This window comes from Zingiber officinale, chromosome 5B (assembly GCF_018446385.1).
Source record: "Zingiber officinale cultivar Zhangliang chromosome 5B, Zo_v1.1, whole genome shotgun sequence".
NCBI lineage: Eukaryota > Viridiplantae > Streptophyta > Magnoliopsida > Zingiberales > Zingiberaceae > Zingiber > Zingiber officinale.
The window spans coordinates 137,220,800-137,292,039 of NC_055995.1; the positions used below are offsets into that span (position 1 = coordinate 137,220,800).

Sequence of the window (71,240 nt, forward strand, 5' to 3'; positions counted from 1 at the left end):
ATTTTAAGGTTGTGCCGGAGACTTTGGAACCAAGTCTCCAGTTAGCAGCTGCTGTTCTTGCACAGGTGAATCAATGCATTATGATCGAATTCTAACCTTGAATTCAGGTTCAATAAAAAACTGGTTGTCTTCTGTATTAACAGCGAACTTATGCTTCCTCGCAGGCCAAATTACAACATCAGAGATTGCTGTCACAGTCAATGAGTTTTGTTAAGGAAGATTCACTTCTTTTGCTTCAGGAAGTTTGTGAGCTTTACGCATCAACTTTCTTTTCTTTTTCTTACAGTTATGTGAAACACGCGGAAGCTTACTTGGATATGGATTTACACGGGTTATGTCCAAGCCAAAGGTTTCAATTCCTGATTCCGACAACAATGTGAAGTTATTAACAATGTGAAGTTATTTGTAGGAGCACTTGCACTATAGTCGTCATGCATACGCAGATCACACTACAGTAAAATTTTTGACAACTGTATAGATGAATATAATTACTTTTCGTCGGCAAATTGTTCAATTGTAGAGCATAATTAGGAAATGCGAGATGCCAGAAAACCACAAATTTTTGCTTCATTCAGAGGGCTTCGACATGAGCATTTGGCTTCCTGTTAGTAATGTCTGTTGTTATGTTCATTCATAGCATAGGGCTTTCTCACTTGTAATTTCTTTGTTTTGTTTCTTTCAAGGTTGTTAGTATTCAGACTCAGATTCTGTTATTTGAAAGATACTTGGAGTTGAATTAACAAGAGCCCCACACAGATCAATATTAATTGTGTTTTCCCATTTAAATTGTAGCCATTAACAAGTGAATATGATAATATCTAATCTTAAACTCATTCACTTTAGACAAATTATCCACATCAATTGAACTTAGTCACTTTGATAAATTCGAGTAGACTCCTCATCCACTATGATTAATGTTCAAGCAATTCAATTGAATTGAACCCACAATTATATTCAACTTTTGAGTTGAACTCCTCCCAATCTTATCTTCTTAGCCAATTTCCTAAATAGCTAGAATCGTCTGAATTAATTGGAACAAATAGTTTATTTTCATAATTATAGTTTCGATCAAAACATCAAACACCAAGAAAGTACATTCATATGGATGACATGCCTGTTGGTTGTGGAGCACATAGGGCCTAACTAATGTGATTAGTTGATTAAGGACAAGTTTAACAAATGTTGCGGAATGATCTCATTAGTAGCTTCAATGCAATACTTGCTCTAGCATATAACTAATATAGGTCAAAAGTAACCATATCAAATCTTAATTAAAAAAATAACATGCAATTAACACTAATATAAATAGATATTCATATTATCCAAGTAAACTTAACCATTATCATCATTAGTAACTAGATAAAATTTTAAATAACACAAATAATCTAATCTTCACACCATTTACTTCGGTATCAAATTCTCATGAAATGGATGATGTCATCTTCTCCATTATTTTTCTCCGCATTAATATTACAAATATTTAATTAATATATTTAATACAGAGATAATCATACTATAAAGAATATTTTATTAGTAAAGAAATAAATATTAAAAAAATATTTAAGTAAGCGTCCTAAACTATGAACTAAGAGTTTTCAAATGATGTATTCTCAACTAAAATATGTAATGCTAAGGACCAACTCAAATAATTATAAGTCCGTATAACTCTTAGCGGACAAGAAAGCAAGTTCAACTCGTTATGCCACAACAAACAATAAACATGATCCAAATAAGTAAAAACTATTTATTTAACTTATATTCTCAACCAAAATTTATATACGCTAAATCAATAATATAATGGACTAACTAAGATAATAACAAAGGAAGTAATTAAGAACCTTACCCTTAAAAGATGAACAAGGTGGAACGTCTATTTGTAGCTCTTCATCTACTACTCCTGGATACAATAAGGTTCAAAGAGTTAATAAGTTATTTAGCTCGCAACTGAATTTACATTAAGTCAAGATAAATAATCCAAAGCCTAACTGAGGCTATCTCAATTAATGTAAGTGTAGTTTGTTTGTCTACCTTATCAATCAAATCATAAAAAGAAATCAATGCTAACTCAAGACTAGGGATTAAAATAGGAAATCTAAAGAAAGAAACTAAAAGGACTATTTGGGGAGCATTATTTCAATAAGAAATTGACAATAATTGAAAATTTTGAATCGAGGGATTTTAATCTTGTAAAGCTCTAGGAAAAGAATGTCAGCTAATATTCTCCTCTGCAACAAAAAAAAAACAAAAAATGAAAGAGATTAAGAATGTCATGTTGCTCAACTAAATTTAAAACATAGAGTGGCACCATCACCTGGAAATCTTGAAAGTTCGTCTTAGAAGCCAAACCCAGCAGTCGTTTCTTCAAATCTTATGTTTTCCATCTCAGCAACCTTCTCATCGTTCGATAGTTAGCTACTAAAATATTGTCAAACAGAATGTCATCCTGCATAATCCATATCTTAATACCATTGGCGGCAATGAGCTCAAAATTGAACCTATCAAGTTCAAAGTACTCGGAGGTTCTCTATCTCTGAGGGTTCCTCTTCTAGGCTTACCATATGGAGGCGCTTCTTCAAACTTTGGGTTATTTATTTTTGGAGTTTTCCCATTCCATCTTCTCCCATTGTGGATATCCCATTCCCATAAGGTCGTGCGAAGTTCATACCTCTCAGATTCCTGTTGTCCATAGCGGAGCGCAGGCCTCATTCCAGTCTTCGACAGCGGAGCTCACTCCTCTCAGATTCCAGTCTTCTACAGAAGAGCTCAGTTCTCTCAGATCCCAGTCTTGCGGAGCTCAGCCTCTCAGATTCCAGTCTTCGACAGCGGAGCTCATTCCAGTCCTCCGATCTAGTCTCAGGTAAGATATTTGCCAGATCTGGGAGGCTGCGAAGTTTTCCGCGGCCGCAACGCCCGTCCGCTGGAGGGCCGCCCTCGCCCGGCCGGAGGTCGGCTGAGGTCGCCTCACCCAGATATTTGCCAGATCTGGGCGGCCGCGAAGTTTCCTCGCCTAGCCCGACTGCGAGGAGACCGTGGTCGCCCGCGGCCGCACGCCTCGCTCATGCCCGTGCGCCTCGAGTTGGCCGCCTCGATCGGCCGCGGCGATCTGAGAACAGGAAGGAAGAAGGGGAAAGGATTAGGTTTTAAGTTTGTTTTTGTGTATGGGATTAGTTATAGTGTTTTTTATGTCCAATAAATACAAATTTATTTAGTTTAGTTTTTAAATAAATTTATATTAGTTATCTTTTTATTTAACATTTTAAAAATTACAGGTACTTTTAAAGGTAATTTGGATGGCCAACTTTTCAGGTGAGATGTTACTTAACAATTAATCATCTTGTTAGTATTTTTAATTGTTCTATGTTAGTAATTTTTGAAATGTTATAAATTTTTATATATCCTCATACATTAATTTTATTTTGTAGTTTCTTCCCGTCATTTATCACTGAATGGTACCGTTTTTGGCAGTTCACCGTTGGACACTGAACCTATGCATTTTTCATTATTGCTCATTATTGGAGTTACTATATGCATAGTGCTTTTACTTGGTGTGCTAGCAGTATTACTTTGGTGGTGCATTCGATCCCGTAATGCACCTCAAGCTACAACTCCGAATGTAGCTGTTGCAAATCCACCTTCTTCAATGGGGCTACAAGAACATGAGATCCAGATATTTCCTGTATCGATCTACACAGAAGATCAGTCAAATGAATTATCAGAGTGTGTAATTTGCATCGAAGAATTTCAAAATGGTCAAGAATTTCGTACTCTCACTTGTCTTCATAGTTTTCATGTTGATTGTATTGACTTTTGGTTTAGAGAGCATATGATATGTCCATTATGTAGAAGAGCGTTTGGAAATGTTACTCAGTGATTATATTTAGTTATTTAGTTGTGATATTTAGTTAATGATTTATAAATTATTATTAAGTTGGAAAAATTGGTTATGTTATTATTATTATTATTATTGCATTTGATATTTGCATGAGGTATGTATGATGGTAGATGTGGTATCAGAAATCAGATTCTATTACTTCATTTCCCAACCAACTTGATAAATCAAGTGTATTCATATCACATAGAATAAGAATCCAACGAGATTGATGCAACACCACAACAGATTTTCCAGTTGTGCATTCTCGATCCTGGTTTCCCTCAGTGAGGTGGTCTAGCTTATGTGTACGTTGAGGTACTGGAGTGATGTTGGAGTTTGAGCTCATGGACTGACTGTGGCTGGACCTCTTCTATGTATTGGTGATGCCCTTCCTTCGATGGGGGTGCAGTGTATGTGGCACAAGCTTTTCAGTAATAGGAGGAACATATTTTTGCTGTTTAGTGCTGTTGTCTTTCTTTTGTGCTGTTGCCTTTCTTTTGGAGGGGGAATAGCTTACTGGTGTCAGTAGCTGGATTTATGAGAGTGAGTGTCTTCATTGTGCCCTTTCATGATCATGACTGAATTTGGTGTGCAGTAGTATCTGTTGTCTGCGTGCCAGAGACAGTGTCTGCTGATTTGTTTGAAATTTGGTCCAGTTTTGTTACTCATGGATGTAAATATGACTCTCTAGATTGAGGGGATGAGGGCATAGTGCTGCCGGAGCTGTCCCTCTGTCGGGGTACATGAGGGCATAATGTAGATTTGGGCGGCTCTCCCCGGTGGCGAGGACGCCTCTGGCCGCCTCGCCAGACCGCGGGGTCGCCTGGAATGAATGCTGTCAACAACATTGTCTATGCTTAAGGACAGGGGACTGAACATTGTCAATATGAGGTTCATTTGGTGTCTGGAATGAATGCTGAATTTCAAGCTGCTAGCACAAGCACTTCTGTTGTCAGTCCCAAATCACTTGGCCTTTTTCAAGATTCTTGAGTTAGCAGTCTTAGTCATGCTGCGATAACTGAAGATACTAAAGACCAACTTGAGAAAAATAGAGGCATTTGGAGGATTTGAAAATAAATCAGGTGAATCAATATCAGTTAACAAAGAGTTTCAAGATGATTTTTGGCCCACGCAGAGTGATAAGATAGTCTTCAAAAAAATTCTGTCAAAGACAAAACCCATCTTGACAAAGGAGACAGTGTCTCTGAATTTTCTGTTCGATATGGGCTACAGATGGTAAGCAGCAATACAAAATCTGAGATATCTACTCAAAATAATTTCACCGATGATTCCTTTGACGTTTGGCAAAAATTTACCAGCACAGCAAGAAGAACTTCGTGTCTGGAACAAGGAACTGGAATAAACCTCTTTGGAGATTCTTCTGCAACAAAGCTAGATGTACTTGATACGATTTTGGAGTCAAACCATTTGTTGCCAAGTTTTTGCATGTAAGGGACCGGAGGTGAGCAGAGATTTATGCCCTTAATACGATTTTGGAGTTTCAAATATTTGCTAGATTGTTAGGACTATCGACGGCAATGTACTCTACCTTTGGTGACACCTGGTTGTTGATGCCCTCCCATTTCATTTTAAGCCTGTATTGAGCTATGCCAACTTAGATTATCCCTATATTTAGAATATTGCATTTTGTATAATTATAATATAAACCATCATTTTAATTAACCAAATATATATAAGGTACAAGAAACTCAAGGAAAAAAAGACGAAGTAAAAGTATTCAGTTTTTTCGATGCATTGAAACTAATCGTAAAATATCCTTCAAGATGACGACATTACATCCCGACTAGTCGAACCGAGTTTCACCTCATGTTAGATTGTCATCCACCTGAGCACATGATTACACCAGTAAAATGTAAAACCCCTAGAAGTGTAAAGAACAATGAAACTTTATTTTATAAGCAAGCACAAGTGCTAAAACAAATCTCAAGCCAAAAATTCACAAGGGTAAATCCGATCCCGAGTCATCAGCAATGTACAACAAGACCGTTCGTAACGTTTGAAGCACCAAGATCCTTCTATACCTCCATGATTGAAATAGCCCAAATACACTTAGGGAGTCAACTCGATATATATATATAACTCACACTCAAGAATTGGTGTATTCTTTACATGTATCCTCCTCCATATGCTTGCTGAGAACCATAATTGCTCATCGTCATGGGGTTGTATCCTCCACCAGGAGCTCGCGCAGCAGGATGCGGAGGAATTCCCTGATTCATTCCCATGTTCGCCGTCCCCATTGGTTGACCATAGCCTGCCATTCCCATTCCAAATCCTGTTCCCCTTCCCATAGCACCACTATTACCCATTCCCATTCCGAAACCCATGCCCGGGCCAACCATGGGGTTCAACGGGGCTGCGAGAGCACCTGCACCTGCTCGCCCAATGCCAGAACCAGATCCCATAGCTTTACCCCTGGTTGCAGTAGCTAGTGGAGCAGCATTAGTCTTTTTTTCTTCTTTCCATTTATCTTTTCGGTTTATAGAAGCAAAATCTACACCAATATCGGCATGAGGATTGATTTTCGCTGCAAAATTATGAAAGATAAAAATGAGACCCAACAAAGAAATTTTCTTATTGTTTTTTATTGCATTTGCAGAATAAAAAGCATAAATAATTGAAAAATAGATCCAAAGATAGAGCATTTACGTCCTGATATATTCAGATTGACTAGGCCTTTACTCAATGTGTCAGCCCAAACTGTTGATTTCACAAGCTTGTCCTTCGATGGAGATGCTGAAGTCGTAGCTGAAACTTCTGGAGTAATGGGCGTATGCCAACCCGGTTGTAAAACAATATTCGACTGGTTGGTCTGCATATTTACAGGAGCAGCAGGGCGAACAATACCAGTAGCCACTGGAGTTGCCTGTGATGGAAAAGGAACACCAGCCTGTGTCAAGTGGTTGGCTTGTATATGAATCGGTGCAACAGGTTGAGCTTCCTGAATATAAGGAACAAAGGTTGTTCCTCCTGTTTGGGGGCCAAACATATTTGACATATCATTTCTTGGCTGGGGTGCAAGGGCATCGGAAGTCACATTCGCGGCGTTTGCAAAATCATTGTGCTGATCATTTGGTATATGATTATAGGCAATGCCACCAAATGAACCATCAAAGTCAAAACTTCTAGTAGATGCGAGTATTTCAGCTCCTCCAGTTGAAATTGAAGAATTAATGGTTGCGACGGGAGCAAAACTATGTTGCTGACTTGGAAAGCTTTCTTGAGTAGCTCTAAAAGGAGCACCTCCGAAGGGATCTTCACTAGACTGTACAAGAACTCAAAACAAGAAAGAATCAAGCTCAATTCAAATATATATGAGAATAGCAAATATAAACAAACACAACAAGGCAGCAAAGCCGCAATTGGTTTACAAGCAAAAGATTCTGAAATTCATTGCAACAGCAACAGTACTTGTGAGTTGAAATTGATAGTATAATCTGATAGAAGTTTCTAGAAATAACTCATCAGATTTGTAATGTGAATTTTAGGAGTTCTGTGATAATTTTCAACTGCAATTTGTGCGAGTATCAAGATGATGAGAAAAACCTGACTCAATCCAGCAGGCACTGATGATTTGGCAGCAAAACCTGCTCCAAAATCTGAATTTTCTGGCACATCAGTTTCAAGTTCAGTGTTCATTGTTGTCAAGGGTACCAAAGCAAGCGAATAAATTGAATCTGATGATGATCCAAATAAGTCCATCTCAGGATTATTTGCAGCAGGTGGAGCAGCTGAGTAGAAGAAGAAACAAAGTAATTGTCATTGCTTATTAGAATATCCACAACTTTGAAAAAGAGAATAATGCCTTAAGCATTAATATACTAAGAAGAAAAGCAGATGATATAGAAAGACCAGGCAAACAGGTACAATAAATATTTTATAAAAAAAAAAAAGGAGAAAGATATGAACAAATGCATTATTATGAGAATGAAAACTAATTGTCTAAAACAAAGATATTGTTTATGTGTATGCATATAAACAATGGACAAATGAGACTCCATACTTCCTGTAGCATTGAAAATAGTAAAGTACCTTAAGCTAAAACAGAAACAGACAACCAACTTAAACTAGCTTGGACAAACCATACACCAATGACTAACTAATTAAGTTAATACCCCAAATTTCTAAACCAGTACTCTTTACTGTGAATCTATATTTCCACCCACAATTTTGAAAGAGTAGGATAAAATCTTAGGTTAAAGGGTTAAATCAGATCAAATGTAATGTGCTTGATCATCGAATTACATACCACAGATTTGCAAGAATAGTGCTCAGTTCTTGTATGTAGTTGGGCAATATGTAGGGTGCACAAATTTCAATCACTGGTTCATATATTTTTCACACATTTAAGTTTAGAAATGGGACTAGTATTCCTGAACTCTAGGGATAACCAAAAAAATTCAATACCTGATGCCGAACCTCGTGGATCAAACTCATCAAAACCATTGCTATTACTGCTGTTTGTTTGTTTAGATAGAGCAGATGAAACATTGCCTGAACCATGGTTTTCAATTTTGACAGTGGAGCTAGCTGCTGGCACAGGTGGTGAACCCTGCTTCAGAGTTTGTGGAGGAGAGTTTGTGCTTGGTACAGAAGAAGGTGCTGTTGGTGCAGCTGCTTTAACTCCACTGATATTTCTACAAGTGGAGTTGTTAGAAAAAAGAATTTCCATAACAGGATATGATTGTATTCAAGGTGTACCTATCTTCTTGCACATGGTTGTGGACATCTCTTGTGGCTTCTTCATAGCTTGGTGGTGCACCACTACTCTGCTCAGAAAGTCTGCGGTCCAGATCTCTGGTGTTTTATTAAAATTTGTTAGTCAAGAAAGGCGCACAGCTATAAGATTCACAACTGCAATACCAAAGAATTCAAACTGCTCACCTTTCATCCCGAGGAACATGGTCAACTCTGCCACCCACACTTCAACATAAAAGATAGCATAAACAAACATGATTTTTAAAACATTCTTTAATGAACATGTTTAAAGAAATTTTACTCAATGGAAGAGGACAATACAATATTTACTAAGCAAACTAGCATCAACTCATTAACACATAACAATGCAACTAAAATCCAGATGATTTACTGCTTTATGAGAAGCAATAGTACAGATGTAGTAAGAGCAAAAAACTAACCTGCGGTCATCATCATCAAAGGAACGGTTTCTACCTGTATTTCTTGAACCATAATCACCTTCCTGACCTCCTCTATGCTCATCATCCTTATAACCATCTCTGCCATAATGTTCATCAGAGTACCTACCATAACGATCTTCCTCTCGACCATATGGATCGCTAACCCTGCCACTTCTATCATCATCTTTGTAACCCCAATTGCGTTCCTTCCAATTACCATACCGGTCATCATCTCTACTAGCATAACGACTATCATAATGATCATCATCATAACGATCACCATATCGCCTTGGGCTTGGATATGAACCAGGCCTACTTGAATGTGTACTTTGAAATCTACACAAGAACAGAAGAACTGTTAATAGGCAGAGTGAACCATACCATAATTATTTTAGATTTCAGTAACCTTACTTGTCCCGGTTAGCTGCTGCTTTTTGCCTAACTTCCTGTATCCTTTCTTTATCATTAATTAGAGCTACGAGGGTTTGAGATTTCCTTCTAACATTATTTCCCTGATCTCTTCCACTTGAATCAATGTACTGGAACTCGGATAAAGTCTGAAAGATAAGCATCATTTCCAGTTAAACTAGCACAATGTACAACACTAACATCAAGGCTATGTACATTTTTGTGGAAGAACAATAAGATTATGAATATTGCACTACCGATATCTGGTAAGCATGCTCCCTCATGTCGTCAATTACTCGCTCAGATCCATTTCCAACTAGGTACTCCAAAACAGTCAATGCCTGAATCTCACAATCAAAATAAGCATATTAACTAAAAAAATATTTCATCAAAACAAAATGAAAATAAAAAGCAATGGTGCATTTCATGAACAGTCTACAAATTATTGAAAGAAAGAACTTCACAAGATCCAATCGAATAAAAATAAAAAAGGTCAGCCCGGTGCATGAAGCTCCCTCCATGCGGGATTCCGGGAAATGATCCATTATATGCAGCCTTACTCTGCTTTTTGCAAGAGGTTGTTTCCTGGATCCAATCGAATAAAAAAAATTGTTTAAAATACCTTGTAAACATGCCGCCAGTTTTTTCCAGTATCATTGATCCTCTTCCATATTACATTCATGATCATCTGGTATTCATGACTTAAATTCAGATGAAACGTTAGATTCCAGGAAGATCAATCGAATCAGTAGATGGGGGTAGATAAAGTACATACTAGTTCCTCGATGCTTGTGCAATATCTGCCAGAAGTGATCCATGGGGTCCCCAGGGCTCATTGCTGGTTGCATCGAGAATCTAAAGACAAAATATACATAAAAACAGGCATGTATGTCAGATTCACAGTTGAAGAACTTCATTCTCTTTCAATTAAATCATTATCCTCTATTTACGATGGTATGCTCGCAGTATTGTCAACCCACAGGAACTCAAATGTAACACTTATGTCGCATAACAAACCTTCTGCTCTATACTAGGAACCTTCAGAACGTTCTTATTTACTCCTCTTTTCCTAAAAGATATGTAAAAATCAACAGTTAACGAAACTGAAATTTATTTTGAAGTGCCAATGTCAAATAGTTCTACAATGTCAAGAGAAATTCTTACAGATCACGAACAGTTTGATCAAAAGCTTTCTTCATGATCTTTAGAGGACTAGAGCAATTAGGCTTACAGGAACGCTTATTCAATACTGCCTCTACAAACTATCTGCCAGAACAGTGAAAAAAAAATTAGTACTTTATTGGCAGGTGATCAACTAAAAGAAAAAAAAAAAATAGAACGAACAAAATGAAAAAAAAAAAAAAAAGAGAATGAAATCACGGTTATTCTTCCTGATGATCAACTAAAAGAAGCCGACAAAATCAGCGAGTCTTTAACAGATTCGATTCATTTTATCAAATCCGCAACTCTAAACTCAAGTTCAACGAAGATGGCACCAGATCCGTTTATTGTTAAAAAAAAACATAAAATCGAAGGAAAACCCAACTGCAGTTACATTATCTTATGCACAAAATTAAAAATTTTGCCTCAACAATATCGAATCTATTTAAAATATAAAAAATTCGAAACGTAAAACACACAAACAAGATGAGATCCAATAAACGACACTTCAAGTCAATTAAAACGACAAATGGATCGATTAAATGAAGCGAAAAGGGAATACCTGCGCAGGCGACGGTCTTGACGATCCCGATTCACGCGAGCGAGGAGGGAACCGATCCACCGACCGTGGGAAGGAGATCGGTGAAGGAACGAGACGTGGATCTGTTGGTTCGATACAACAAGCGCCTCAGAGATTCTCTACTCGAGAGGAAGAGGAGGAAGGAGACCGAGAAAAAATAAAGAAAAGGAATAATGAAAAAAAAAAAGGAAATAATACGGAGAGGGAGGAGCAGGTAATTTTTGACCGACACGTGTCCGTATCCACACGTTCCGGGATATCATCGGTATCATGCCGGGTCCTCTACGGGTGGCGGTGAAAATCCACTATCTTTACCGTGTCAGGGAACACACGATTTGGCCAATCACATGACTAATACAATTATAAATTAAACCAATAAGAAAGCACATGTCGAACTAAACTTCGCAATTTGAAGAAGCTTCCAGATGCGTGTCGTTGACTTGACTATCTCGTTAGGTCTTTCCAGAAAACCGATCCGGTCGATTCGATTTCAAAATATGGTCAGCGGTTCAATCGGAAGGAGGATTACGGGGCCGAAAGCCCATTGTGTGTGGCCCAATGGATCGAGTGCAAACAATTGGTCCCATTGCGCGGGGCAGCCCAGATCCTCTGATCCGCTTTTTTTGCAAATGCCCTCTTGCGCGGGGTGGCGACAGCGAGGAGGCGTCCGCCGCCCGGGTCGCGCTCTCCGATTCATCCTCTGGGTGGAGAAGGCCAGATTCGCCAACCACGCCCGCTGCCTCCTCCTGATGGACGAAGATCGAGGACGTGCTCCTCGTCGTTGATTCCCCGAGGTTGTCATCACGCGATCTGGTCGTGTCGCCATGGCCAAGCGGTTCTCCAATGCCATGCTCGAGGAGGGCGTCTTTACGGATCTCTCCACCTTCAATACCCTCCTTTGGGACTTTTGCCTCTCCGCCAAGATGGAGACGACCTAATGATTCTAGGATGGCATGAGCCGAGGCGAATCGCCCGAATATCGCTATTCACAACAACAGCGTTCTCAATGATTTGGCATGAGCAAAGAAGATGGATGTCGCAGAGAAGGTGTTTGGCGAAATGTCAGCCTAATTCGATATCCTACAACTTGAGGATCAAAAGGTTATGCCTCATCTAGTCGGGTGGAGAACGGCCTGAGATATGGGCGAGAAAGGCCTGAGGCTAAGTGAGAGGATATTTGCAGCTCCCGTGCCATGTCTCTGCAAGGATGTGCCTCATAATGCCATTCGTTGGAGAAAGGCCATGACATAAGCTTCTCGAGCTAAATCAAGGCCAAGGAGCTGCCATGAGTGCCTTCTGAAGTACTTCTTAACAGTTTGATCGCGAGCCTTGCTGTTTGAACCTTGATTCATCTATTGGTTCTGGCACGAGTTTGCAGGCAGGTAGAGTCAATGCAGTGAAAGTTATTAACGTACTTCAGATTCTTCACCTATGCTTTCTCTTCAACTTAGGTGAGTTCTTTTACTTTGCAGTTGATGTCATTGTTCATCTCCTGTTCTGAATTTTTCAATAACAAGTTCAGTACATTTACTTGTTTGGTGGTATCAGACTTTCTCATTTTTAGGGTGAAAGCATTTTTTTTGTCTTGCCGTGTTGGATCTTCTGTATGTGTGCACGTAATGCAATTTACAAATTAACTTCATTATCCTTGTGAAAAATCTTTGTTCGAAACTTCGAATGCTGTGGACCAGAAAAATTGTAGAGCTAAAATGGCACACTTGTTTTGTCGAAGAGGTATGTCTTGTGTGCGTATAAATGACACGGTCAATGGAAGGAGTTGTTGCTTATTCATTATGATAAACAGAACTTTATACAATAGTAACCACATGAAAGTAGAGGAAGAAAAAAAAAATCAAGAACATGCTTTAGCTTACAGGCAGCACGGTGTGCACACCCTCATGCGTTGCCATGATCTAACATGCTGTAGAATGCCAAGAAAGATGGCTTCGTCACATGGGATGCAGAGCTTGCCACCAGGGCTTAGGTAGTCAAACTCTTCCTGAGCTAGCTCGAGCAGCCCCCTGAACAGAGGGTGTTGCAGGAAGGCAAGATCAATGATGAAGCGCCTGCAGTGCTCTCCAACATAGACCACCAAATGGCCTTTGGGTACATCCTTAGGAACTTTATCTTCTTCACCTTCTTCTTTGACACAGTGTCTGCTGTATCTTGCAGGATGCACATATGTCATTGTCTCTTTGATTAGCTCTCTCCACCTCCTGAGAAATGTCTTGCAGAGTTTCAAGTGGAGCATCTTTGAACTCTGTGGTTGAATTAAACTGGGAGGGTGAGGAAGAAACATACATATATAGAGAGGTATAGCTCATATTCTGAGCTACTGTGATAGTTGACATGGTTTTAAAGGCGGTATGGAGACAAGAAACAGATATAAGTGATGAAACTGATCTGAGTATGGCCTCAGCTTCACCATATTTCTTCAGTTGTAAAAGTGTTTTTACAATGATATTATGGCATCTGATTCAATCAGTTAAGCTGAGAAAGTAAGGCTAGGATGTCGATGCAACTGAATCAGTGAGGAAATTGTGGTTTAGTTGTTTGTTGAGCTGATTCAACTAGAAAAACTTCAGACTCTCTAGTTGTTACTTGGGAAGAACAATACCAGTGAGGAATGATATGGTTAAGATAGAGATGAACTGTAATTTTTGCCTAAATATTTTTATTTACAAGTGTGCAAAGTAATTGCATATCCACATCTGACCAAATAAACTACAAATGATGGAGTCTGTACTCTGCTGTCTGAAAGATACTGCCAAAATAAAAACTGAAATATGTATTATTGCTTTTAGGTTTTATTTATTTGTTTATTTTGTTTTGTTTACTAATTTATAATACTTGTCAGTTTGTTGCATGTGGAAGGGGAATGGGTTTCACAATGAATCACCAGCCATGGCTTAGATTTCTCTTCCACTTCTGTTCGTCCCCCAGTGCAAGGATTTGCCACAATGCAAGCAGAGTTCAGATGGAGAGCTGAAACAAGGTATAAGTCTTATAGTTTCTTTCCCATGAAATTCTGAACTATTTGTTCTTAGAAATTGCTGCTTAGTTCCAAGTTATGGAAGAATGAGGAATACTTTTCCATTTTCCTAGAAATTATAGAGATAATTAAATAAAAGACCACAAACTGAACAATAGAAAGTGTTGTCCCACAGCAAATGCTACATGGTTGGTCCAAATCACAATCAGGTTATTTTATTTGTGTTATGGGTCCGCATGGTTGGAGATCTTTGGGTTTGATAGCTATTAGAATGTGGGGAGAGAGCATAAGGCAAGAATGTGAATCGTTTCGAGAGGCCCACTGTAGGAAGCAAATCCTACAGAGGGGCCCTTCATAGGATTTCCTATGGAGGCCCCTTTATATCCAATTGTATCAAATTGCAATGACGAAGAGAGGTCATCGATGGTTAAGACTTGATCACACATACGGATTTTTGTTAGTAAACTAATTGATGTGATCTATAAGTGATATCATGTCGCAGTGTTACAACTTAAGTAGTTCGAGTGGCTTCAAGGTATGACAATGTCTAATTCATTCCGACTAGCAAACAACAAGATAAAAAGAAGAGACCTTTAGCTCTCCTTGTCTTGATTCTTATAATTCATTTGTTGTAATTAATAGTCAACAACATGAATAAAGGATGTATGGAAAATCTTTCATTTCTTATATTGATTCTAAGAATTGAAACACTAGATCTTGTATATAAATGACATCATGTTGCAATTGAGTAGTTTAAGTGTCTCAAAGAAGTGACATGGTTTAAGCTATTGTTTTCATAATTAGGGTTGTAAACCAACCAAGATGAGGCAAGCTTTATAGTATTCAAGCTTGTTTGATAAGGTAATCGAGATAAGTCAAGCCAAGCCTAAAATGAACCAAGCCGTTGAAATGATTGTTCGAGTTTGGCATGAGCTTGGTTCGTTTAGTTGCTATCGAGCTCTCAATTCAAGCTTGTTTGATTGTTTGAAATTTTTACTTTTTTAGCTTGTTTTGTTGGTTATTGAGCTTAGAAACTTGGTTATTCATTTTGAAACTTTCTTTATTTATTTAACATATTGATAAGAGTTTTATTGATGAACATTATTTACGAACATGTTCACGAATATTAACGAGCTGAACACATATGTTCAAGATTGTTCATTTAGTTTAACAAGTTAGTCAAGCTTGTTCATTTAATTGATCTTGTGTTTATTGAACGAATATAAACAAGCTCTTACGAAGTCGAACACCAAGCTTTTTTACGAACATTTAGTTCATTTACAACTCTATTTGTAATGACCCAATGTTTGATAGAGTCGGTAAATGGATTAATTGGATTGAAAGGCCATTGACTATATATGTTAGGATTCATCTCGATGGGCTCTAATGTTGGGAGGAACCATTTGTATCATAACACAAATTTAAATCCTCAAATGAGGAACTCAATGGGCTATGGCCAAAAGTGAGCAAAGCGGAGAGGAAATGGTAAGCCACACATGAAGGTAACGAGAAAAGATTTATAGCTTGCATTTACTTGGGTGGAAATAGGGAGGAGGGAAAGGAGTCAATTTCTATTAAATGTGGATGGAAATGAAAAAGATCACATCATTCAAATGATCACAACGGGCTCGAATATAGGCCCATTATTTCAAATATTTTTATTGGGCTTCAAATGCTCGACTAGCTCTTTAGCCTTTAGTAGGCGTTAATCGTAGCTAGCAAGTGTCATCCTTCCTATAGCATATATATTTTCTTAAGCAAAAGCCAACCAAGATTGCTCGCATTAGCTATTGAAGTGCAATACCCAACCAAACTTGGCTCGCTATGTTCCTAGAGTCATGTGCTCATGCACATGGCCTACTTGTCAAAGTCTAAGAGGGTTGATCAGTTCAACAGATCTAATCCAAAATCTACTAAGACCAAGTCAATAGAGTTGGTGATCAACCGATGAAAGAACACTCGTGTCATCGTTGCGTGGAAATAGATCAATGCATCAAGATAGCGAGGTTGAGTAGATGGAACATTCAAAAACTTTCATCAACTTTCAATGTTTATTATTATGATTATGACTTGAAGTCGGGATGCTTCCCTTGTAAGAATTTAGTCGCCATCTGCCCTAAAATTTTGCTTGTAGACAACCGCTTTCCCACCTTCTCAAGCCATCAAGACATGCACACTCTCCCCAAAAGCCTACAACACTACAAACTAAATCACATTGCTTGCTTAACGTCACAACGATCTCTATGGAGAATCAAATGAATAATTAAATATGATGTTGAAACAATGTGTTTTAGGGTGTTAATTAATTAATATACCTGGAAATATTCATGGATGGCCACCACCTGAATGAAGTCACGATATTCACATATTTGTCCTTATTAGTTTTGTTGATATTAACAGAAAAGGTTAAACTAATTCTCTTGTCCCTGTGTTTGGATTTAATTAGCTAAAATTTAAGGAAGTGATATGGCAAAAGATTTGAGCTTCCAATGATTTGTATATATCATTAGAGGATCAAAGATGGTAATTAGTTCACTTATTAGTCACAAAGATAGAGATCAGATAAAAGATGGAGTTTTATTCTTTGTTTCTTTTTTAAAATTTTATTTTTCTACTGTCTTATTAAATTACAGTTACAAATTACAAGTCCATTTGTTTGACTTTTTCAAGACAAGATGTTGATGGGAACTAAAGGTGATAGTGCCACTTGGTACTTAGCAAAGCAAAATCAACAAGGAATGCAAATTGATATATAATTAATTAGTCAATTAAGAGACTCCAATAATTGTTAGTGCTCCATATTACCACATGTGAAAAATATTTTTTTTTTCAGTTATTGTTCTTATAATCATTATATATAATTATAAAAAAAATGAACTCATGGTTCACCAAATTGTGCAAGAAATCCAAACTAGGGTTTCTACAATAATTTATAGAATATATGTCCTTTTATAGCCATGATGTGTTTACTAGAAATTATTCCTATTTCCACACAATTAAACACAATTAAGAGTACACATGGGACTACAACACCTTAGGATAAGGAAACAAAGGTGCCTAGTACTTAGGTTTAATTAGTGCTCATTAATTCCATGTTCCCTTTGTAGTTGCCATTTCTTAGGGCTTGAAGCAAGCAAATAACTAGGCATAATCCTTATAAACATATATCAAATATATGCACTAGTTTTACGTATATGAGAAACTCGATCGACACTACAAGAGAATGCACCTATACAAACCTCAACATGCCACTGATGTGGCAACCTTAGATTAGGTGTTTGAGAAGAAAGATTAACCACGCATTGGGTGGGATGGGCCTTCTTTGCACTCACCTTAATTATGCGTGGAGTTCAATATGGGTGAAGAGATAAGATTCTATTATTATTGATAATCATATAGAGTTTGAATTAAGACTTACAATTTGACTTGTTAATGGTGAAGATGGTCGTCATACAAGGTTTAATACATCTCTATTAGCGACATTACTTATCACTTAACTTTGACGTAGATAATGAGTAGGACAGAGTGTATTTCTAGCTTGGAAAGTGATGGGCAATTTGTACATTTCACAAGTGGTCTCCATTATTTGATTGGTGCTTTTCGTCCCCATCTACTTAATGTTCAATCTATTATCATCTACATAAATATTAATTGACATCAAATAATATAATACATTACTACTCACACAAGTTGACAAGCTAGTTGATGACTCCAATTCTTGGTACATCCTTCAATTTCCTACCTTAAACCACAAGAAACCCTAATATTAATTTTTTATTTATTTAAATATTAATTTGTTATTCCTACCATCATCTACAATTTAACTAACTTTAATATATATAATTATACATGAGAAGAACTAGGAACAAATAATTGATATTTTGATATATGAAATGTTTCTTTAATTAATTAGCATGTTAATTAAAATGGAGATTTCTTGTGGGCATGGCTTTCTTTTCCTTGTGTTCTCGCCGCAGACGCATGAGGACTGATACTTAAGCATTTTCCAGAAAGATTACGACCTCTTTGCACGCCTTCTTGATCATGATTTGACAGGGACTATATATGTTTAAATATTTAGAATTTTATTTATTATTTAAATTGATTTTGATATGGAATAGTCGATGTTGTTTTCATGACGACTTAATTCTCTCTATAAGTATGGATTTTCATCAACCAAGTGAAGCCATTTCAACTTCGTCTTCTTTTTTTCCTTCTTCTCTTCATGAATATAAACTCTCTCTATGTAGGAACTAGGGTTTGAGTAACACACACACATATATATTTATATATTTATATATATACTGATCGAGTTGTTGGTGAGAGGTGGATCAAAGAAATGGAGCTTAGGGACATTGGGTCGACTCTCCCACCGGGGTTCAAGTTCTACCCTAGCGATGAAGAGCTGGTTTGCTACTACTTGCAGAAGAAGGTTGCATGCGATAGAGTGTCCACGGGGACTTTGGTGGAGGTGGATCTGCACACTCAAGAGCCATGGGAGCTTCCAGGTTAACTTCTTGACCGTTAGTTATGTTTATCGTTACATGCATTGGATTTTTTTTTTGATTTTTTGGGTTTTATTTTAAGGTCTGATTATGTGAGTGTTTTGGGATTTGTTCGATTAGACATAGCGAAGTTGAGTGTGGATGAGTGGTACTTCTTTAACTTTCGCGACCGCAAGTATGCCACGGGGTCGCGTGCGAACCGCGCAACTAGATCGGGGTATTGGAAGGCCACAGGGAAGGATCGAACAATATATGACCCTGCGACCCATGCAACGGTGGTCGGGATGAGGAAGACGCTCGTCTTCTACATGGGACGAGCGCCCAACGGCACCAAGACCAATTGGGTCATGCATGAGTTCCGACTCGAATCACCACTCGCACCGCCTGTGAAGGTATTAATTGACCAATAGCAAACCTCTTTAACCCTGAGCAGAGATAAGGAAACAACTAACTTTCAAAAACTATACGACTCCGACAGGAAGACTGGGTGCTATGCAGGGTTTTCCACAAGAAGAAGGGAGTCGAGAATAATGAACAAGAGTACAACAACAACAACAACAATAACTCCTCGTCGTACTTGGAAGTGTCTCCTCCTCGTCAAATGCCCCTCCAACACGAATGCTGCACGGCAGCGATGATGATGATGATGCCATCAAAATCATCCTCCCACAAGTTGTATGCCCTGGGTGAAGAGGGAAGCACCTCGAATAACACATTCTTCCCTGACTTAACGCCATTGCACTACAACTTCATGGAGATGGAGGAGGAGGTGGGGTCTAGGGGAATTGGTGGGGCCATGGACCAATATGGACTAATGCTGGATGTGGAATTTATCGAAGACCAAGATTTGATCACGAATCTGGAAGAAAAGGATCAAATTTTATTCTGATTGTTGATTATTATTAATAATAATATTAATGTACTTAGCTGTTAATTACTCAGCATTGACTCACTTATTTAGTTTTAGATTGCGTGTTAGTTAATCAAGTGTAATGGAGATATGCATGAGTGACTGTTTATGTAGATGGAGTATAGGTTTGGCATTGTTCCGTGTATAGATAGATATGTTGTAAGGGAAATTCTCGTCTTATGTTCAAAACACTTAATTAACAATGGATAATTATTTGGTGTAATTAATCTGGCAATTTTCTTTTTGTTTGCAATTTAACATATCAATTAATTAATGTTTGCTCAAACAGGACCACTTGCATTCACTATGGTCTTGCAATTAATTAAGGGTAATAATAAAAAGGAAATCCCTTTTTATTCATAAAAAGGACTTTCTTGTTTTGTTTTTTTTATATAAAAAGACCTCTTCTTAAAATTACACAACTACCCTCAAGTATATTATTTGATATTATTATTTTTTGTCACACATATTAAATCCTAAATCAGGTAATTGCATAATAGGATAAATCTTAAATCAGGTAATTGTATAATAGGATAAATCTGTATTGTTATAGCTACAAAATTGTACCTGTTATAAATATTATGTAATTATTACAATACTTTTTTTACTTATTAAAAATATTTATATTATAGTAGTTATGATTTCTAGACTACTATAATGTAGATTGGACTCATTCATCTAATATTTATGTATGTTGTAGTAATTATAAAACTGTCATTCTTATTAATTCAAACTTACAGCTAATTGATTAGTTTAGAATTTAATACTTGTGGTAAAAGATAATAACATCAAATAATATACTTGAAGACAACTTATATTATTGAGACGGGTGGAGTGGAGCTCGTTTGTTATGAAAACACCAAAAAAAAAAAAAAAAAAAAAAAAAAAACAAGAGAAATGCTTATGTGATGATTCCAAATATCGGAGTGCTTCTTGATTTGTCTATTAATTAATTGGTATTTTGCACATTAAAGATGCAACATAAATAATATAATCCGTATAGTTTAGAAGTGTCAAAAATAAATCTGACCTGCCAATTCGAATTGACTTGAAATATTAGATGAAGATTAGGTATTTGGAAATTCGAATTAGAAATTTTTAAATTGGGATGTTTTATGTACATGAATAAAAGAATGTTAGTATATAATGATAAAATATTAAGAGAAAAAATTAAAAAAAAAATAGATTGGTTAGATAATTCGAATGGATTCGGTTAAGATTTTCAAGTTGAGTTCATATTCGAATCGAATTAAAAAATTTTATAATATTCTTGTTTCAACATGAATACCTATCATTTTATCTATTTTTTTAAATTAGATAAAATATAATTATAAATTTTTATTAAAAACATAAAATACAATAATTTATAAATTTTATAATTTTAAATTATTCATAATATTTAAAAATAATAATATAAATTTTATATATTAAATAAATACCCTCAAATGTCCATGATCTAAATTTAACTAAAATTTAATTAAGCTTTAAAATTTTTTAAAAAATAATGCAGAAATTTTTAACAGATGAGCATAATTAATTATAAAAAAACATTAAAAGTAATAAATATACCTCTACAACCAAAAGAATAAAGTAGGGTCATTGATCACCATGCAATTTGTCATTGTTTCCCACCTACAATTGCACCCTACCTAACTTGTCGTTTCACAAATAATTGTATGTTTATGGATTCATACCCTCGCAGAACAATAAAAAAAACAAAAAAAAGAGCAAGATCAAGAGGATTTAATTTTTCCAACTTTTTGACCAATAGCAAGAAAAGCAACATAGCAAAAAGGTAGTGGTACAATGAATTGATTTGAGTCCATTTTCTTCAAAACTTGGGCAAAATCAGAAGGTGGCCCATCCAAACACGCTTTAGAATCGAAGAACGAATGCTTGACGCAACCAACTGAACGCACACGAACACACATGAACAGAAATATCATAAATCTACAAATACTTGGCCAGGCAAAAAGTACTTCAAGAAGATGAAGAACACCATGCCCACAATGTTCTTATGAGTCTCTCTTACAGCGAATGGATGGATATGGTTCACCAGCTCAGCTCATCGTGGAATGGTTTAGTACTTCAGGGGCGACTGTTGGGTTGGAAGTAGACCAAACCGCTTCTTCAGAAGCACCCGTTGCCTGGAATACTTGTCATCCGGAGAGAAACGAGCTGCATCACCGTGGGGGAAAAAAATGTAAGCAAAAGCAAGCTTTCTTGAGTGTTAGAAACTGAGCTCTCAAATGCAAAGCAAAAAAATGTATTACTTCACTATCGGTTTTGACCAATGACTTAACCAGTTTTATGCCTGAAATGACATTATTCTTCAATGGAGGTGCACAAAAAATAAATGGCATAGTTCTTATCCGAAAATCAAACAATCAGACCAGAAAAGAAATAAATTATATGGGTTTTGAGTTTTGCATTTGTTCAAATTCAAGTTCAGATAGAGTTTTCGGATTTTAAATCAACCATGAACAGATTTAACAATCATATAATGCCTAGATATATAAAATATTAGTATAATGTAACCTGAACAAAATCATTTGTGGTTGCACTTAACCACATTATTTTGATGTACCATAGTTTGAGGTCGGTGTTTTCTGTGGGTTTGATATATGCATCAAGAGCATTTGGGCACAATGAGCTCTTCATTTCATATCATTTTCTCCTCCTGCTTAAGTGGATAAGTGTTTAAAAATCTCCAACGATTTGGATGAAGTAAAGGCTCCATCCTCGTCAAGCTCTTGGTAATTCTTCTTCCCCGTTGCATTCATTACATTACTTAGCAGAGTAAGGTTGAATCTGTGTGAGATAAGCTCAAGCTTTGAAATCTCATTGTTTGGATCAAGGAACCATCCTTGCTTGTAAAGCTCTTTACCTTATAACCTCTTGTGAAGAAATGGATTGACATATCATAGGTTGTGTAATACAAGAAGGTCTCCGAACCACATTAGATGATCTTGCTAACGTCATGTTTTAGTTTTCCTTTTTATTTCCATTGCATATATGCTTGACACAATCAACTGAACACATATGAGCACACACACTACTAATATTATTATTATCTTTGTTTTTGTGCTTTATGTGAGCTTTAAGTGATTTGGTGTGTCGTTTATTTAACTGTCGTTAACAGGGGGCGTTCATTTCCTACATCATCGATGGTAGTCCTATGTAAAAAGTAATACACATTAACATGTTTTTCATTATATTTTAATTCTAAATGAAATTAAATAGCCAATATCCATTCAATCTTTGTGTTATAGATCATGGTATGTAAAAAACTTTGTTGATTACAAAGACAACAATCCCCTATGGACACGTCGATAGGCAATAATGCTATCGAATTCACGAGAGGTCAATCAAACTATTCTAGAGCTTGCTAATATATATACAACGGTAAATGTATACTTAGGAACTTAGTACACCGGTGACTATCTTTATTTAAATTTGTTTTCGATTACCATATTGTTAGGCATTTTGCCTCCCATATGTTAATTTTTTTTTTTTTGCAAATGCTAGAAAGATACCGAAATAGAGAACAATAGCAAAAATGAAAGGAGAATAAATACAAATGAGACTATATTGAGCGTAAAGCATACCTGGATGTGCAGATTGTGTTGGCAACCCCACTGGAGTCTCTTTCTGCAGACGCGAGAAAAAACTTCAATCAGTAAGCTACTAAATGCCAAATAAGAAAAACAAATTCCCCAGCAGTACTCAACACGAAGTTGTTAAAGATCCATGTTTAAAAAAAAAACAAATTTCCCAGCAGTAAATCAACATGAAGTTATTGAATTCAAGCTAAAGAAACAAATTGCAAACAACTAATAGATAATCCCTTTTCATTTTAAGAGTTCAGAAAGTAGAAAAACAAAATCATCTCTTTTTTCATTCCGAATAAATCATCAGAGAGATATAAAAGGGGGGAACGACGAAATCGAATAGAAGAAAAGCAAATCACCTCCTTTCTGATTCCGCATAAAACCATCCGCGAAATACAAAGGAAATAAAATAGGTACCTTGGTGGTGTAAACCTTGTCTCCGTTCTCATTGATGTAGAACTGGAGGTACATCTTCGATGATTACCTCAACCTTCGAATTTACACAATTTACATCGTCAGGAAGCAGTAACCAAAATAATAACAATCCTAATCGAACGACACTAGTATCTGGTTCGTGATCGAGTGAGACAGGAGTAGAAGCAAACCTGCGGAGGGAGACGGTGGCCGGTGGAGGAAGGAGCTAGCGGCGGCGATTAGTAAGAGACGAACGACTAGGCGTTAGGGCTTTAGGGGGTTTCGATATTTAACGCGTGAATAACGGGTTGGGTTTCTGTAAAATCATTACTAGAAATACTCGACCAGACAGACCCGTTAATTACCTGCTGGAAATTGTACCCAGGTTGGTCCCACAGCGGGGCCAACCTTCAAGGCGATTTTTAATATCCTTTTTTTTAGGAAATTCTTTTATCACCTATTCACCCGCCTCCGGTTATCCTTGACTCAGGGAGAGTAGGAAAAGACCTCTCTGTGCACCTCCTCATAATGTGCCTTACTCACTCTCCCACTTACCCATCCACCCGATTGAACCCTTCCTTCGTGTTCAGTTCATGTTAGACCGTAGTTACGTTACTCAACTCCGCCTTGGGATTTGAGGACCCGACCTGAACTCCTTGTTAGGTTGGACTGCGACCACAGAGGAAAATTAGAAGGGGTCAAGGCAAATCTGGGCGAAACCTCCTCCGCCCTCAAGCCAAACATAGAAAAAAACTCAACAATTAGCATAGTTAGCTAGTGGAAAAAGTATCGCCGGCGTTGACCTAACCTATACGAACATTCTTTTATACCTTTATTAAGGGAGAATGAGAAAAGATTTCACTGTACATCCTCCGCGCTTCCGCAAAATGTGTGTTACTCGTTCACCCAGGGCCGTCTCAAAATTCTCCGAGACCCTAGGTAATAATAATAAAAGCCCTTTAATATATTTTAAAAATTTTTACTCGAGTTTTTTTATTTGAATTTGGAATTAAGAATAACCGGTTTTAAAAAAATTGATTTATTTTTAAAAAAATAAAATATTATTTTTATATAAAATTTAGTTTTCTCACTAATATTTAGATAATTTTTTTTTAACATTGTTAAATTATTTAATCTTTTTGAGACATTGTTAAACGTAAATAAAACTTTATTAATTTTAATTTTAAATTTTTTTTTTATGAAGTATTTTACTTTACGTTATCTGAATAAAAAAAATCTCTGATTCATGTTATTATCGAGGAAAAAAAAATGAGAAAGAAAAGAGTCTCTGAGAGTATCACCAGCAAGAGAGATATTTTTTTAGAAATATTAAGAAGAAAAGAGTTTATCAGTTTTATAAGATATATAATTAAATAGAATAAAATATTGGCAAGTGCAATTATGAGGAAATAAGATAAAATAAAATAAAATCTTACTAATTGTAATGACAGGAAATAAGGATACATGTGTAAGTATAAATAGGAATAATGAATTAATTTATAAGATGTAATTAATGAGTTAGCATGATATTTATTAATGTGTATGCTATTATTAATTAATATTAATGACTCAATTTAATTTTTTTTAATGTCCACTTAATTATTCAATCAATGGGCCCCAGTAATATTGGGGCCCTAGGCATAGGCCTTAATGGCCTATACATTGAGCTGCCCCTGCCCACTAGACCTGACCATGGTTTGAAATCGACGATTTGATAGTTTGGAACCGCCGGTTAAACGATTCCTAAAAGGTCGACCCTTAATCTTAGTCTTACGGGTTGACCAGAAGGATTGACTCACTCCACAACAAACCAACCAAGGGGACAATATGTAGGTAACCCATCTGGTAATAAAGTCAGATAAATTTATATGCCCCGCCCATATAAAAAGTTGGTCAGGACAAATATAGTCCATCCTAATATATTGATCAAATCTCTCAGCATGAAATGGGGTTTCTCTGAGGGGCCAATTATATGACTGGTCGAGAAAAAGGATGACCAAGCCTATGGCACTTATCCTCATATTACCGCTCGAATAGAATTATAACAAAACATGCACTATCAAAGTGATTTCTAGGAAGCATGACGCACTTTACCATTTTCCGAACGAATATCTCAATGTTTCGCATAACGTAATTGAGTAGTTTAATAGGATGCATTACAGTGGAATATATAGAATGCAACCAAATATCTCTATAAAAGCGGTCGGCTTAAGAATCGACCGAATTATGCTCAGTCGACAACATCATCCTAGCGAAGCGGTCAACTTAAGGACCGATCGAATTATACTCATCCAACAACATCATCTTAATAGGGTGCCCGACTTAAGAACCTGTCAAATTATGTTCAGCCAACAACATCATCCTAACATGACAGTCGACTTAAGGATCTACTGAATTATGCTCAGCAGACAATATCCTGATAACTTGTTATAATAATAACTTTGTGTCAAAGAATATTCTTCTGAAAACTTCTTCAGGAACTATCGTGACTCCCATCAGCCGACCAATAATAACAGCATATCTCTTTAACAACCTTGGTAATAACACAAGCTATAAATGATAAAAGAGGTATATATGTAAGTAAAAGAAACATTCCTCGGATGATTATGACAAATTGTTTAACAAACTTTGACATATTTTATTACCTCATGATAAAGGAGGTTATGTGAGGTGATATATAAAAGGGGAGTCCTCTCAGTGACGAAGGTACGCTCTCTGACATCTGTAATTTTACTCTCGCGCATACATTCTTATTGTTTTTCATCTACTCACTCGAACTAGGACTGACTTGAGCGTCGAAGGGCCTACACTAAAGCCTCCCCCTGGTTTTTAGACATTGATGTTTTATTGGCTCATCTCCTTGTGCATAGGATCGAAAAAAAGCTACTCCTAGGAGTTAAAGGTCTTCTGCTAGTCAACCATATGTTCATCGTACTCAGCGTGTCATCCCTGTAGTTTTCAGACGGGATCATTGAAGAATTTGGATTTGCTTTGTAGCCCATTATTAATATAGTTTGCAAATTAGTTAGTTATGCTAAGATGTAAATATTTTTGACGACTAACACACCAGATTTTTGTCAATTTGGTTAAGATTTACAGACAATCTAGCTGACAACTAACTAGATTTTGTTACGCGTTAATCAGTTAAAGCCAATTGAATTGGTTTGGTTACAGAATCAAACAAATGAAATCCTTTCGATTTTGTTTTGGTTTAATTTTATAATCTTAAGGTTGATAATTGAAGGCAGACACGATATACATAGTTTTTCGGTTTCTATAAATGATATCAGTTAATCCACATCAGCCAAAATGAAAATAGTGTGAGTTGTGAAGGTAAATAATATCGGTTTCTATAACTATTCTGCTAATCCTTGCGGTGTTAAGAGGTCGGATCCTCTGAATCTCAAAGTACAATTCAAAGGATGCACAATTTCATTCGTAGGTGGGATTTCATGGACTCCACCTACTATACAGGCAGGTCCATGGGATCTCACATATTAGCAACCCTTACTCCAGGAGCGGACCAAGGGTTGCGGTCCAGAGGATCCCGACTAGTTAAAGTTATTACAGTTGTGGAACAAAGGTTTTCTTTTCGACGAAGAGATTGCAAGGGCACCGGTGGCAGAGGAGAGGCTCGTGCTCCCTATAGAGAATGAAGGATTGTGACTGGAATGAGGAAAAGAGGTTTGTTAGATCAAATTGTCTATCTTTGTCATTCGGGTTATCAAAATATGTTTAATATGGCTTGATACGGCGTATGATGTGGGGGTCAGGAGAGCCAATCAGGAAGGAGTCAAGAGGACGTGGCGGTCAGAAGTCAAAGGGACGTGACAGTCAGAAGTCAAGAGAACATGGCGGTCAAAAGTCTAGAGGACGTGGTGTTGGAACCCCAAGGTGTTTTGATGTGATCAAACAAGCTAAATTAGGTCCTGCGTTTGTTTAACCCTTGTGTCTAAGTGTGCAGGAGCTTAGGAACACAGGAAGTCGAGCGGAAGACGCGGCACGGGAGAGAGCCGACGGGCTCGGTGCGTCTGAGGGACGAGGTGTCCGCGGAAGAGTACACCGGTGGACGAGAAGAGCGTGCGCGGCGCTCGAGGGACGAGAAACCGGGAAGGAAGGCTGCTCGAGGAGAAGGCCGGAACATGGGTTCGGGTGAGCCCTATTCCGGAAGGCCGAGATCACCCAAGCTAACGGAGCCGAAGCGAACAGACCCGGACCGAAACGAGCTAAACCGGAGTAGTAGAATTGGACCACAAAAAGTCAACAAAGTTGACTTAAGGGGTCCGGGCGCCCGGAATCATTCCGGGCGCCCCGGGCACTAATGAGGGTCCGGGCGCCCGGAGCTGACTTTTTGACCAGGATCGCGTCAAACGCGATCTGATCGTTGGGGATAGAATTTAATCCCCTCCAGGGCGCCCGGAACTCCTTCCAGGCGCCCGGACCAGTACTATAAATATAGTACTGGTCTGCACATTCAGTTTAACTCACTTGTAATCAATTCTTTCTGTGCTTTCAGTTGTGTTCTTTTCATTTGTGCTGTCAACGTTGTAAAGAGGCTTCTCCGCCTAGAGGAGATCATAGTGCGCTTACTTTCCTTGGATTAGCAATCCTCTGATTGCAAACCAAGTAAATCTCTGGTGTATGATTTCTTTACTTAGTCTCTACTTTTTATTACAAGTGTTTATGTTATATAGTTGAAATCCGAGAAAGGTTCGAGTTTAATTTTGTAGGGCAATTCACCCCTCCCCTCTTGCCGGCCTCCAAAGGGACCAACACGTGGTAATCAGGGGTCAAAAGGGCGTATCATTCAGTAGAAGGGATATAACTGCTAGAGGCAACTAATTAGTTAATGCCCAGTCGGGATGAACAGATCGGGGATTCAGACTGACAGAATGAGGAACAGTAAAAGAAGAGCAGAGACTATCTCTACCGGTCGGGTTTTCTCAAGCAGAGCTACATATAAGAGCCTGGCACACCCGACCAGGATATGGCGGACTACTCGGATATATCGAGGCCAGGGTCTTCGACTGCTGGTCGTCAAGAGTTTTTCTATCCAGACCCGATCAACAAAAACAACAACTGAGTCAGAAAATCGTAACCACCTGTCAAGAAATAACTGCTGCATGTCAGGGTATATTCTAACGGTCTGTGGCTCGTTGCTAACAGAACCTTCCTCCGACCTATAAGAGGATGTCACGCGTCATTTACCGTCGGACAAGGTCTGACATCCGACATTCCATGATACCTGGCAGAGGCTAGAAGTACGCACTGTTGTATAAAAAAGAGGGTCCTCTCCCTTACGTAGGTACGCTCACGATTTTTTTCGCATCTGTCTTATACTTTGTTCCTTTGGCGTTTTATTGTGTTTCTGGGGAAAAAAGTACTTGACTTGAGCATCAGAGAGTTTGCTCCGGGAACTTTTTCTCTGGTTCTTAATCCCTAATGTACAAAGTGCTTGTCTGAATGTGCGCAGGATTTATGTATCACCCTCTTTGTCATCGCCCCTCGTCAGCCGTCCTCAATAGTACTTCCAAGGAGCTCAGTCATCCTTCGTCAATGATGTGGATATGGTTTATGGGGGGGGGATAAGAGAAAAGGGAGGGGCAGTTTGGGAAAAAGGGGGGATAGGGTTTTAAGAGGCAAACACTGTAGCATGCAAGGAGGGGGGTTTTTGGTTCGTGGAGGTGCCGCCGCCAGCCCACCTGGTTTCTCCTTCTCCTCGCGTTGACGTCGTGAGGAGCCGGCACCGACCACCACTTCTTCTCCTCTCCCTCTCCTCACTGTGTCGCCCCCTCTCCTCCTTACTGCCGCCACCACCGAGAAGAGGGAGGAGCGTCTTTTTCCTCGTCCTCTCACACTCCTCGCCGACGCCGACACCGGCTGCCGGCCTCCACCTCCTCTCTTCTCTCCCTATTCCCTGGTTCTATTCTGCCGCCAGAAAAGGGAGTTTGGAGAGGTTGCTTCCGCACCAACAGTAACAAGGAGGAGGACTTTTCTTCCTCCTCATGCTTCTCGCCGACGACGACGTCGGTCGCCGACTGCTCCTTCTCTGTCTTTGGTCGTCCCTTCTCCTCACCCACGCGAGCCGGCCTCAAATGCCTCCACCGCTTCCTCGTGCGAGGCCGCAGCCACCTCTTCCCCTCCTCTGATGCCGCTGCCGGCGACGCCAGCAATCGGCGCCTCCTTTCCCATACTACCAACGAGGCGAACAGCAAGCGCATCCCTCTCCGCGCGGACGCTGCCACGTGCCGACAGCCCTCGTCTCCTTCCCCTACGATCGGTCGGCGCTTCTGTTGTCGGTCACCGCCCTTCAGACCGTCGAACAACCAAGCACTGTCTCGCCAGTGGTCTCCTCCAGGACGTCGCAGCGCTATCTCTCGTATCGCCTCACTGTAGGACATCTCCACACCATTCGCATTGTCCTGCGCCTTAGCTGTGGGTCGGGCTTCCGGGCCTCCACCGCTAGTGGATTCCGATCTGATTGTGCTCCGTCTAAACTGCGTTCCGGCCTTCGAGCCAATGCTACATTTTGATCCTCGCATCGTTGTCTTACGTGGGCGTGTCCGCTGTATCCCGGCCTGCGTGTCGATTTCGTGTCCCAACCTGCCTGCCGTTAGTACCTCCCGGCCTGTGTGCCGGTGCTTTATCTCGGTCTGCGTGCCGATATTATATACCGATCACCTGCAGCCCGTCTTCCGAGTCCGTGCCTCGTTCAGCTGCTCGTCGTTAGATCCAGCTCTCCATCCTGATCGGGCATTGTCTACTCTTCCGGGCCCCAACAACTCACACCGCGTCCCATCCGAGGGCGCCCCCTGGGTCAGGGTACGTTCTTCGTTCATATTCTATGCATGTTTCATTATTTTATGGCTTAATCTTGTACTCATATATTTGTTGGATCCGGCTTGAGCATCGGGGTACCAGGGGCTGGGTCAACTCGGTCGCTGGCTGCAAGTAACGTTGACCAGAAGACTTCTGAAGACTCAGCACACCCCTCCTCCGGGATGTCGAGACTCCGTCAACATTCTCGCCACCTCACCCGATGGTCCATCTGACTCAGCTTCCGGATGGGATCAGTCAACATCACTGACCGCTCGTCCGGTCTCCATCTGACTCAAATTCCGGACGGGATCGTGGCTAAACTTATTTAGGCTGCGAGATTTAAAAATGGGGAGACGACAATCAATTCATGGGAAAGAGACCGGCGAAAATGTTGGTAAGGCACATGCCCCGTTGGAGAAGGGCAGTTCTAGCCCTTAATTGCCGCCATTAATGAAGCTGGAAGAAAGCTCTTGTTGCATTCATGAGGCATGAAAGAATCAACAAACAAACTTCTTTCTTTTTTCAACAGCATAATGCATCCAAATACAATTAATTAAGCTCATGTTGATTAATTAGTGGCGGCTAAGAACTAATCATCATAATCGAGTTTAATCACAGGAAAACAGCAACAAGACGAAGAAGAAGAAGAAGAAGAAAACTACATTGAAAGGGAATTCTGCTCTGATCTTAAATTCTTAATGGCTGTGAAGAGAGTTGTGAAGGTGCTTTCATAGTAGTTTTGTTGGATGGCAATGGCGATCACTCATCGTTGACCCAGCCGTACTTTTCGAGGAAGGGATTGGTCGAGGTCATGGGAGGGTAGCCATGGATGCAGTCCGCCCAAGCTCCATCGTCGTCGAGGTCGCGCTCCACCTGCCACACGCAGCTGTTGCACTTGAAGCCGGCGCCGAAGGTGACCATGAGCACGCGGTGGTTCCTCCGAAGGCGGCGCTTGGCCTCCATGTAGGCGAGGACGTACCAGAGGCTGCTGGCGGAGGTGTTGCCCCACCGGTGGAGGGTCATGCGCGACGGCTCGAGGTCGTGGGTGGAGAGCGCCATGCTTCGCCCCACGGCCTCGATCACGGCGGCGCCGCCGGGGTGTAGGCAGAAGTGGTCGATGCCGGACTTGAAGTTGACTCGCGCCGCCACCGCCAGAGGTGCCCCGGCCTTGTTCAGCCACCACAGCCGCTGCCTCGCCGTCCGGGCGGCGAAGAGGAGCAGCTCTCGGGTGGGAAGCACTTTGGGGAGAAGGCGTTGGAGATTCTCCGTTAACGATCGGACTGCAGCCTGTTCATGAACAGCTTAGAATCGATCGAACGATCGAGCATCTTTCGGTCAAGAACAGTTGGCTCTGTTTTCTTCTTTGTTCCGAAAACAGAGTAAGAACCAGAGCAAATTTGGTTTCCACACCTTAACGGTTAGTTAATTACTTATAAATCCTTGTAAGTTTAAATTATCTCATTTCAGTCTTAACAACACAGTTATACCCGTCCCCAATTATACGAAAACATCTGCATGTGGGGTTGCAATTTATTGTTATGTGATGCAGTACTTGATAGAAGAAAAAGGGTGAAATGTATTGGTGGCTTTAAAAACTACAGGAGTTAAATTCATTTTCTAAGATTCGGGGTAAAAGTAAAATACTTACAAAACTAGGAGGTAATTTGAAAAAGTACTACCGACCTTTGGGAGGTCTTTGCCGAGGAAGAAGCCGACGAGGCCTCGGTCGTCCTCCTTCTGGGCGGCGCACTGGTGAGCGTCGTCGTTGGCGCCAATGTGGGTGCGCACGAGGCATCGGAGGCTCATCTTCGCCCGCCGCCGCATCGCTGGGTCGTTGCTCAGCAGCATGGCGCATCCGCCGGAGCGGAAGAGGCAGTTCCCCATCATCATCGACTTATCGCTGCCGCGGTACCAGTTGGGCCCGATCGACTCCGACGACAGCACCACCGCCGTCGTCCTCCCCCTCCCCCGGAACACGTTCCCGACGAGGTCCAGCGAGATGAGGCTGCCGCTGCACCCCATCCCGCCGAGGTTGAACGCCTTCACGTCCTCCCGCATGCCGTACCGCCGCACGATCCGCGACGCCAGCGACGGCGCCGGCGCGAACATCGACACGTTCACCACCAGCACGTCCACGTCGAGCGGCGACACGCGCAACGCCGCCGACCGCCGGAACAGCTCGTCCAGCGCCGCGTCCATGCAGTCGTCCATCTCCGCCATGCCGTCGCCGTGGGTGCACTCGTCCTCCCGCCCCTCCAAAATGTTGCTCGGGCCGTACGTCTCCTCGCCGATGCCGGAGTTGACGATGACCTTGAGCAGGAACTTGTACTCCGGGAACCCCAGCCGCGGGTTCCTCATCACGATGTCCCCGCTGAACTCCGTCGATATTTTCCGGTCGTCGGAGGGCTTGAAACACACATAGTCAACCAGGTAGCACTGCCGGTCGCGCCACCGCCGGAAAAGAACCCATAGAATGTTTAAGAAGCAGTAGAAGAGGATGAAGGCGGACGCCATTGACAACAACTCCATGAGAAGACTCTCCTCTGCCGTCTGCATAAACTACAAATATAAAATAAAAATAAAAATAAAAATAAAAAAAGTAATTTCTCACATTTAATGCGATCATTTACCCACCCTTACGGCCTTACAGAGATTTTTGCAGCTGTGGACCAGGATCTAGCTAGCTGGCGCGAACTCGACCGATCAGCTTGGATTGAGAAAACCCTAGACGAAGGGGGGTCCTTTGCGCAATGGACAATACGGACTCTCCACGTGTGAAAGGCCGGGATCAATTGAGGTTGGATTCGACGGTTGAGTCAAGCACCCATAAAAGATTCCTTCGCACCGCTAATATTTATTCCTTAAGGTAATCGAACTAAATTTGAGTCAAACCTAAAACAAGTCAAGTCATGAAAATGGCGGTTCAAATTTAGCTTAATTTTTTTTATATAAATTTAAGCTTGATTTAAATTTAGTTTGAGTTGAATTTGTTTAAATGTTATAAATCTCTTAATTTAAACTTATTAATTATTTGATTATTTTTTAGTTGATACTAACGGACTATTTGAGAGGAGGTGAGGGATTGGTGGTAAAAAAAAAAAAAAAAAAAAAAAAAAAAAAAAAAAAAAAGGAGGAAAGGGAAATTTGAAACCTTGTTGAGAAGGAAGTGAGCTGTAGAATGAAAAGGTAAGAGTAAGTTTTAATCTTCCTTATTAATGAAACAAAAAAAAATTTTACACTCCTATTTAGGAGGTAAGGAAGGGTAAAAAGAACTAAAAAAAAATATATTTTAATTTTATCGTTATTTTATTATATTAATTCTAAAAATTATTATTTTAGGTAGCGCTTGTATTTCGTCGACACTGACGTCGACTTTGGCGTCGGTGTCGACTTCGACGCAGACATCGATTTCAACGCCGACATCGATTTCGACATCGACTTCGACTTTGACGTCGACACCGACTTCGACTTTGACGTCGACACCGACTTCGACACTGACACCGACTTTAATAAATAAGTTACAATTGTTTGAATACATAAGTCTTAACCAATAAATGTATGTAAGATGTACTAGGTTCTTGAACACGTAAGTCTTCAATAAAATAAGAGTAATTTTATAATTTTAATCTTCATTATCCTCATTTTCCTTCCAAACACAGGTAACACATGTTACATTAATGAACTTCCCCTCCCTCCCAAACAAAAAAAATATATAAATATTTTATTTCCTCTCCATTTCTCTCTCTTCTCCTTCTGTTAATGAATCTTCGCTTGCCCCATCCAAATTAAGGGTAAATATTCATCTCTTCAAATTGACTAATGATGGGATAAATGTCTTAGTCCTAAAGAAGTTTTTTACCGCCCATCAGGATAAATCGGGAAGCGAAAGCGAAACTCATCTTCTTCTCATTAGAAGGTAACTTTTATTTTTTAAAATCTTATTTGATTTGAATTTGATAATATAAATTTAATTGTTTTTTAAGTTTTTTTATTTATTAACCAAGATAACAAGAGAGTTTATTGTGAAAAATAACTTATAAATTTTATTCATTAATATTATTTATCAATAATTTATAATCTCAATTTATGGATATTAACCAACACAACATATCTATTCGAGTTTATTTATTTAATTTAATAATTATTTAAATTTATTTATTTAATTGATAACTAGATATTGAATGAATATAAATATATTTTACCACATTTAATTCATTAACTGTATTACTAACTTTGATTGCAGATGGATAATATTTTCCCTGACCTTCTCTTCTTAAAGAAGAGATTTGCTAAGAGCATCACCAATGTAAAGTACGTGAGAGATTTTTAAAATTAAAAAAATTGAATAAAAAAATTTAAACTATTATAGATAAGTTTAAGGTTTAGTAGTTGAAGAGTAGTAGTGAAAACTCAAACATATTCTTTTATATTAAAATTGATATATATGTATAAAATCATGCAACTATATATTATGAATTATATCATAAAAAAATTCACATAGAGGTTTAATCATTGGAGATTTTTCAACGAAATTTTATAATATTCATGTAACATATTAAAATCATAAAAAAAAATTAATTAAAGTTTTAATGATTGAAGATGCCTAAGATTCTTCTGGCACGTGTTGCCCAACCACGACGAGGGGAGTCAATGAGCTCTTTTTCTTTGGACTATCTCTAGCTTTAAATGTTTCTAAAGCTTTTTTGGTGTTTAGAATTGAATTTGCTAATAAGGAAGAGATTGCAATGATTATAATTATTGATTACGTTTACAGTAGAGATCGAACAGTAATTTTTTTAAGGTAAATCTTGTTGACTAGAATTTGGCCAGCAAGAAATCTTTATCTTTCCAATTATAATATATACATGTACATATATGTAATTAATATATACATATAATATTACTAAAATGCTCATATATATACATGTATGTATATATTTTAGCTGGTCAGATTCTGACTATTTAACAATGTCTATTTTTTTTTAAGTATCAAATATCCCATTTTTCATACATACTAACCTTGGGAAAGATGGATGGGGCTCCATAAAACTTTTCTATTCTAAAAGTATTTAACCGATTATACATCCTGCCATGATTGGGGACCAAATTGTCTTGTTTATTTAAGGGACTCGATCAAGCGAATGAAAGTGATGGTTGAGTATTGTGTCTGTACTTTTTTTTTTTTTTAGAAAAAAAAAGACAAATAGGGGAAAAAAAAAGAGAGGTAAGATGCCCACCTAAAATTCATAAAAGAGCATTTAATGTGAATTTAATTAAACGTGTAAATGGTTCATCGATTAGGGTACATAAAGGATCTCTAACTTTAATTAAACGCACAATCGTAATAAATATCGAGCATCAATTAAATTCATCAAGTCCCACGATGTTATAAAGACACCTGATCGAAAGGCTTCTACTTGCTTCATTTAATGAAATTAAAACTCGCTAGAGCGAGGTTGGTGAAACTATGCTCCTTAAGTGGTCGAGCTCTATTAAATTGTTTTAATTTGAGTCATATATATATATATGATCGGTTAGAATGGACTTTTTAATCATTTTTAAAGTTATTATTAAGGGTATGCAAGTAATATCATATTTTATAAATCAATTATACCCTTTCCACTTATTTTAATTATTTAACTTTTAAAAATTATCTCTAATGATTAATTGCATTTCCAATTGACATGCATGTCTAAAGAGACATGCAAATTATGTCTCTATATTAATAATTAATTACATTTCTAAGATGAAGGGGAGCCGTGAGCAATAATAAAATTGCTACTTTGTGATTAAAAAGTCATGAGTTCGAATTTTGGAAATAATCTTTTGAAAAAAAATGCGTAAGACGGTATAAAATAAGAGATTGAGGAAAGAGAAAAGAAAAATTGAACAAATATACTAAGGGTATTTTTTTATAAACTTAATTTACATTCTTATTCCATCAAAACCCAAGAGAGGGGGTGTGTTTCATCCATACCCAAATTTTTGGATTTCATTCCAAATCTGATTCTATTTCCATTAACCAAACATAATATTTGAGAATGAATTCATTCTCTCATTCCTAAATCCCTAAACCAAACGCCACCTAAAGGAATCCTTTATAAGTACACATTTTCATTAAAAATTTTCAAGAATCTTAAAATTTTTCAAGAATATGAAATGTTCTTTTTTTATTGCACATGCTCTATTCTTAATGGACTGAAAATGAAAAATCTCAATTATTCTTCTATATGATTTGCAATGGTAAACCAAAATACACGGGAGACCATGCTACTGTTAAGAAACTCATCTTGGGTGCAAATTCTAAAAAGTTCATTCTCTCAATAGTCTAATCCTCAATATTCTATCGTGTTAGATTTATTACAGTTTGAGTATTTGATAGGACCACCTCCATCATTTCCTTACCTTTGCCAATAAATATTATTTTTTATCTTTATTTTTGAAATGTTATTATTTTATATAAATTTTATACAGATTATTGAATAAAATCGATCCTTATTTGTATCTGAGCAAATTCAAAATCTGTACTTGTAATATTTTTCTCATAAATAACAATTCATTGGATATGATCAGTTTGATTGTTCACTTTGAGTCGAATATTAACTTTGAATTTTTAGTCAGATTGATATATATCTTAAAGCACAATTTCGAAATAAATAATACGAGTTGGATTATAGCATAAAACATATTTTTATTCATAGCGTAGAAGAACATAGCAACACCATAATGTAAACCCAAAATAAAATCACTGCACAGAAAAGCTATCGGAAACCACAATCACAGAGACAGGTTTACGAGCAGCTTCTTCTTTCACACCTTCTAAAAACAGCTCATACGTCTTCGACAGAGGAAATTCCTCCAGCAACATATCCCTGACATATTCCTCTGTCTTCTTTGCAACTCCTAATCAGAAACTCCTTCATCTCACCAGCAGTTAGAGCTGCTTCGCTCCCGCCAGCAGTTGGAGCTGCTTCGCTCTCACCCTCATGCGAGCCGACCGACGTAAGGTCGAGCTGATCCATCTCCTTAGTTGCAGCTGCCTCGACCTCGGCAACCTTGAGCTTCATCAGGCCGAGCGCTACCGATTTCATCATAGTGTCAGTTGCAAAAGAAAAAAGGAAAATCAGTTAGACCCAAAGAAAAAAAAACAAGGGGAAATTCCTTACCAATGCCGCTCGAGAGACTAGTTCGGATCAGGCTCAACCCGAACGTGTACAGGACGTCATCTGGCAACAACCTGTGGATGTCGAATTTCAGGCCGGCAACCATGTTGGCCGCATGAAGATACTCCGACCGGGTCTTATACCTTTTCAACTCGGGCGGAGGTGGCAGGGCGGTCTGCCATTGGGCTCGGAAGTGTGGCAGCTTGGGAAGACGCAAGTAGAAAAAATAATCATTCTAGTGCTTGTTGGAGGAAAACATCTTATCAAAAAAAGACTAAACCAATTCAAGACTGAAAAAGAAAGGTGCCCAACTCGGACTGTTTGGGGTAGTAAAAGTAATGGAAAATCTAAGGCTTAAGGGGGATGCTGTGCACTTTGAATAGCACGACAACACCACATAACAGGCGAAAAGAGTTGGGAACAAGCTAGGCGAGTGAGACTTGGAAATAGTTACAAACCTCGGTGATGAACGGATGGATGAGAAACTGGAGACCGACCACGAACTGGTCTCGGAAGAAGCAAATAGTGTCGGTCGACGGATTGTGTGGCCGATCAGACAGACCGGCCAAGATAATCTCATGGTCGGGCGGGATGTCGAAAGCGTTAATAAGGTGCGTCGCGTCGCCCGCATCAAACCTGGTCTCCATGGCGGTATATCAGAGACCAGGGGAGGGGTCGACTGGCTGGGAGGAACTGGCCATGATTGGAAAACAAAGGAGCAAAAGGATTCACTAAAGAGATCGCCGGAAAAATAGAGCAGGATCGACAGGAGGTTCGCCGCACAAAATGGCGGAACACCGGAAAACGCTAAAGGACGAGAAAAGAAGAGGAAGGAACAGAAATGGAAGCTTACAGGAAAAGGAAGCACCGGAGTAGAAAGTCGGGGATCGCCGGAGCACTGGATGCGGACAGTCGCCGGAGCACACGAATACGAAGGCAGCAACAATGAAATAGAAGTCGGCGTAGCTGCTTTATAAAGATCGGGCTCGACCGAGCGGAGCCGTCCGATCTAGGTCACGAGAATCGACGCACGCATCCAACCATCGCATTTGAACCGCCACATGTCACATCACCTCTAATGCACCGATTGCGTGGTGACGGCGGTGGCGCCACGCGACATTCACCTACAGGGTCGCATTTAATAAGCTCCATTACCTAGCATGGCCGCATGCTCAGTGTAATGACGGTGATTTGTGCGAATTCCGAGGAGATTCAGACGATATTAGCTTTGACCGCCCGTGGACCAGGACCCGGAGCGGTGAATTTTGCATTTTAAGTATCGGCATACGCTTCGCCGAGCGACGACGGGGAGCCAATCGGACCCTCTTCATCAGCACGACCGAGCGGCCGACGCAGCACTAGACTAGTTTCGTCTAGTCAGTCGGACTTTCAGCCTCATTCGATTAGACTTGAAGGGAGACATGTGATCCGGTAGTAATAAGGCGGGGCAAGTGGGAGGTCAAAGTCAGCGGTCAACGGTAGTATCCGACCGAGTGGACGAAGGTGGGTCGAGCGGACCCTCGCTCGGCCGAATGGGGACTGCAACCCCGGCCCAGCGGGCATTGTTTCTTCACTCAGCGAGACGGAGGCAGGACAGTTGGATGATTGGCCGAGCGGCTACCCCGCTTGACCCGCCCATGATAGTAGTTGATTGGCCGAGCGGCTACCCTGCTTGACCCGATAACAGACAAAAGGAGCAGCTGGGAGTATCTTTCTAGGGATTAGTGTCATCGACAAGCTGCGTGGCGGGTGGCATGGTCAGACAGAGAATTGTACGGTGGACGTTTCCATTGTCACGTCAGGGATATGCCGGGGCTATTGAGGTATGGCGTCAGACACGCTTTTCTGACAGGGCCATTACAGATATGTGTTGAGGAGCGTGCACGTCTCAGGGAATGTGCATTTGGTATAAGTTATAATGGATGACTTAATGTAGACAAGTTCGTTGGATTATGCTCGATTACTTTCAGGTTTGTAACCATGTCGGTCTATAAGTTATAAAATAAGTAGCATAGAGTTGTTGATGATTCAATAGTTTCATAGCTTGTATTAAGGACGGATTTAGGAGTTAGAGAGGAATTGAATTTTGAGTGGGGAATTGAATTAAAAATGATAAATGGTCAAAATATGACATTTTAAAAATATAATTAATCATTGATATATATAGAGATAATTTTTAAAACTTAAATATAAAAATAGATAGAAAAGAGTATAATTAACTCATAAAATATAATATTACTTAAACATCCTTAATAATGACATGAAAAGACAACTCTATCGGACCAAATCCTAATCATTTACTGTCTATATTTTTGATATATTATAATAACATCCATGTAAAAATTAATTGTGCGAACCCATAGAGCCACTTAAATGCGACCCTACCCAATCGAGTCACACTACGTCTTAAATGATTAGATGTCAATTTGAATCGAACATTTCAAAATTTTAGAGGGTACGAGATATTATAACTTTTAACTCAAATAGAAATATAGGACACAAAATATATTAAATTAAAATTCGTTTAAAAATTTATAATTAATTATGGGGTGAAACTAGTAATAGATTTCAAATTAAAAAAATATCGTGTAGATCTTTTATTGGAGTCTTCTAATAATTTTAGGGGGTGTTTGATTCTTTTCTAAGAATAGGAATCGGAATGAGAATCATTGTATTGTGGAATGAGAATGGCTAAGAGTATGGATATCACTCTTAAAAATAATGTTTGATTAATTGTATATTTTCTATCGGAATAAATCAAAATTTCCTTTTTTACCCTTAAAGGAAAATAAGAGAAAAAATTAGATGTGAGAGAAAGATGAATGCGAGAGAAAAATATGATGAAAGAGAATGATGAGAGAGAAAGTATGATGAGAGAAAGTGTGATGAGAAAGAATGAAGAGAGAGTGTGATGAGAGAAAATGAAAAAAGAGAGTGTGATATATAGGAGAGAGAGCATGATGAGAGAAGATAGAGAAAAAATATGATATAAGAGAAAGTATTGGTGGCAAAAGACGAATACGATGAGAGAAGATGAAGAGAGAGAAAATGCAATGAAAAAAATGAGGAGAGAGAGTGTGATGAGAGAGATTGAGGAGAGAGAAAGTATGATAAGAGAGAAAGTGTGTTGAGAGAAAAAAGGAGGGAGTGTGACAAAAGAGATTGAGGAGAGAGAAAGTGTGATGAGAAAAAAGAGAACAGAGAGTGTGATGGGAGAGATTGGGGAGAGAGAGAGTATGATGAGAAAGAAAGTATGATGAGAAAAAAAGAAAGAAGTGAGTGCGATGAAAGAGATTGAGAAGAGAGAAAGTATGATGAGAGATAAAATATAATAAGAAAAAAAAAGAAATAGAGTGTGATAGGAGAGATTAAGGAGAGAGAAAGTGTGTGATAAAATGATGAAAAAGAAAATATGATGAGAGAGACCAAGGAGAGAGAAGTGATAGGAAAGAAATAATAAATAAATATATTTTGATATTTGATATTAAGGGAGAAAATTTTAATTTTAGGTAAAGGGTATTTTTGGAATAAGGAAATATTTTGATTGATGAAAATAGGGAAATAGCTCATTGAAGGAGAGGTAGAAATGAGTCTTACCCAATTTCAAGGATTCATTCCCTTATTTGTATTCCTATTCTTATAATCCAAATATTAACAATGACAATCAATGATTCTCATTCTCATTCTCATTCTCATTCCTCACTCATATTTCCCTAAACCAAACACCCCCTTAGTTCGCCGGTAGTATGAACACGATGCCTTTTACAAAAAAAAAAAATGGCATTTTGATTTTTTTTTAATTTAATATTTTGTGTGTGTATATGTGGAGAGAGAGCTTTGAAGGGACCTACATGTTTCGGCCCATGTTTGCAAAGCCCAAACCCAACCGATCCGGCCGGTTTAGACGAAGGACACGTCCCGGAAGCCCTAGATGCTACTCAATAAATTGACGCTCACATTCTCTTCTCGCCACGACGTCGCAGAGTTCATGACTGAGGACTCGGCCGCTGCGTCGTCAAACTTCGAGGTACTCTCTTCCTCATATTCGTTAGTGTTTGAGTTGCCATTGCAAATCTTGAGTCATCATCGATCTTCTCGATGGGAATTCCTCGTTCGATGCCTTCTAATGATCTGGAATCGCTAATCAGATTCGTTCACTATATATCCTCGTAAAAGAATATTTTTTTGTGTTTCGATCTGATATTTCGTTCCTCGTTCGATGCCTTCTAATGATCTCGAATTGCCGATTAGATTCGTTCATTATTTGTCCTCGTAAAAGAATACTTTTTTGTGTTTCGATCTGATTGATATTTGACGTAGGGGTTCGTTCCCTTACTAAGCAGTGATTTGTGGTCGACGCTTCGTTTCTTCTAAATGTATAGGGAGGGGAGGGAGTTTCGAATTACACTGGATCTTCCAAACAAAGTGCTTTGTAATTAATCAAAGACTCGCCCAGGCACCCTATTGGCTTCCTTTCTGACTCTGTTGGCGATGTTTTGGTGGCCTCAGTTTGGTAAAGAATGTTAATTGATTCTTATTATGTTTCAACAATTCATCTAATAATTCGTTGTTGTTTTATCGTCAATGTCTTAGATTACCGTGATGATATTTTTTTATAATAAGTGAAGCGATTAACTTGTTGAACAAATTAATTTTATTGATAAGTTTCACCTTTCTAGCAAATGTTCCAAATATTCATCTTTTTTTGTTCATATTCCCTAATTAAAAGTCAGTGCTTGTTGAGAGAATTAAACCAGCATCGTTCCAATGTTTACTAGATCAAGACGGATCAGAGACCCCAAGATCATGATTCAAAAGGGTTAACTCCACCAGTTTAATTTAGTCATCAATTTATCAATCATCTCCAACAATAGTTAATGTTTCATACATTTTATATGAAATTGTACTTGGGAAGAGAATGAAGCAAAGACTAAGTTTCTTTCTTTTTCCCCTAAAAGTTAAATCTTTCTTGTTTTCGTTGCTTCTATCCTGAAAGAGTGGCCTGGTCTATCCATTGGGTCGTTCTGTAGAGAGAAGCATAGATTTATTAGTCAGTATTAAACAGCACGGTGTCTTATTGTTGTCATCTTGTTACCTGTCTCCTGATAAATGTTTTTTAAAAGTTAAATGAGTGTTTCCTGATCTACTCTGATTCACTTATCCATTTCTATTGTAATATCCGGTAAAGCATAGATTTGTTTGTATCCCACTGGATGTTTTTATATATATAATAGAACGCTGTTGTTCTAGTGTCCTGCTCTATCTACTGGTTCATTATATAGAGGGCAGAATAGATTTATTTATTCAGCATTAAACAGCATGGTGTTCTACGAGGGATAAAGTTTCATGTGAACTTTTGTGTTCCTAAGAAAATTGTTATTGTGATTTTGACCTTTTTGTTTTGAATAGACAACTCTGCAGATTTCTTGGAGGTCAGACTAGGTGGTCGGGGCTTTTGCTTTAGAAGACTGTAAAAATTGTGCGTTAGATCAATTTTAAATTATGTAAAAATTGTGCTTCAGATTGTCTACTTGTTGAAGTTGTAAAAGTTTACTTGGGACAACTTTCTAGATTTGTGTAATTGAGATTTTGATGGGCACACAACTCATAAAGGAATGATTTATCTAATGTTGGGGTTGACTTTGACTTTGTACAACGAGGATTCGATTCTCATGTAGGTTATATCACACGTTTTTGCTCTCGGTTAGATATAGATAAATAAATTATGATGTATTTATGCTAACATATGGTCCTTTATCAATGAGTAATTAGTGGCAACACGGAAGTCAAACATTTCTTAAAACTATCAAGATTCTTACTAATATTTTTTTATAATTGCTATTATATTATTTTTTTAAATTGTAAATTATAAATTTATTAATATTATTTATTTTTCCTATCACTCAATAATTGGAGACCAATTTGACTTCCTTTGTTAAAAAATCACATCTAATAAAAATCACATTCCTGGGCATTGAGTATTAAAAAAATAAATCAAATTGATATTATGTTTTTTATTACATGGTGTGATTCGTCGTAACGTGTAGCCATCTAAAACATAAAACATAAGTGGGATCATCTTGTCCATACTTTATGGATTAGGAGAAGGATCATAAAAATTCATTAATTAATTTAGATGAAGTCTACCTGTTAAACAGGTGGAGGAGTATAATTTGACAGGTGGAGGAGTATATTCAAATTGAGCAATGATATGTTCAAGGAAAAAAATTTAAGGAAAAATTCAAGGATAGATACATAAAATCATGTCTTATCATTTCATTTTTTGGGAAAAAAATTTAAGAAAAAACTCAAGAATAAACACATAAAATCATGGCTCATCATTTCACTTTTTGGGAAAAAAAATTTAAGAAAAAATTCAAGGATAGACACATAAAATCATGGCTCATCATTTCACTTTTTGTGAGTCTCATCATTTTCGTGTGTCTATCCTTGAATTTTTCCTTTAATTTTTTTTCCTTGAGCATATCATTTTTCATTCAAATTAATCAATCAATATAGTGATTTATCCTTTAGACGGCAAAGTACAATCTAGAGGATCCGTTTTCTTTAAAATAGAGATGGAGGGAGGTGTAAATTTAACTGAGCTCTAGTCCTAGGGCTTATTTATTTTATTTTTATAAGTAATTGCTTTTCCGATTAGCCTAAATTCCTAAATTTAATTTCGTGATTACTCCCTTTTTAATGCATTTCCTATCATCGATTCCGAAAAAATAGATGAACCAAATTATTAAACATGAAGTGAGGCATTGAATTAAACATAGACATCAAGATAAGGATTATGTTGGTCATCTTCTCCATCTCCAACCACTCACATTTCTTTCTCTCGTACAACTGCGAGCTTTGCCTTTCAGCTTCGTGTTGATTTGACGGTCAGAGAGGAGTCATGCTAGTCATATCGACGTCCGCTGATACTTGCTAACTTGCAGGAAGAAGAGGTTTAATCGACCGGAGTGATTGACAACTGCGACTTCGAGAATAGAAGAAGGGGAGCGGTTCAAGCGTATGGAAGGAGCACCATCAATGTACATTCTAAGATAATTTTTTCCCCGGGTGCCTAGTTTATTAGAAGATGATAGATTTATTACAATGAGAAAGAAATCAATTCTTGATAGGTACATTGTAAGTACTCTGGGTTAATCTTAATGTGATCAATCGAATTAAGTTAGGTTCTGTGGATTTGATGTCTTGTGTCTAAGTGTGCAAGGACTTAAGAATATAAGAAGTTTAGCGGAAGACACTGCAAGTGAAAAGGATGACATTGTAAGAGAATCAACGGGTTCAGTGCATCTGAGTGACGAGGAGCTGCAGAAGAGTATTCAGGTGGAGCGAGAGGATGTGTGCGACACATTCGAGGGATGAGAAGTCGGGACGAAGTTTGCTCGAGGAGAAGATCGAAGATCGATTCAGGTGGGCTCAACTCTGGACGGCTGGAATATCATCCAAGCGAACGAAGGTCAAAGAATGGTCAACCTGGAAGTTGACCATTCCAGGCGTTTGGACCATATCCAGTCGCCTGGACCGGGTCCAAGTGTTCAGACCAGGTCCAAGTACTTGGATCGTTCTACCACGTCAGCCAGAGCTATTGCCAAAGAGGATAGTACGGAGTCCACGTCAGCAGACTCAAGCATCTGAACCGAGTCTAGGCGCCCGAGAAGTCTAGAGCCGTTGGAGAAAAGCTGTTGCAGAGTGAATCGACTTGATTAAGTCCAGGCGCCTGGGAAGTTCCACGTCAGCAAATGACTAGTTTCTACTAGTAGGCTATAAATAGAGAGTTAGTGCTCGAAGTTTATAACACACTTGTTCTTAACTTCTAAATTCTATAATTTTGTTATGTGCTTTCAACGCTTGTAAGAGGTTATTTCGCCTTCTTTAAGGGAGATTTTAGTGAGTTTTCATTGTCTTAGATTATCAATTTCCTCGGTTGTAAACTAAGTAAAATCAGAGTATATTCTTACTTTCTTTTTATGCTAATAATTTTTGTTAATTAATTAATGTGTGCCCCTTATTAAGCTAGAAGCAAAAGAAATGCTAACTTTTATTTCAAGGCTATTCATCGCCTCTAACCGACCTATCTAGACCTACAATTGGTATTAGAGCTAGATCGATTCAGAATTTCAGAAGGACTAACTATTGGTGCATTTTGCACTAACGGTCTAACTCAGGTTTTGATGAATGACAAGTGAGTTAAGTTGAATATTTTGTGATTTAATTGTATTACCAAGTGTGCAGAAATTAACGGGTCTGACGAATCGAACACCAGGCTGAAATCCAGCTAGGTCCACAGGACCAGATAGCTGGTGCAAAGTCCAGAAAGGTCAACAAGCCGACCAGATATCTGGCAGGAAGTCTGGTTGGGTCCGTGGGACCAGACAACCGACAGAAGTCCAGTTGGGTTTGCAGACCGGACAACTGGCATGCAGACCTGGTGGGTCAAGAGGCTAGTCAACTAACAACAAATTATTGGATCGAGAAGCGCTAGAGGGGGGGGGGGGGGGGAATAGCGCTCGCGACTATTTCGTTCGATTATCGGAATCGTAAAACAATCGTCGAGTAATTAAAGCAGCGGAAATGAAATAGAGAAAACACAAACACGAAGGATTTACTTCGTTCGGATCCTAAGGCGACTCCTACTCGAAGGCCCGCGATCCTTGATCGCTTTCGGTGGGCAACAACTATAAGTTCGAAATAATTACAAACTGAAGTACAATAATTGACAATAATTAATTATACCAACGACAATTAAGAAATGAAGATTCGGAGCTCCGGGTCGTCGGGCACGAGTAGCAGCACTTCGAAACGTCGTTTGGAGCAGCACGTAGCAAGGGAATCACTTGGAAATTCATGAATGAAGGTGCTGCTCGAAACCCCCTTATAAAGGGTGTTCAAGGCGCCTTAGAAGCCTCCGAAGGCGCCTCCATGCTGCCGAGTCTCCCACGTGGATCAAACTTGAACTGGTCGAAGTTCATCTCTTCAAGGCACCTTATGCCCTATTCAAGGCGCCTTCCAAGGCGCCTTATACCTCCTTCAAGGTGCCTCCATGGGTGCTTCGCAGCCAGCTCCGGCTTTGCATCCGAGGGAAGACTTTATTATTTTGTACCTGCAAGACATGTTAGTCCCAAACAATATCCTGCAACACAAAGTTAGCACATAAAGTCATAAATAAGGTAACAAAATATTATCGATAGTCATCAGACTATCCGGGTCTGACTTCGGATTTTCGACCGGAAATCCTAGGTCGACCCGATGCCTACTGTTCCCTCTACGGGGAACGCGTCCTCACCTACTCAACTCAGGAGATTTACCTGCTGTCAGTGCGATCCTCCAGATCGACTGGACTTTTGCTCAGCACTCGACGCTTCCGGACTTTCTGCTGGACATCCGCTTCCCGGCTAGTCCAGTCTTTCACCTGGTTCGCGACACCAGGACTTTCCACCTAGGGTTACCACCCCCTAGGACTTTTGCCTGAAGCCATCGACCTGCCAAGACTTTCCGCATAGGGTTACCACCCCCTATGACCTAGGGTTACCGCCCCCTAGGGTTTTCCCTTTGCCTAACCGCAGCTAGGACTTTTCTCCACCTAGGGTTACCACCCCCTAGGACCTAGGGTTACCACCCCCTAGGGTTTTCACCTGTCTAACCGCAATTAGGACTTTCCTGAAACACTCATTCAACATGTTAGATAATAACACACCTTAACTTTGAATCCTTTGCCATTATCAAAACTTAGGTTCGATCGTCGGATGCTTCCCGCACCAACAATCTCCCCCTTTTTGATTATGGCAACCCAAATTCAAAGTTAAGTAAACCAGATGCATGAATATATTAAAATATTTTAAGTGAACAAGCTTAAGTATATAAATTCAAATGAACGCCTAACTTAAGCTAACACTTAAATTTTTGTGAAGCTCTCCCTTCCTTTTTGAATTTTTTACTTTTGAATTTTCTACTCTCCCCCTTAATAAAAACAACATTTTTTACTTTTGAATTTCCTACTCTCCCCCTTTGCCATATATCAAAAAATAAGCCAGTTGAAAGCAAGTTTTAAGTTTTTTTTAAAAAAAATTTAGTCTTTGAAAAAAAATGCTTGTGTAACACTTATAATAAAATTTTACTGAAAAGTTGTTAGTTAAGGGAGAAAGAGGACTTAAAAAGGAATATTTTTCTCCTAAGTTAAAAAGGCTAATGTATGGTTGACTTTGAAGGATGACTTTAGACTCTTTTTAAACTTAGTTGTTTTATGAAAAAATACTTAATTAATTAAATTTAGAAAAAAAACTTAGCTAGATTTTAAAGGATTTTTGAAACCAGATTATGTTTAAAGAAATTTGAAGTCTCATTATACTTAGCAAAAATCTTTTGAAAGCCATGAGTTAAATTTTGCAAGTAAAGAAATATGCTTTTAATACTTTTAGCTAAGTATAGAATGAATCTAAGAGGTAACTTAGAAAAGTATTTTAGCCAAAATTTATAAAGGTGGCTAAGTTTGAGAAAGTTAGAAAGTTGATAAATGAGTTACTTAGATAAGCCTTTTGCAAACATTGAATTTTGAAAAAGTAGGTTTAGTTTAAAAAGGTACTTAGCTTAAAGGCTTAATTTTGAAAAATAGGAGTAAGATCTTGTTAATTTTTAGGACGAAGAGGGAGTAGCTAAAAATTTAATTTAGGTTATTTATTCAGTTGGTACTTAAGTCCAAGCATGAGTCAAGATAAATAGCATTCAAATTATCTAACTTGTCTTGATCAGGTATCAGAGCCCTAAAGTATAAGCATGCTTTGTATGATCAAAAAGAATTTAGATATCTCCACAATGACATTATATTATCCACTTTGGGCCTAAGCCCTCATGGTTTTGCTCTTGGGCTCTTCCCAAAAGGCCTCACGCCAATGGAGATATTTTTTCTCTTATAAATTCATGATCTTTTCCATGTGTTTTCAATATGGGACTATGTTTGCAACCTTGCAACCCCAACAATCCCCCCTCAAACAAAGGACCATAGACTTCCCACGTCCGATCATCGACTCACCAGGTCTTCCTGCCCCTCGGTCCACCCGACCTACTAGGACTTCCTTGCCTAGCCACAACTAGGACTTCCTGCCTGGTGTCTGGTCCTCTTGATCCGAACATAGGAGCCCCCACTTTCTTTGTTCGAGGTTAATATTGTACCCACATGGCTCAATCAGACCATAGCTCTTGTGCACAGTCGGCGGTTAAACCTTCTGGCAGTCCGGGCTCTGATACCAATTGTATGATCAAAAAGAATTTAGATATCTCCACAATGACATGATATTATCCACTTTGGGCCTAAGCCCTCATGGTTTTGCTCTTGGGCTCTTCCCAAAAGGCCTCACGCCAATGGAGATATTTTTTCTCTTATAAATTCATGATCTTTTCCATGTGTTTTCAATATGGGACTATGTTTGCAACCTTGCAACCCCAACAATCCCCCCCTCAAACAAAGGACCATAGACTTCCCACGTCCGATCATCGACCCACCAGGTCTTCCTGCCCCTCGGTCCACCCGACCTACTATGACTTCCTTGCCTAGCCACAACTAGGACTTTCTGTCTGGTGTCTGGTCCTCTTGATCCGAACATAGGAGCCCCCACTTTCTTTGTTCGAGGTTAATATTATACCCACATGGCTCAATCAGACCATAGCTCTTGTGCACAATCGACGGTTAAACCTTCTGGCAGTCCGGACTCTGATACCAATTGTATGATAAAAAAGAATTTAGATATCTCCACAATGACATGATATTATCCACTTTGGGCTTAAGCCCTCATGGTTTTGCTCTTGGGCTCTTCCCAAAAGGCCTCACGCCAATGATATATTTTCTCTTATAAATTCATGATCTTTTCCATGTGTTTTCAATATGAGACTATGTTTGCAACCTTGCAACCCCAACATGCTTAACCTTAATATCCCCATTTCCTTCACCAACTGTTTAACCTTTAGCTACTTGCTTATTGCCTAATTTTCCCTCTCACTCATTCTAGGTTTTCAGACATGTTTAGCTTATGAGTGAGCATGAGATGAAGTTGTCTTTACAGTTGATATAAAACATAAGTTTTGAATTTCAAATAATTTTGAAATTAAGTTTTAAAAAGATTTTAAAATGATTTTTGAAATTTAAGTTTTAAAGATTTTTAAATAATTTTGAAAAGATTTTTTAAAAGAATTTTGAAATAAGTTTTAAAGATTTTTAAAATAATTTTGAAAAGATTTTTTAAATAAGTTTTAAAGATTTTTAAAATGATTTTTAAAAGATTTTTTAAAAGAATTTTAAAATAAGTTTTAAAGATTTTTAAAATAATTTTGAAAAGATTTTTTAAAAGAATTTTGAAATTAAGTTTTAAATATTTTTAAAATAATTTTGAAAAGATTTTTTAAAAGAATTTTGAAATAAGTTTTAAAGATTTTTAAAATAATTTTGAAATTGAATTTTTAAAATAATTTTGAAATTAATTTTTTAAAATAATTTTGAAATTGAGTTTTTAAAATAATTTTGAAATTGATTTTTTAAAATAATTTTGAAATTGAGTTTTTTAAAATAATTTTGAAATTAAGTTTTTAAAATAATTTTGAAATTGAGTTTTAAAAATAATTTTGAAAAGATTTTTTAAAAGAATTTTGAAATTAAGTTTTAAAGATTTTTAAAATAATTTTGAAATTAAGTTTTAAAGATTTTTAAAATAATTTTGAAAAGATTTTTTAAAAGAATTTTGAAATTAAGTTTTAAAGATTTTTAAAATAATTTTGAAAATAGTTTTGAAATTAAGTTAATTTTAATTTTTAATTTCTTAGTCATTTCACCCGATCTAAATTTTCAATCAGGGAACCCTATAATTGTTGTGAGATGAATTAGTGTTGAATTTTAGGGTAAGATTTAACTTTGTGTTAGATTCAGGTTTAGCTTTGAGTTTAACAAGTAAGCATTCTTTGGATAAACTTCTGGGCTATGGTGAGTCACAAGGAACTCATTAAAGTAACCATGCCTTCGAGATTTTCCAAATAGTCCTACCCATTGAACTTAATATTAAACCTTGGTCTAACTAGTTAGGATCCATTTAAGGGTAGCTTCGGTCAGTTCCACTTGGCCAAATGCACCAGGTCGAAGCCATATCTTCCTAGACATGCGATGCCCAAGCTTCCCTAACATACTATCATCCAAAAATTTCACCAGTACTGTGGGTCAAGTTAAACCTAGCCCGCTTTAATCTAACCTTAATTACCTTGCCGGGTAATCTACTCTTGTTTTACCCATTTCGGGTAGTTCAGTTGGGGGTGCCAGCTATTCTGGATCCTCCATCTATATTTTATTTAATTCGAATTATTGATTTTGAATTTTGAATTTATAATTTAATTTCAAATTTTTAATTTGATTTTGAATTTTGAATTTATAATTTAATTTCAAATTTTTAATTTGATTTTGAATTTAGAATTTAGAATTTAATTTCTAATTTTTAATTTGATTTTTAATTTTGAATTTATAATTTAATTTTGAATTTTTAATTTGAATTTGAATTTTGAATTTTGAAATTTGAATTTTTTTAAGATCATTTTTCTTTTAACTCCCCCTGGATCATAGCCTCGATATGGTCTATCGAGGTAGTGCATTTGATCCTTTGGGACCTAGTATTGACCAAGTCCAACTTGATTGATCAATTTGGACTTGGGGACCCATGCTTGAATTATGTTTCTATTATTTCTATTAACTAGAGACAGATATGATTTATATTTTGTTTTGGTCTTAAATCCAAGTCCGGCTTTGTTGTAAACAGCTCGCTGTTTTCCAAGAATCAGATCCAGATTTTTGGAACCCATGGTAAACAGTTCCAACGTGTCCTTGAGTTCTTTAATTTGAGTTTTCAAATTGGAATTTTCTTCCTCAAGTTGTTGGACTTGAGTTGAACTTCCAATTTGAGTTGGCTCAGTTAAAGAACTCGAGTCAGTCGCTTCCTTAAGGGCTGTTACCTCCTTTTGGAGCGACTTAACTCGGACGTTGGATTTAGCCAACTTTTTTAGCAAGTAAGGGACTATATTTTTTAAATCGTCTAATTGAGTTTCGGCGAGTAAGGCACTTACAGTGGGGTTAGGTCCTTCGGAAACGAATGCAGATTTGTGGCTTCACTCAGACTCTGTTTCTGACTCACTCTCCGTTTCGGATTCGAACTCAGACTCGGTGTCGATAATGTTCGCTAGTACTGGTAGAGCGAGAAGGCTCGCTTGCTCTTCTTCATCCGATTCGGATTCGTCTGATGACTCGGACCAGGTTGCCTTCAATGCTTTCTTTCTTCTCTTCTTGTTTGGACAATCTGGCTTGTAGTGCCCCTTCTGATTACAGCTGTAGCACGTGACTCCAGTCTTGTCCTTCGTCTTCGTTTGGGTCACCTTTTTTAGCTTGCATATCTTCCGTACAAGCTTTACCAGTTCGGAAATAGCCTCATCATCATCTTCGTCCTCTGTGTCTGATTCGTCTTTGGACTCGATTTTGGATTTGCGCCTTGACGTTGGTTCGCACATCCTGCTAGTACCTGCAACCAAAGCGACACCTTTCTCGACCGGACGTGCATTAGTCTGCTCATGCAATTCTAATTCAGAAAACAATTCATCTAATTTTATTGAAGATAAATCTTTGGGAACTTTGTAGGCATCAATCATGGATGCCCACAAAGTGTTCCTCGGAAAAGCGCTTAGCGCGTACCTTATTACGTCGCGGTTTTCCACCTTTTGGCCGATCGCATGAAGCCCGTTGAGTAGGTCCCGGATGCGTGCGTGAAGCTGGCTCGCCATCTCACCTTCCTGCATTTTAATATTATACAATTTATTTAAAATTAAATCACGCTTACTTACTTTAGCGTCTGACGTGCCCTCGTGCAGCTCGATTAGTTTGTTCCACAGCTCCTTCGCACTTGAAAATGGTCTGACTCTATTCAGTTCTTCTTTTGTCAACCCGCATTGCAGCATACAGGTTGCTTTAGCATCAGCTTCGACCTTCTTTCTTATGCTGGTATCCCAGTTAGTGCATGAAACGAGTTCTCCAGCGCCGTCAAGTGGTAGCTCAAGACCGGTCTGGATGATGATCCACATCTCGACTTGTGTCTTGAGATGATAGATCATCCGGTTCTTCCAATAAGCAAAGTCTTCGCCGGAGAAGAGCGGGGGGAGAGAAGTGCTAAAGCCTTCTTGATGGGCCATTAATAGAATATGCAGAGAAAAAGGAAAATATGTCCCAAGACTACATCTTGGATTAGTAGTGCGGGAGTAAAGTATATAACAAAACTAACTCGAGTGGTGTTGCACCAACTTCGAGTGAAATCGATACGATAATAACAAAACTGGAATATAGCAAGAATACTAATTTCAGTTGACTCCGAAAAAAACCGCAAAATTGTGTGATTGGTGGTTGCACCAGATCAACGCTACCCGCTCTGATACCAATTGTTGGATCGAGAAGCGCTAGAGGGGGGGGGGGTGAATAGCGCTCGCGGCTATTTCGTTCGATTATCGGAATCGTAAAACAATCGTCGAGTAATTAAAGCAGCGGAAATGAAATAGAGAAAACACATACACGAAGGATTTACTTCGTTCGGAGCCTAAGGCGACTCCTACTCGAAGGCCCGCGATCCTTGATCGCTTTCGGTGGGCAACAACTATAAGTTTGAAATAATTACAAACTGAAGTACAATAATTGACAATAATTAATTATACCGACGACAATTAAGAAATGAAGATTCGGAGCTCCGGGTCGTCGGGCACGAGTAGCAGCACTTCGAAACGTCGTTTGGAGCATCACATAGCAAGGGAATCACTTGGAAATTCATGAATGAAGGTGCTGCTCGAAACCCCCTTATAAAGGGTGTTCAAGGCGCCTTAGAAGCCTCCGAAGGCGCCTCCATGCTGCCGAGTCTCCCGCGTGGATCAAACTTGAACTGGTCGAAGTTCATCTCTTCAAGGCGCCTTATGCCCTATTCAAGGCGCCTTCCAAGGCGCCTTATACCTCCTTCAAGGCGCCTCCATGGGTGCTTCGCAGCCAGCTCCAGCTTTGCACCCGAGGCACCTCCAAGCTCCATGGAGGCGCCTCGGACACTGTTCATTCGAGGGAAGACTTTATTATTTTGTACCTGCAAGACATGTTAATCTCAAACAATATCCTGCAACACAAAGTTAGCACATAAAGTCATAAATAAGGTAACAAAATATTATCGATAGTCATCAGACTATCCGGATCTGACTTCGGATTTCCGACCGAAAATCCTAGGTCGACCCGACGCGTACTGTTCCCTCTACGGGGAACGATTCCTCACCTACTCCACTCAGGAGATTTACCCGCTGCCAGTGCGATCCTCCAGATCGACTGGACTTTTGCTCATCACTCGACGCTTCCGGACTTTCTGCTGGACATCCGCTTCCCGGCTAGTCCAGTCTTTCACCTGGTTCGCGACACCAGGACTTTCCACTTAGGGTTACCACCCCCTAGGACTTTTGCCTGAAGCCATCAACTTGCCAAGACTTTCCGCATAGGGTTACCACCCTCTATGACCTAGGGTTACCGCCCCCTAGGGTTTTCCCTTTGTCTAACCGCAGCTAGGACTTTTCTCCACCTAGGGTTACCACCCCCTAGGGTTACCACCCCCTAGGGTTACCACCCCCTAGGGTTTTCACCTGCCTAACCGCAGTTAGGACTTTCCTGAAACACTCATTCAACATGTTAGATAATAACACACATTAACTTTGAATCCTTTGCCATTATCAAAACTTAGGTTCGATCGTCGGATGCTTCCCGCACCAACACAAATTGGTAAGTAAAGGTAAGTCACTGGAGGAGAGTAACTGAGTGAGGACACGTCCCGATTGAGGGACAGTAGGCGTCGATCCAGATTATGTCCATTTTAGATTCTTAATTTGAGACCTTGACTAGTTCATGGTTCTGGGATAACAGGAGCTAATTAATACTACTTATTATCACTGTGCTAATCTTATTTTGCAGGTTAGATGTTTTAGTTTTGGGCTAACACAACTTGTAGGGCAAAAGAAGCAAAAAGTCTTCGGATGAACAATACCCGAAGACGCCTTCACACTGCTCATAGAAGGTGCCTTCAATGGCTTGAAGGTGCCTTCCAAGGGATAAAGTTTGGACATCGTCGCAGATAAGGTGCGACGAAGTTGAGATCATATTTCTTAGTCGAAGGTGTCTTTAATGCCTATGGAAGGCGCCTTCTATGGCCTTTATAAGCCTGTCTCGACTAAGCTTCTCACAACAATTGATATACGAGCTTCTGCGCGTCCATTTGAGGTTCCAACTACTCCAACTCCCCGTTGTGACTCTATTGCAAAGCTTCTGCTCCCCACAACTTCTCCAAAGACTTTCGATCGCGGCCGGCAAACCGACACCGACACACGAGTACATTCACTTTGATCCTTATGTGTCGGTAACAAAGTTATTTTTTGTATTTAATTACTGAAAAAGGGAAGTGTAGTTTGTTACACTTGTCCTACATTCTTTATACTCGATTCCCTCTTCTAAAGATACCGGAAGAGATATTTTAATGGATTATCCATCGATAGGTCCGCGGGACCTGGGTCTTGAAGTAGGAATCACCGAAGGTTCTGAACCAAGTAAAACTGACCATGTTTTCTGGTGTTCTTTTTCTTACTTAATTTCCGCTGTGTACTTGTCTTTTAAAATCTGAAAAGAATGAGATTTTCAAAATCACATGATTCAACCCCCCTCTCTCACGTGTGACTTGATCCAACATGTGGTATCAGAGCCAGGTTTTGCTCTAAATTGGTGTAACCACTAATCAAGCTATATTGGGGAATTCTTTTATTTTCTTTTTGAATTATAATTTTTCGTATTCAATTTGAATTGGTAGAACTTACTGTTGGAGCAATCTCAATGGTCCGTAGGACCATGTGTTTTGGTGTTTGGGCAAAGGGTTTAAGTTAGGTTCACCCTTGTTATTTGATATGTGTATGTGAGTGTGCAGGTATGCATGATACACATGTGACTCAGGTTGATGGCTTCGGGTCCGGTGAAGGATGGAGCATCCGAGGGACCGTGGACAAGGCAGCGAGGACAAGGGCCGAGGGAAGCGACTTCGAGGCATACGCGAAGGATGGCATTGTGTTGGATCGAGAAGCGCTAGAGGGGGGGGGGGTGAATAGCGCTCGTGGCTATTTCGTTCGATTATCAAAAAACTATCGGAGTTAAAACGTGCAGCGGAATAAGCAGAAATAAAATAAAGAGACAACACAAAGAGACAGGTCGATTTTACTTAGTTCGGAGCCTAAGTCGACTCCTACTCGAAGGCCCGCTATCCTTGATCGCTTCCGGTGGGCAACAACTATAAGCTCGTTAAAAGATTACAATTATGAGTACAAATAAAAGCTATCAAAAATTATACCGACAACAAGAAATGCTAATCCTGAAGCTTCGGGTCGTCGGGCACTTGTAGTAGCACTTCGGAGCGTCTTTTGGAGCAGCGTGTTGATGAAAGATCACTTAGAATTCGTTGTTCCTTGAAGCTGCACCTCAACCCTCCTTTTATATGCGGTTCCGGGTGCCTGGATCCCTTCCGGGCGCCTGGAGTGTGACGTGGCCAACCAACCAGGATGCTCCACGTGGCGAAGTCGCCGCAGGGATAAAGTTTGGTCCCGGGCGCCCATACCTGTTCCGGGCGCCCGGACAACCTTTCTCCAGCAGGTTCCTCACCTGCAAACAAAGGTTAGTCCGAGCAAAATACCCTACAAGACAATGTTAGAATATGATAAAACACAGTAAGTAATAATTGACAGTCTTCGGACTGTCCGAGTCTGACTTTGGATTTCCAGCCGGAAGCCCTAGGTCGACCCGACGCCTACTGTTCCCTCTGCGGGGAACGCGTCCTCACCTACTCCACTCAGGAGATTTACCTGTTGCCAGTCGATCCTCCAGATTGACTGGACTTTTGCTCAGCACTCGATGCTTCCGGACTTTCTGCTGGACATCCGCTTCCCTGGCTAGTCCAGTCTTTCACCTGGTTCGCGACACCAGGACTTTCCACCTAGGGTTACCACCCCCTAGGACTTTTGCCTGAAGCCATCGACCTGCCAAGACTTTCCGCATAGGGTTACCACCCCCTATGACCTAGGGTTACCGCCCCCTAGGGTTTTCCCTTTGCCTAACCGCAGCTAGGACTTTCCTGAAATCCTCAAGTAGGCTTGTTAGACTAAAAAATATCTTAACTTCGAATTCTTTGCCGTTATCAAAACACGAGTTCGATCGTCGGATGTTTCCCGCACCAACAATCTCCCCCTTTTTTATTATGGCAACACAAATTCGAAGTTAAGTAAACAAGCGAATAGATAGTCATTTTAAACACAGGCAAAATTTTGCTAAGTATAGATGAACAAAGTAACTAAAGTAAATTTTGCCCTATATACTCCCCCTTAACTTTGGCTCACCCTTAATTTTTGCTCCCCCTTAATTTTTAACTTGAATTTTATGTTTACATTTTTGCTACTCTCCCCCTTTGCCATAATTTAAAAAATGGGCAATGTATAAAGAGTTGTACATGATTAAAGTTAGCAATATTCAACAGAGTTTGGAAGTTTAAGGTCAATTGGAATTTAAGTTTTTAGGACAAGATTATTCTTTTAAGTTCAGTTGGTCCAAGCACATGTCATGTTTATATATTAGGTATTAGAGCCATAGAGAACAAAGCATTCTTAAAAAGAAATTGAGTATCCTTTGCCAATTGTCTAACCTTTAGCTACTTGCTGATTGTCTATAGGACAATAGCTTTTACCAAGTTAGTCAAGTTAAGTTATTTAGGTCCTGATAGACTTGACTAGAGCTGGAGAACTTTAACTTGATTAATGTTTATTGCATATTTAACGCCCAGACTCATATTGATGCACAGATATAAGCATTCTTGAGTCCAGGCTATACCCTATGCATCTCACGCCATTCTATGTTTTTCAACCACAATCAAGGTAAACCTAGGTGTTTTGTGAGATGCTCTGGCTTAATTCTAGGGGAACATGATATCTAGGGGGAAGTCCTAGACTAAACCCAACTTTTGAAAGTCTAGTAAAATTGGATTTTTGAAAACTGTTTTTCCTAGAATTTGAAAAAAATGTGACTAAAAGACTAATTTATTAGATATAGTCAATCAAGCCTGAAGTGAAACGTTCCATTAGACTAAAAAGTCGGCATAGATAAAAGAGTCATAATAGAGCTACTACAAGTTGTACTAGAGTCATAATAGAGCAACAGTAGGAGCTACTGAGAGGGTGAGGGAGGTGGTCCGGAACCCAACGACCGGAGTAGTGTCAGGATCTCAGTGTGACGAGCTCGATCGTCCTCTCGTAGATCTCGGCGCAAGTCGGAGAGCTCCTGTCATACGTCTCGTCGTAAGTCGGAGACCTCCTGTCGAACCTCTCGTCGAAGATCGGAGACCTCTCGTCGCATGGACTGATGAAACTCGGAGTTCTCGTGCTGGAGACTCGACATAGCTCTCTCTAGTCCGGAAACTCGATCAGCAAGAGTGCGGGGAGCTGGATGTGGTGCTCGAGGTGGTGGTGGGGCAGAAGCAGCCTCCTCAGGAAATAGTGCCAACATGAACTCATCATGCTCTGCCTCCTCTGCCTGCTGGTGCTGTGCCCCCCTACGCCAGGACATGGTACCCTCATCGTCTATATGGATATTTGCTAGGGAAAAGTTCCTAGCTCCTATGATGTCAAACTCGGTCAGTGACGGATGTCACCTCTGGTGACATCAATGTGTAATGAGGACATGTACGCTGTCAGAATATGACAATAAGGCATATGTACTCGTCTGCTGGTCACGTATCCAGCTGCATAAATGATAGTGGAAAAGATGTGAAGACTGATGTCTATATCTAACCTCTGACACAGGGCATAGAGCAGGAAGGAGTGGAATGGACGCATCACCGCAATGTCATGAGTGGTTAGCGGTAGAATACAAAGTATTAGAACCCTATAAAGGGCGTAGTCCTGAATTCTAAGGTTAAGTGACCTAAACTGGGTCTCAGTGGGATCACGCTGGTCCTAAAAGAAGAACGAATAGATCGTATCGAGGGTAATATGTGAGTAGAGATCTCCAAAAGGTAGCTCCCTAGGAGGATAGCATAGAAAGGTGCACGGTGACTCTCGTAATCCTAGAAACTCACGAATGGTGGTGGGAGATAATGTGATATCCGTGCCAGCTGCCCTAGTGGTATAGGAGTAGTCGTCTACTTTCACTAGGTTGTTGTAAAATTCGGCACATAAACTTATGTTTACTGCGCTGGTGCACTCAACTAGGTTTCGCAACCTATAGTGGTTTATAGTCTCGGAGACTGGAATACAAGAGCGTAAAAAGAACGATCTGTCTATACATTTGGTTCTAATGGCCATGTAATTTGTTGACATAAACTTAATCCTAAGTTCGTCGGTGGGAAACCTAGGGTCAATGCTAGGGGTAGAGGGCCCAGCACCAGATTTAGTACGCTTCCTAAATTTGAAACTAATATTATACTAAGGAAGAAGAAAAGCCAGAAAAAATTATAAAAATGAATTTTTGGAGGGGATAGAAATTTTACCGAGGAGCCATTGTTAGAAATTTTAGAACTGACGACCTCGGTTGAGTCACGACTTCGTATCAACCACGGAAAAAATTTTAATTTTGAAAGTCTTCGCACGGAAGCTGAGAAGAAGCTTAACGAAGACTTGTGTGCAAGGGTAGGGGGCGCCTCCTGCCCCCTATATATAAGGGAGTCCGGGCGCCCGGACGTGTTCTGGGCGCCCGGGGTCGTGTGAGGCGGGGCGCCCGGGATCGCTGCGGGCGCCCGGGGTCTGAATACCGGGGGCGCCTGCCCCTGGTTTTTGACCTTGGTATTTATATAATAATAATAATAATAATAATTATTATTATTTTTAAATAATTTTGAAATTTAAGTTTTTAAAATAATTTTGAAATTTAAGTTTTTTAAAATAATTTTAAGTTTTTAAAATAATTTTGAAATTTAAGTTTTTAAAATAATTTTGAAATTTAAGTTTTTAAAATAATTTTGAAATTTAGGTTTTTAAAATAATTTTGAAATTTAAGTTTTTTAAAATAATTTTGAAATTTAAGTTTTTAAAATAATTTTGAAATTTAAGTTTAAAATAATTTTGAAATTAAAACTAATTTTGAAATTTAAGTTTTTAAAATAATTTTGAAATTTAAGTTTTTAAAGTAATTTTGAAATTTAAGTTTTTAAAGTAATTTTGAAATTTAAGTTTTTAAAATATTTTTGAAATTTAAGTTTTTAAAATAATTTTGAAATTTAAGTTTTTAAAGTAATTTTGAAATTTAAGTTTTTAAAATAACTTTAAAATTTAAGTTTAAAATAATTTTGAAATTTAAGTTTTTAAAATAATTTTGAAATTTAAGTTTTTAAATTACTTAGTCATCTCACCCGATCTAATTTCTCAATCAGGGAATCCTATAATTTTTTGTGAGATGAATTGAGGTTCAATTTAAGGGTTTTGTTTAGTCTTGTGTTAGATTCAGGTTTAGCTTTGGATTCAACAAGTAAGCATTCTTTGGATAAACTTCTGGGCTATGGTGAGTCACAAGGAGCTCATTAAAGTAACCATGCCTTCGAGGTTTTCCAAATAGTCCTACCCATTGAACTTAATACTAAAACTTGGTCTAACTAGTTAGGATCCATTTAAGGGTAGCTTCGGTCAGTTCCACTTGGCCAAATGCACTAGGTCGAAGCCATATCTTCCTAGACATGCGATGCCCAAGTTTCCCTAACGTACTATCATCCAAAAACTTCACCAGTACTGTGGTTCAAGTTAAACTTATCCCGTTTTAATCTAACCTTAACTACCCTGCCGGGTAATCCATTCTTGTTTTACCCATTTCGGGTAAATTAGGTTCAATTACCCTGTCGGGTAGTTCAGTTGGAGGTGCCAGCTAGTTTGGACCCTCCTTCTATTTTTCATTTATAATTTTGATTTGTTTAATTTTTTAATTTTTAATTTAATTTCAAATTTTGAATTTGATTTTAGATTTTAAATTTTTAATTTAATTTCGAATTTTGTTAATTTAATTTCGAATTTTGAATTTTGAATTTGATTTTAGATTTTTAATTTAATTTTAAATTTTGAATTTTGAATTTGATTTTAGATTTTTAATTTAATTTCAAATTTTGAATTTGATTTTAGATTTTTAATTTAATTTCGAATTTTGAATTTTGATTTTAGATTTTTAATTTAATTTCGAATTTTAACTTACGATCGTTTTCATTTTAGCTTTCCCTGGATCACGACCTCGATATGGTCTGTCGAGGAAGTATATTTGATCCTTCGGAACCCAGTATTGGCCAAGTCCAATTTGATTTATCAATTTGGACTTGGGGACCCATGCTTGGATTGATTTACTACTTTGTTTGTTTATTAAGGATAAATAAGATTTATATTTTTTTTTACTTTTATATCCTAGCCCAGTTCTATTGTAGACGGCTCTTTGTGTCCCAAGAATTAGATCCAAATTCTTGGAGCCCAGAGAGAACTTTTCTAAAGTAATTTTTAAATCATTTAACTGATTTTTCAGATTTGAATTTTCTTTCTCAAGTTGTTGTACTTGAGTTGAATCTTCAGTTAAAGATTTTGAGTTAGTTACTCCTTTAAGAATGGTTACTTCTTTTAAAAGTGACTTAATTTTCAAATTTGACTTGGCTAATTTGCGAAGTAAATAATTGACTAAATTATTAAGCCTAGGAATACTTACAATGAGTCTGCCTTCGAAAGCGGATGCGGATCCGTGGCTTTGCTCTGACTCGGCCTCGACTCGGATTCGATGATCCGGTTCCGGGCCATCAATGCGAGTAAACTCGTTTGGTCGAGTTCGTAATCTTCGTCCTCCAAGAAGATTCGTCCGAGTTGCCTTTAGGGCCTTCTTTCTTCTTTGCTTTTGGCCTCCTTTTGGTTGGGACAATTGGCCTTGATATGCCCTTTCTGGTTGCACCGTAACATGTGACTTGAACTTTACCTTTGAGTTTTGTTGGGCCTCCTGGATTGACTGCCTTCTTTAGATCTTTCTTGAAGCCTTCTTCTTCTTGTAGAGCTTCTTTACAAGATTCACAAGTTCACTGGTCATCATCTGAATCTTCCGAGTCGTCTTCTGATTCCGATTCAATTTTTCGTCGTCCTCTTGATTCCCGTGTTCGACTCGTTCCTGCAATCAAAGCAATCCCTTTCTCGGATGGCTGTGCATTAGTTTGTTCATGGAGTTCGAATTCACTAAATAATTCGTCTAATTTCAAGGAGGACAAATCCTTAGAGACTTTATAGGCATCTACCATTGATGCCCATAGTGTACTCCTAGGGAATGAGTTAAGGGCATACCTTATCATATCTCTGTTTTCTACCTTCTGCCCGATTCCATGTAGAGAATTCAGGATATCTTGAATTCGGGCGTGCAAAGAGCTTGCCGTCTCGCCTTCCTGCATTTTCAAATTATATAGTTTATTTAGTAACAAATCACGTTTACTTACCTTGGTTTCTGAGGTGCCCTCGTGTAGTTCGATCAGTTTCTCCCATAGTTCCTTTGCGGAGGAGAATGAACCGACTCTGTTGAGCTCTTCTTTGGTAAGGCCGCACTGGATTGTGCAGGTGGCTTTGGCGTCGGCTTCCACCTTTTTGATAAATGCTGGCTCCCAGTTCTCACAGGATGTAGGCTTACCGTCTGTACCAGTTGGTAGTTGCAGTCCTGTTTTGACGATCATCTAGGTGTCGAACTGGATCTTTAGATAAATTTCCATTCACCCCTTCCAATATCCGAAGTCTTCTCCGGAAAATAATGGGGGACGAACGGTGCTAAATCCTTCTTGTTGGGCCATTTAGATCTAAAAAAACAGAAACAACAAGATCTATTCCAAGACTAAGTCTTGGATTAGTAGTGCGGGAGGAAGGAAAAAATAACAGGCTCAAGTGGTATTGACCAGCTTTGAGCAGAAAATCGATTCGTAAAAAGAGATTAGAATATAGCTATGAGGCTAAATTCTAATCGACTCCGAACAAAACATCGAAAAACTTGTCTCGAATAGTGGTTGCACTGATTCAAGACAACCTCGCTCTGATACCAATTGTTGGATCGAGAAGCGCTAGAGGGGGGGGGGGGTGAATAGCGCTCGTGGCTATTTCGTTCGATTATCGGAAAACTATCGGAGTTAAAACGTGCAGCGGAATAAGCAAAAATAAAATAAAGAGACAACACAAAGAGACAGGTCGATTTTACTTCGTTCGGAGCCTAAGTCGACTCCTACTCAAAGGCCCGCGATCCTTGATCACTTCCGGTGGGCAACAACTATAAGCTCGTTAAAATATTATAATTATGAATACAAATAAAAGCTATCAAAAATTATACCGACAACAAGAAATGCTAATCCTGAAGCTTCGGGTCGTCGGGCACTTGTAGTAGCACTTCGGAGCGTCTTTTGGAGCAGCGTGTTGATGAAAGATCACTTAGAATTCGTTGTTCCTTGAAGCTGCACCTCAACCCTCCTTTTATATGCGGTTCCGGGCGCCTGGATCCCTTCCGGGCGCTTGGAGTGTGACGTGGCCAACCTGTTAGAGTGTATACTAAAAGCCTAGCTTTTGGTATAAACATTGATCTAGAAATAAGAATCACATTGGTCAAATATCTACATTTATGATAAATGTAGTTGTTCAATTAATTTATATTGTAGATAACATGGTGTGTGGTGTCACACACAGAGAATCATGTTATCAGTACCTTATAAATTATAATCAGTAGCTCACGACCATAATGGAAAGGAACAAACCATTGGAAGGTCGTAGTGTAATTAGGTATTAGTTTATCTTAACTATATAATTACACTAGTACACTTAGAGTGTATTGAGTAGGACCATTAGAGGTCGTTTCTTGTATACTGACTTTATAAAGAAACAAAGACCTCAGTTATTATGGAAGTGTGTGCTCTTAATCCTAATATAATAACAAGCACATATATTTGATATTTATTTCTTTAATTTATCAATGGGTGAGATTTAGTTCGATGAATCAATAAACCCGATAAGTTGGGAAATGATACCACTTATAGTGTGTGTTGTTGACTATAGAAGGAAACTGTGTCCTAGTGATCTAGGTTGAGAATGTCCCCAAGAAGAGCTCATAAGGATTGTCATGTTAAACCCTGCAGGTGGACTTAGTCCGACATGACGATGAAGTTGAGTGGTACTACTCTTGGAGCCAGATATTAATTAAGTGAGTTGTCAGTAACTTACTTAATTAGTGGACATTTGATATCTTAAACACAGGGAGACTAACACACTCATAATAAGAAGGAGCCCAAAAATGTAATTTGGGATTAGTGCGGTAGTTCAATGATAGTTCTCTAGTGGAATGAATTATCATTGATAAAATTAAGTTGTGTGTTCGGGGCGAACACGGGATGCTTAATTTTATCGGGAGACCAAAACCAATTCTTCCTCTCGGTCCCTATCGTAGCCTCTTATTTGTAGAAGTTTTATACCCACCTATACCCACCTTCTATACCCACTAATAAGGGGCCGGCCAAGCTAGCTTGGGAACCAAGCTAGGGCCGGCCTAGGTATATTATTGGGTGGTCGGCCCTAGCTTGAACCCAAGCTAGTGGGGCCGGCCAAATTAAATTAAAAAGGGATTTTAATTTTAGTTTTTATTATGTGGAAGAAATAATTTTTTAAAGAGAATTAAAATTAAAATATCTCTCTTGTAAAAGATCTACAAAAGATTAAAGAAAGAGATTAGATCTCTTTCCTTATTTGTAGATTGATGAGTTATTTTATTTTCTCTTTAAAAATTATCCACATGTTGATAAAATTAAAATTATAGAAATTTCCTTTATCAACCATGAAGAGATTTTTAAAGAGAAATTTTATTTTTAAAATTTCCGAAAACAAATTAGGAAGTTTTAATTTGTTGATTAAAACTTGTCTAATTTATTTCCTCTAGAAGTGGCCGGCCATTAGAGATTAAATTGGGAAATTTTATTTAATTTTTCTCAATTAAATCATGTCAAGGAAATTAAGGAAATTTTATTGTAATTAAATTTCCTAATTTGCCTAGGCCAAAGAATATAAAAGAAGGGGTGAGGGTGCCTTCACAAGAAACAACATCTATTATTCCTCTCCCTCTTTTTTCCTTGGTGTGGCGGCCAACCTCTCCCTCTCTTCCTCTTGTGGTGGCGAACCCTACCCTTCTATTGGAGCTCTTGTGGTGGCGGATACTACTCGGAGAAGAAGAAGAAGAAGGAGAGAAAGCTAGCATCTCTTGGAGCTTGGTTAGTATTTTGTTTTTCTTCCTTGGTGAAGCTTCCTCTTTGTTGGCCGAACCTAGCTAGGAGGAGAAGAAGGTGATTGGTGGTTTCTCGTCTCGGAAGATCGTTGCCCACACAACGTCCGAGGTTAGAAGAGGAATACGGTAGAAGATCAAGAGGTTTTTCTACAAGGTATAACTAGTAAATTTTATTTCCGCATCATGCTAGTTATTTATGGAAATAATACCAAATACAAGAGGCTTACGTTCTAGAATTTCGAATATGTTTTTTTCGAAGTTGTGTTCTTTTGTTTCTTTCTTTTCCTTGTGATTTGATTGTTCTCTTTGGTTAACCTAAAGTTATTTTAGGAAATTAAATATTAGCTTTCTATTAAAGGTTTTGTCTAGTCGGTGGTGGTTGCTCCCATATCCAAGAAGGCCATGTGCCTCGCCACGTCAGTACTGGGAACCTTTTATGGAAATTAATATTTAATGGAATTAATAACTTAAGGAGACTTGGGTCGAACGTGTTAAGTTCCGCAGGAGATCCATGTCAAAACCGAAAAGAACAAATAGATTAAGTTTTGGATCAAACGTGTTAAGTTCCGCAGGCGATCCAAAATTTAATTTAAAAGAACACATGGTAGCTAGGAAAAGGTTCAGACCTTTGTACAAAATTTTTGTACAGTGGAACCTATAGGTTTTCCGAGTAGCAACCAACACAACCAACCAGGATGCTCCACGTGGCAAAGTCGCGGCAGGGATAAAGTTTGGTCCCGGGCGCCCGGACAACCTTTCTCCAGCAGGTTCCTCACCTGCAAACAAAGGTTAGTCCGAGCAAAATACCCTGCAAGACAATGTTAGAATCTGATAAAACACAGTAAGTAATAATTGACAGTCTTCGGACTGTCCGAATCTGACTTTGGATTTCCAGCCGGAAGCCCTAGGTCGACCTGACGCCTACTGTTCCCTCTGCGGGGAACGCGTCCTCACCTACTCCACTCAGGAGATTTACCTGTTGCCAGTCGATCCTCCAGATCGACTGGACTTTTGCTCAGCACTCGATGCTTCCGGACTTTCTGCTGGACATCCGCTTCCCCGGCTAGTCCAATCTTTCACCTGGTTCGCGACACCAGGACTTTTCACCTAGGGTTACCACCCCCTAGGACTTTTGCCTGAAGCCATCGACCTGCCAAGACTTTCCGCATAGGGTTACCACCCCCTATGACCTAGGGTTACCGCCCCCTAGGGTTTTCCCTTTGCCTAACCGCAGCTAGGACTTTCCTGAAATCCTCAAGTAGGCTTGTTAGACTAAAAAACATCTTAACTTCGAATTCTTTGCCGTTATCAAAACACGAGTTCGATCGTCGGATGCTTCCCGCACCAACACATTGGGGACGAGCCGCGGGCTTGCATGCATTCGAGGGACGAGAGCCAAAGGAAGTAGGCTTGAAGGCAAGAGGTCAAAGCTGCAAAGGAAGTGTCAAATGAGTTGCAAGGGTAAGGGTACGAGTGCATGAGAGATTGTACTCAGAGTAAAATCCTAGTTTTAGGGTTTTACTGTAACGTTACTGTAGCAGCTCTGTAGCGTTACTGTAGCAGTCGACTGCATGTTTTAGCAGTCGACTGGGGCAGTCGACTGGGTGCGAACAGAATGATTCTGTTCGTTCGGTTAGTGTGGAGCAGTCGACTGCTAGTTTTAGCAGTCGACTGGTATCGAGCCGTTGGGATGTAACGGTCGAATTTCCACAGAGGACAGTCGACTGCATGTTTTGGCAGTCGACTGGTAGGCGGGATTTTCAACCCGCGACCTATATAACCAAGGCTTAGAAGCTTGGTTATCTCTGACAAAATTAGTGATAGTAAACCCTAATTAGTAGTCTACTAGTCTCAAGAGTCTTGGTTGGTGTTGTGGTGAGGTTTCTCCACCCACAAGGAGCTACTTGAGATAGCCGGAGTTCACCGGGGGCTAATCCACCGACGGATAGGGATCGTCCACCTTACGGACAGCCGTGGAGTAGGAGCTCTAATCTCCGAACCACGTTAAACGAACGTGTAGTTTGGTTTGCATTTCCTTTCTTTGTCTTGCTTTTAGTTTAGCTTGTTTGTTTTTGTTTGTATTCCGCTGCACAAGCTAACAATATTGTAGGAAGCAATCAATTTAGGGTGAGATGCTATTCACTCCCCCTCTAGCGAACATCAAGGTCCCAACAAGTGGTATCAGAGCGAGGGCGCTCTTCTACGGACTAACCGCCAAGAGAGCAAGAAGCTAGAGGAAGAAGAAGATGGAGTCCGAAGGACCGCTCGGATGGGATATCCGAATTCCACCTCCGTACGACAAAGAAGACTTCAATTATTGGAGGAAGCGGTTGGAGACATAGTTCCAAATGGATTGGAACCAATGGGTTGTCTTGAGTGACCCATTTGAAGTTCCTACGGACAAAAAGGGGAAGCCCCTCCGACCTCGACATTGGACCGAGAAACAAAGGGAGCAAGCGGAGGCGAATAAGGAGGTAATAAAATTTTTGTTAAATCTATTACCTTCTAATATCATTGTGAGTGTAGGTGAATGCACAAGTGCATATTATCTTTGGAAAAAGATCATTGCCTATCATGAAGACCCGTCACAATTCCAAGGAGTAGAGGAGTCCAAGGAGAAGGGCTCATTGGTCCAAGAAGAGAAGGACCAATCCGATGTTGACATAAGGTCAACATCCGAGGAGGAGAAGGATGAAAATAGGTCATCCACAAGTGTGGATGAGGAAGAAGAGGTAACATCTACATCCTCAAGGGTTGAAGAAGAGTCCAAGACTAATGAAGAAGAAATCTTGGAAGAAGTCAACCTTGTGAGCACCTCCACCGAAGTAAAGTCAAGTGACCACATAATATGTTTCGGGTGCAATGAGAAGGGACACTACAAGAGTAGATGTCCTATGGGTAAGAAGGAGGTAAACCCTAAACTCACTAAAGTTAATTTAGAAACTAATGTGAGTTGTAGGAAGAAGAAGGAGAAGAAGCACATTAGGTGCTTTACATGTGGTGAGTGGGGTCACTACCACACAAAGTGCCCAAGGAGAGGAGAACACAAGAAATTGGCACACTTGAAGAAATAGGAAAAGAAGAGGAGCACAAGTCAAGGGGGAGCTTCAAAGGTAAAAGGGAAGGTAATCCCTATTTTGAAGTTTAATCCAATCTCCAATTCTTATATGCTTGTTAGAAATAATGTAGATTATTTACCTAAGCATAATCATGGATTTAGGTATAATGATAGAAATAGGGTTAACATGGTAGATAACCCTAAGAAATCATACACTAAGGGTAGACCTAATAAGACCCAAACCACTTTGTCTAAGGGAAGGAAAGTGGGTGAAAACCTAAGCATTACTCCCAAGAAGGGGAGACACATGCCTAGGAAGGGTAGGTCTAGGAATGTATATGATGGGCATGTTGATTCTGTTGGTCCCTTTGGAGGCCGGCAAGAGGGGAGGGGTGAATTGCCCTACAAGATAAAACTCGAACATTTCTCAGATTTTAACTATATAATGAACACTTGTAATAAGTAAATAAAAGAGACTAAGTAAAGAAAAGCAGACACCAGAGTTTTACTTGGTTTGCAATCAGGGGATTGCTAATCCAAGGAATGTAAGCACACTATCTGATTCTCCTCTGGGCGGAGTAGCCTCTTTACAACGTTGACAGCACAAATGAAAAGAACAGAATTGAAAGCACAGAAGGAATTGATTACAAGTGAGTTCTAATGATCTGTGCAAACCAGTGCTATATTTATAGCACTGGTCGGGGCGCCCTGGGGGGATAAAACTTTATCCCCCAACGTTCAGATCGAGTTTGACTCGATCTGGTAAAAAACCTCGTTCCGGGCGCCCCGGAGGGTTCCGGGCGCCCCGGACCCCAAAAGTCAACTCTGGTTGACTTTTTCCGTCCGGTCGCTCTGCTTCAGTTCAGCTCGTCTCGGTCCGGGTCTTCTGTTCCGGCTCCACTAGCTTGGATGATCTCGGCCATCCGGAATAGGGCTCACCCGAACCTATGTTCTGGCCTTCTCCTCGAGCAGCCTTCCTTCCCGGTTTCTCGTCCCTCGAACGCCGTGCACGTTCTTCTCGTCCACCGGTGTACTCTTTCGCGGTAACCTCGTCCCTCGGACGCACCGAGCCCGTCGGCTCTCTCCCGTGTCGTCCTTCTCGCTAGCCGCGTCTTTCGCTCGACTTCCTGTGTTCCTAAGCTCCTGCACACTTAGACACAAGGGTTAAACAAACGCAGGACCTAACTTAGCTTGTTTGATCACATCAAAACACCTTGGGGTTCCAACAATCTCCCCCTTTTTGATGTGAGCAACCCAAGTTAAGTTAGGGTAACCATATGCAATAAAAATAATTTATATTCAAATAAGTCCAAATATTTTTCAATTAAAAAATTATAGTACCTCCCCCTAGACTTAACATACTTCTCCCCCTTTGATCACATAAAATTTGGGGTTATTTCAAACATGAACTTTCAAGTGTAAAATAATGTCTTAAGGAAATACACTCTTCAGAATTTTTTGTTCGAAAAAAATATTTTTCAGATAAGAACAGTCATAAGTGTTAAAAATATTGAAGTTTTAAAATTTATCTCAGCATTCCCCAAAAAAAAAAAATTCTAAGTGAATATTCATAAGAAACAATTCTAAGTCAATTTTTAAAAAAAATGATAAGGCAATATTATAAAAAAAACATCTAAATCAATTTTCATAAAAAATTCTAAGATAATAAAAAATTTCTAAGTTAAGTTAAAAAAATTTTTAAAATATTTTCTAACACAAATTGAATAACTCTTTTAAAGCATTAAGTAATTTAAATTAATACTTTTTCAGTTAATCAATTAAACTTTTCATTTCGATACTTGGCTTCCAGGTCGTGGCGAGGCACTAGGCCTTCTTGGTTATTGGAGCAACAACCACTTCCTTAGACAAATCCTCATAAAGAAATTAGTTGTTTAATTTCCTTGCTGAAAATGCTAAGTCTAATTTTAATTTTAAATTAAATAGGTTTTTGGAACCCAATAGAGGTTCCTACCTACAGGATTGACCAAGTATTTCCTAGGTATATAGATTTTTGATATATTTCTAATTTGACTTTGATGAAATCTATAATACCAATTTAAACATTTATAATTTCTAAAAGTAGAAATATTTGAACAATTAGATTTTTTCAATCTTTCTATTTCTTCTTTTAGTTTTTCATTTTCAATTTTCAATTTTTCAAAATCCTCTATAAGACATGATTTTGCCAAAATTCTCTTTGTTTCTAAAATTTCATTTTCTAATTTGGCATTTTTATTTTCTAATTTATACATGGATTTAGTCATAGCTTTGATACCAAAGTAAAGTTCATCAGGGGGTAAGAGGCATACCTCACTTACCATATCAGACTTGAAGCCTGAATCTCCCCCTGCTTCGCTACTTCCATCTGAGGTCGCTCCCCCTTCATCGATGCTGGGTTCTGATGTACTTTGTCCTTCGTGGCTTGCCATCAGTGCAATCCCCGCATATTCTTGAGCTTCTGATTCAGATGAAGAAGTGTCATCCCAAGTTGCTTTTAGGTTGTGTTTCTTAGGTGCCTTCATTTTGACCTTCTTGAGTTCTGGGCAGTCTTCCCTTAGGTGTCCCTCCTTCTGACACTGGTAGCACCGTACCTTTCTTCTACCTTTTTGATTCTTTTTATTCTGCATTTTAAATTTATTAGATCTAAAAAACTTTTTAAAGTTTCTTACCATGTACGCTTCTTGATCGTCTTCGGAGTCTGACTCGGGTTCATCCTTGTTGGTTGCGTTCAGCGCCATAGTCTGGGTTGTGTCCTTTGATATCTCTGCATATCTAGTTTCGTGTAATTCAAGGGTAGAAAACAACTCTTCTAAAGTACTTACCTCCAGGTCTTTTGAGATGTAGTAAGCATCGACGATTGATGTCCACTCCGGAGTTCTTGGAAATGCGTTGAGCGCGTAGCGTATAGTGTCTCGGTTTGTTACCGTTTCACCAAGGTTTTCAAGACCAGTAACTAGTTCTTTTACCTTTGCATGTAGACCGGCTACTTTCTCACCTTTCTCCAGACGGATATTCATCAGTTTGTTGCGGAGGATGTCCCTTCTAGCGAGCTTTGCTTCGGACGTGCCTTCGTGGAGTTCCAAGAACTTCTCCCAAAGTTCTTTAGCAGATAAATAGTTTCTGATGCGGTTGACCTCTTGAGGCGGTAACAAGCTCAGTAGGTGATGTTCCGCACGGCTGTTTTCTACCGACTCATTCTGCTCCTTCTTTATCCAATCGCTCTCTTCTTTT

The 71,240-nt window shown here is 39.0% G+C and overlaps 4 protein-coding genes, 1 long non-coding RNA gene and 1 other non-coding gene across 9 annotated transcripts; 3 read left to right on the forward strand and 3 right to left on the reverse strand.

The window, feature by feature from the left end:
- Positions 1 to 5,760: 5,760 nt before the first annotated feature.
- On the reverse strand, positions 5,761 to 11,304 carry LOC121986271 (clathrin interactor EPSIN 2-like). Of its 4 annotated transcripts, none has more exons than XM_042540145.1 (14): positions 11,162 to 11,304; positions 10,603 to 10,700; positions 10,456 to 10,507; positions 10,214 to 10,293; positions 10,061 to 10,139; positions 9,696 to 9,779; positions 9,442 to 9,587; positions 9,031 to 9,366; positions 8,777 to 8,815; positions 8,594 to 8,689; positions 8,300 to 8,529; positions 7,439 to 7,623; positions 6,542 to 7,157; positions 5,761 to 6,419 (listed from the first exon to the last, which is right to left on the reverse strand). In XM_042540145.1, exons 2-14 carry the CDS (start codon positions 10,635 to 10,637, stop codon positions 5,998 to 6,000), a joined length of 2,400 nt encoding a protein of 799 aa, XP_042396079.1. In that variant the 5' UTR covers positions 10,638 to 10,700; positions 11,162 to 11,304; the 3' UTR covers positions 5,761 to 5,997. The 4 variants fall into 4 exon arrangements, with proteins under 4 accessions (XP_042396079.1, XP_042396080.1, XP_042396078.1 ...); XM_042540146.1 differs by having other exon boundaries at positions 8,300 to 8,520; positions 10,603 to 10,704; XM_042540144.1 differs by having other exon boundaries at positions 10,603 to 10,704.
- Positions 11,305 to 18,349: 7,045 nt separating this feature from the next.
- LOC121986272 (NAC domain-containing protein 76-like) lies at positions 18,350 to 19,872 on the forward strand. The gene is made up of 3 exons (XM_042540149.1): positions 18,350 to 18,679; positions 18,797 to 19,068; positions 19,155 to 19,872. Exons 1-3 carry the CDS (start codon positions 18,511 to 18,513, stop codon positions 19,563 to 19,565), a joined length of 852 nt encoding a protein of 283 aa, XP_042396083.1. The 5' UTR covers positions 18,350 to 18,510; the 3' UTR covers positions 19,566 to 19,872.
- A 1,453-nt stretch (positions 19,873 to 21,325) lies between these two features.
- On the reverse strand, positions 21,326 to 23,913 carry LOC121986273 (H/ACA ribonucleoprotein complex subunit 3-like protein). Its single transcript, XM_042540150.1, has 4 exons — positions 23,803 to 23,913; positions 23,615 to 23,687; positions 23,195 to 23,237; positions 21,326 to 21,764 (listed from the first exon to the last, which is right to left on the reverse strand). The coding sequence occupies exons 2-4, from the start codon at positions 23,666 to 23,668 to the stop codon at positions 21,667 to 21,669; spliced, it is 195 nt and encodes a 64-aa protein (XP_042396084.1). The 5' UTR covers positions 23,669 to 23,687; positions 23,803 to 23,913; the 3' UTR covers positions 21,326 to 21,666.
- A 7,076-nt stretch (positions 23,914 to 30,989) lies between these two features.
- Positions 30,990 to 32,961, reverse strand: LOC121987920 (3-ketoacyl-CoA synthase 12-like). Its single transcript, XM_042541623.1, has 2 exons — positions 32,114 to 32,961; positions 30,990 to 31,717 (listed from the first exon to the last, which is right to left on the reverse strand). Exons 1-2 carry the CDS (start codon positions 32,957 to 32,959, stop codon positions 31,190 to 31,192), a joined length of 1,374 nt encoding a protein of 457 aa, XP_042397557.1. The 5' UTR covers positions 32,960 to 32,961; the 3' UTR covers positions 30,990 to 31,189.
- Positions 32,962 to 41,564: 8,603 nt separating this feature from the next.
- LOC121987921 lies at positions 41,565 to 43,221 on the forward strand. Its single transcript, XR_006113764.1, has 2 exons — positions 41,565 to 41,620; positions 41,976 to 43,221. It is a non-coding gene; the product is annotated as an uncharacterized LOC121987921 (long non-coding RNA).
- LOC121988249 lies at positions 42,571 to 42,706 on the forward strand. The gene has a single exon (XR_006113983.1). It is a non-coding gene; the product is annotated as a small nucleolar RNA snoR137 (small nucleolar RNA).
- Positions 43,222 to 71,240: the final 28,019 nt, after the last annotated feature.

Bases quoted from the DNA above. Each gene is read 5' to 3' on its own strand.
- LOC121986271 (XM_042540145.1), bottom strand. From the start codon at position 10,637: ATGAAGAAAGCTTTTGATCAAACTGTTCGTGATCT. The intron at 10,508-10,602 runs GTAAGAATTTCT...CATATCTTTTAG, and splicing joins GATCAAACTGTTCGTGATCT to GAAAAGAGGAGTAAATAAGA. The intron at 8,816-9,030 runs GTTAGTTTTTTG...TTTATGTTGAAG, and splicing joins TTTGATGATGATGACCGCAG to TGTGGGTGGCAGAGTTGACC.
- LOC121986272 (XM_042540149.1), top strand. From the start codon at position 18,511: ATGGAGCTTAGGGACATTGGGTCGACTCTCCCACCGGGGTTCAAGTTC. The intron at 18,680-18,796 runs GTTAACTTCTTG...TTGTTCGATTAG, and splicing joins AGAGCCATGGGAGCTTCCAG to ACATAGCGAAGTTGAGTGTG. The intron at 19,069-19,154 runs GTATTAATTGAC...CGACTCCGACAG, and splicing joins CACTCGCACCGCCTGTGAAG to GAAGACTGGGTGCTATGCAG.
- LOC121986273 (XM_042540150.1), bottom strand. From the start codon at position 23,668: ATGTACCTCCAGTTCTACATCAATGAGAACGGAGACAAGGTTTACACC. The intron at 23,238-23,614 runs GTACCTATTTTA...TCGCGTCTGCAG, and splicing joins ACAAGGTTTACACCACCAAG to AAAGAGACTCCAGTGGGGTT. The intron at 21,765-23,194 runs GTATGCTTTACG...ACGGTGATGCAG, and splicing joins AACACAATCTGCACATCCAG to CTCGTTTCTCTCCGGATGAC.
- LOC121987920 (XM_042541623.1), bottom strand. From the start codon at position 32,959: ATGGAGTTGTTGTCAATGGCGTCCGCCTTCATCCTCTTCTACTGCTTC. The intron at 31,718-32,113 runs GTCGGTAGTACT...GTTCATGAACAG, and splicing joins TCGGCAAAGACCTCCCAAAG to GCTGCAGTCCGATCGTTAAC.